This window comes from Myodes glareolus, chromosome 25 (assembly GCF_982192425.1).
Source record: "Myodes glareolus chromosome 25, mMyoGla1.1, whole genome shotgun sequence".
Lineage (NCBI taxonomy): Eukaryota > Metazoa > Chordata > Mammalia > Rodentia > Cricetidae > Myodes > Myodes glareolus.
The window spans coordinates 32,205,718-32,272,376 of NC_142050.1; the positions used below are offsets into that span (position 1 = coordinate 32,205,718).

The following is a 66,659-nucleotide window of genomic DNA, read 5'->3' on the forward strand; positions in this document are numbered from 1 at the left end:
TCTGGAAAAACACAAAGCAAATGAACAAGCACTCAAAAACATCTGCATAATTTGTTTCATTCTGTTGCAAGCTCTCTTGTTCACACACACACACATACACACACACACACAAATGAGGCCAAGGACAAATTTCCCCTTTCCTCCCTGGAGGAAGTAACTTTGGAATTCGGTGTGTGTAACTTGAGACAGAGACCCTGCCACCTTGGCACAACCCAGCATCTTAACGAAGACTTCTCTAGACCCGGTTGGCTTGTGGACATGTCTGTGAACGACTGTCTTAATGGTGACTTGATAAAGGAAGACCCAGACCACTGTGGGTGGCACCATTTTATTCATTTTATAGGCTGGGCCCCAGGAGGTTAACAGTAGAGAAACCTGGCCTAGAGTTAATAACCAAGCAAGAATCTGTGCACTTGCTCTGCTCTGCTCTTGACCGGGTTTTGAGTTCCTGCCTTGACTTTCCCACAGCTCTGGAAGGAAGGAAACCCTCCAAGTGACTTTTTCTGAAAATAATATTCGATCACCGAAACATAAAGGAAACTGGGACAGAGACTTTCAGGCTCCGTGTGTGTGTGTGTGTGGGGGGGGGTGGTGGAACAGGCCCTACTGTCCTTGGAAGTCAGAGGTCGGAATAACCTCAATGAAGGCCTGCTGCCCAGCCCCGAGGAGTCCAGGAAGGATCAAGAAAATGAGGAGAGATGAGTCTTCCCTTCTGAAGCCCCTGCTAGATCCATCTGTGCACTTATGGCGTCTAATTTTAGCCTCTGAGGACACTCTTCCTCGTGTTTTAGTAAGGATCCTTGAATGATGTTTTCTTTGTCAGCAACACTTCACTGCCTTTGTAGATGTGGACTGGTGTGGGAATTCCTCAGAAAGCCTGTGTGTGCGCTGCTAGGCGGGGATAGTACCAACAGTACTGCCCGGTAGAGGTGACCACAGGATGGCCACTGGAAGGACAGACGGCTCTGGGTCATTGCTCTGTGCCAGCTGGTAGCATGAGCACACACGCGGCGGCTGGAGGTGCCATTATCTCTGTCTGAATGTTAGAGCTATTTATTTTTCCCCTTCAAGTCTTAGCAGCCAGTACTAATTTCTAAATGCTTGCCTAACTTACCTATGCTAAGAGAGAGAGAAAAAAAAGGTAACTTTGCTCTATTTGGGCTGGAATTGTAGACAGGATTTGGGGATATCCAAGCATCTGGTAATGAACATATTTAGTGGAAGCCGAAGTGGAAGGAAAAGCCTGGGGGATAGAATCAGCTACTTAGCCAGCTTCATTCCCTCACTCATTCATTCATTCATTCATCCATCCATCCATCCCCTCCAGCCTTTCATCATGAAATATGTATTTGTGCTTAGTTTGATAAATAAATAACGTTTTATATAGTCTATATTTAAACCACAGCATTCATAAAGTACTAATGTGCCCAGTGTCTTTTCTCCGGAAAACTTGTGTACTCCGCTGTTTTCCTGAGCGAGATCCATCCTGAGAAGTGGGACGCAGGCTACCATGCTCTGCATTTGCTGTGACCAGCAGGCTTTCTACCTTTGCAGTCTCTTTCAGAAGCTTCAGGTCGGTTCTGGAGAAATGGCTCAGAGGTCAGGACTGGGGTTCAATCCATAGACCATTTTGGGTGGCTCCTGACTGCCTGTAACTCCTGTTCCGAAGTGGCCGATGCTCTCTTTTGGCGTCTGCACACATCGGCACGTACAGATACACAGAAACACAGACATCTACGTAAAAAAGGTGCCTAGGAAAGACAGGAAGATTGAAGTTAACATTGCTGCTCATTCCAGAAGCTTTTTCCTTGTTTTTCTTTTTCTCTTTCTTTCCGCTTCTCCCCTTAGCCTAGTTTTCATGGTCTTAACATACACACCAAGAAAGACTATTTCTTACAGGATCTTATTGGAGGCAAGGACAGAGGAGACACCGTAGAGCTTTCTGGACCTGCCATTCTTTTTTTATACTATCATCCCTTACTGGATTATCGATAGCAAATTCCCATTTCCTTTTCTTAAAGAGTATTTTATTTTTTAAATAACTCTTATTTTTTTATTTTTAATAACTTTAAAATTAAAGTTTTAAATTAGATTAAATTTAAAAATAAAAATAGTTTTATTTTTAATAACTCTTTCAGTGTGTGTGTGAGTGTGTGTGTGTGTGTGTGTGTGTGTGTGAGTGTGTGTTTGCTTGTGCTTATGCATGCAGGCTCACAATGGAAGCCAGAGGAGGGACTCAGACCCCCTGGATCTTCAGCTGGAGATAGCTGTGAGCTGCCTTGTGTGGGTAGTGGACTGAAACCAGGTCCTCTTCAAAAACAGAGAGTACTCTTAACCACCGAACCACTGAGCCATCTCCCAGCCCCTTCGTTTATTTTGATGATGAGTTTACCTAAGGGTTAAGTCCCTCCTGTGCGGTGTGATCAACTGATTGACCCCAACCATCCTTCAGATACGGGGTCTCTCCCCAGATTTCAGCCTTTGGTATCTTAAATCTCACCAAACACAAGTGACAGAACTTTCTTCTGTTGCTGTCTCCTTCCTTTCCTGGAACAAGAAATTAGGATATGAGATTTTAAACAAAGACAACCAGTAAATATTTATTTAATGTTTCACTAACATGGAAAGATTAAATAACAAACAACGGCTTTTCCTACCCAGTGTTACGGAACAAGTAAGACTGAGAAATGGTAGAGATGAAGCAGAAGCTCTTGGGGTACCCCAGAGCTTTCACATCAGTGGCTTTTCTGTTTCTGCCACCAAACTGCTGCGACCCTCACCACCCAGGGCCTGAAGACCCCAGGTATACTTATGGCTCCAGAGTCCCTAGTAAAACCCCTACTGGGAGACCTGGTACCACAGAATCATCGTCTTGTGAAAACCAATACCATTTCTACCATGCTGTGCTTCCTGCATATGGTGGTTTAAATGAAAATGACTCCCATAGGTTCATAGGGGGTGAGTGGCACTGTGAAGAGGTGTGGCCTTTTTGGAGGATGTGTGTCATTAGGGGTGGGCTTTGAGGTTTCAGAAGCTCAAGTCAGGCCGACTGTTGCTCACTCTTCCTGCTTCCTGAAGATCCAGATGTGGAACTCTCAGCTACTTCTCCAGCACCACATCTGTCTGCATGCTGCCTTGCTTCTGCCATGGCAATAATAGACTAAACCTCCGAAACCATAATTAAATAAAACCAGCCCCAGTTAAATATTTTCCTTTGTAAGAGTTACCATGGCCATGGCAACTATCCACGGCAATAAAACTCCAACGAAGACGATACATCAAGCGTGATAATGGTAGAGCCACATTATCTAACAAAAAAAGAAAGTATGGGTTGTGGAGAGTATAAAAAGTTTTCAGCAAAGATGCTCTTTCTGATGTAGGTACCACCAGGAGGACAGAAGTTCGGACAGCAGAGGCAGTTGAGAAACAATGAGGTATGAGGACCCCTATTTTGTAAATACCGCCCTTCCAAAGGCCTAATTATATACTTGCTGGCAAATCTTCCATCTAACTGAGTGTGATGTTCTTGGACGATGAGGCAAGAAGAGCAATGTTAGTGAGGTGGAGGTGTTCGGAAGCAGGTCTGGAATGCAGTTCTTCCAATGAGGTAGGGTATCAAAACACTTTAAAGGGTATATGTTACGATGAAGACTCCAGGACAGATACTGGCATCAATCAAAAACCTATTCTTGAAAGTGCAGCCAAAGTCACAAGTGACAGAAGGCAAGTGTATGTGCTTTGTCACACAGGGTGACTACTGGCTGGAGATGGGCACACATTGTGTTCAAAAATCATTTTCAAGACACTGGTCATCAGGCAGTAAAGGACTATGACAACTGAGAAACTGAAAGGAAGCCTTGCTTCTTATCCCTCTGGTACGTGCTATGGGTTAGACTCTAGATGGCAGCATGTGAGGTGGAAAGACTCTCATAGATTCTGATGTGAGCAAATGGTGCTAACAATCTGGGGAAACTGAGGCAATCTGGGTTCCTAGGGGACAGTTGTAGGAAGAGTGGCAGAAAGCAGGGACTCTGAAGACCTTTGTGGCGGTTTGAGTAAGAAAAGGCCCCATTATTAGGAATGGCTCACATAGTTGAATGCTTAGTCCCCAGGGCGTGGAACTCTTTGAAAGGATTAGAAGGATGAGTAGGTGCAGGCTTATTGGAGGAAATGTGGACTTTGAGGTTTCGAAAGCCATACCAGGCCCAGCATCTCTCTTCCTGCTGCCCGGAGTTCTTTGCCACTTCTCCAGTACCGCACCTGTATGCCACCCTGCCGTGATGACAATGAACTAAGCCTCTGAAACTGCAAGCAAGGCCCAATTCAACTAGGCTACTTTATGAGTGGCCTTGGTCGTGGTGTATCTTCACAGCAATAGAACAGTGACTGAGACAATCTTCAAAGGGTCTTTTAGAATGTTCAGCAGAGAACCGCTGGCCACTCGTGTGAGGAAGCTACCTGATGCTGAAGACGTGACATCCACACACAGGAGAGGAGACAAACCAGGTTCATGTGAAGCTGGAGATGGCACCTGATCCAACTTATGAAGCCAGGAAAACCCCCATCCATGGGGCACTGGGTAGAAGCCCCATCAGGGTCTTCCCTAAGTAGTGGGGATAATGAGAAATGGAACCAGCATACTCCTAGCCTGGAAGCCGGATCTGAAAAATTAGGATGAACCGTCAAAGCTCTGCATTTGCCTTGGCCCATGAGCATGCGCACTGCACTTCTGTCTGGGCTTTTAGAAGTACCCTCCCTGAATAATACAACCAATTCTCTCTTATTTTCCACCCCAAGTTTCTATAAGACTTGCCGATTTCCTCTTAGATGTACTTCCCAGAAGAGTATATTGGGTTATTATTGATGGCTTCTGAGTGCCAGCCTCGGTGCCCCCTCAGGGTGCAGACAGAAGGCTCACAGCAGACAGGGGATTTAGGAGGATCTGAGGGCGAAATGAGCTCCCCACTGCGTACTTTTCTGTATCCGTTTCTTTGTTCTCCCTCTGCTGTTCTCCTCCTATTCTGTAAAGTTTCCAGTTCATATACACACAAAACAAAGGCAATTCTCTGAGCTTGGACGCCGCTTTATCTTTGAAGGTCCCAAATGTGATCTATATGAAAGACTCCTTTCCTGACTGTGTGTCCTGCCAAATGGAAGATAGTTGCAGGGAGGTGGCTTCTAATGTAGCTCAGGGAACAGAATGAAGATTTGATGGTGGGAACCAAGGTTTTCGACTGTGTGACTAAATTCTCTCACTGGAGGTCTTGTGCAGTGGGGGAATCATCCAATAAACAAAAAAAAAAAAACAACAAGACAGGCTTTTCATTGTCCACAATCTCTATGGGACAAATAGATCTGGTTATGAAGCATGTCCCAGTGTATGTGTGTATGTATGTATGTATATTATATACATTAAAATTATATAGCTAAACGAAGTCATCCTCCTGACCACTCACAGATATATGTGCCTGTAAGATTAAAATGCAATCATGAGATTACATACACACATCCCATGAGATTACACGCTACAGTGCAGATATTGGGGAGACACCAAGCTGCTTCAGGAAAAGTGAGCAACAGCTTTCAGAGTTGGTGGTCCCGCAGACCTTGTCTGGACAGGATTAATCCTCCATCGGATAGCCACGCCTCTGGTGGGGTGACATCTGAACACTAGCTGCCACCTGCTTCTCATGGTCCCTGACAGGTTAGAGCCCTAGTTAATGCCTCGTGTTAATAATTTATAACCTTCATTTATTACATTTCGGGTTATTTCTGTAGCTCTCTAGTTCTCACTCCTGTGTGTTTACTCCCCCCCCCCCCATATAATGTTATTTGCACATCTGAAGTCCTAAGTAAAGGGACCGATGAACGGGCTCAAGCTGCCAGCCACCATCACTCCTCGCAAAGCCATCTCTACGTTCAGCAAGGTCACGGCACAGCTGTACTCACTGAAATCCTCCTCCTTATGATTTTTTAAAATATTTATTTATTATGTATACAATATTCTGTCTGTGGATATGCCTGCAGGCCAGAAGAGGAGAGGGCACCAGACCCCACTATAGACGGTTGTGAGCCACCATGCGGTTGCTGGGAATTGAACTCGGGACCTTTGGAAGAGCAGGCAATGCTCTTAACCTCTGAGCCACCTCTCCAGCCCATGGTTTTTTTTTTTTTTTTTAATTGCAACATAAACTGTCAGGACTTGTGCTCTTAGTTTCTCACAGCTACTTTGTGAAACTTATCCTCCAGAGCCATGCGATTCCTCTAAGACTCCCAGCTCATTTCACCGGTCAAGAATGAAGGACAACTTGAGAGGGCACAGCCATGAAGACGCCTCCTCCCAAGCTGTGCCCCTGGCTTCCAGCTCAGGAAACTCAGCTCACAGAACAGACAGCCGCAGAGACAGCACCTCCCTCCGACGTCCCCCTGGGGAAGAAGTCCAGCGTTTGCAGCTGTTGCTCCTAAAATGCCTGCCATGGCTTTGTTCAGGAGATGGCTTGTTACTTCACGAAGAGGGCCCAGGGTCTGTGCTTGGCTGGCTGGTATTTACAAGGTCCCCATATATACACGTAACACTTTCTTGGGATCCTCATTAAAAAAGTAACTACCTACAAGAATAATACCTTAATAATCTTAAGATCTCTTTTTTTTTTTTGATTGTACCTATATAGTTCTTACGTTCTACTATGTCACAATTCAGTTGTCCACACATGATACGAATTGTGGACTCATTTCCAACTGCCCTGCCATGGGACCCATATCCGTTCACTTATTAGGTAATCCATTCACTCACAAACAAATACTACTGAAGAATATGAATTCCCCCAGGAAACTGTGCTGAATCAACTGGGTATTGCTCTTTGGAAGATTCCAGATTCATGGGGAAAAGTACAGGTAATCTGAGTTAAATGTCGAGAAAACATAAGGGTGTTGGTGCTTAATGCATAGATTTTACCTAGAGGGGTTGAGAAGGGGGAAAGGGACATAGGAGACAGACTCAAGGGTAGGAAGACCTTGTGTGCGTTTCCGTCTATCCACAAGGATCTGCACCTCCCCTACACATTGCATTGTCCAGGCTCCCTGGAGGAATCGGGAAATACCCTGTCCCTGTGTGAGAAGAGCCTGCCTTCTAACTGGGGATTGCTCAAAGCCAAACAAAAGTCGCAAATATTGAGTAACTGGAATGAAGGCCCCAGCTCAGCATCGCTGTGCATGCCGGAAGTGTTCCTGGTTTATCCTCATCCAATGGCGAGTGTCGCAAACACTAGAAACTTTTCTCTGAACTTTTCTTATGTTTCCTCGATTATAGGAGATAAGCACACGCTGACAACAGCTGTTTAGATCTGGAGAGCAACGGCCAGCAGCAATGCGCAGCTGTGCGAATTCCCCAAGCATCCCTAGTGTTCTAGCAATAAATCTGTGTCAACAATATGAGCCATTTGCCGTGTCTTGACACTCCAAGATCCCGCTGTCACCACCACGGTTGTAGTATTGGCGGTACTGAATTTTATATTTCATTCGAGTTTTTGGATGACCACCTCTCCTAGCGCTTCTCCAGCTGGGAGAATTCAGGAGACCCTGGTGTTGTGTGACAAGCTCAGCATACGCTTCCCATAGTAACCATTTTAGACGTAATGAGACAGCCGACTAGAAACCACCGCTCCAACCTCCTCCTTTCGGCCCCCTCAAATTCAGCGCAAGCTCAGTGGCATAGCTTTCGCCCAGCCTATGTGGCAAAATGCCAGGGAAGAAGACAAAGTAGATGAAGAAGAATCAAGAGTAGGAGGAGGAAGTGGTAGGGGGAGGTGGAGAAGGAGGAGGGGAGAAGAGGCTTAGATCAGCACCAGCATTCCAGGGGAAACTCGCTGAGGAGGGAGCTGGCGGACTCACCCACCGCACCGCTGAGCTCAAGGTGAGCGAAGCTAAGGAGACCCTTAGCGACGCACGTTAAAATATGGAAAAGAAGGTTTTATTCAGAACCATTGCCAAAGGTACAGCCCCCTCCCGCAGCGAGATTCTACCAGTGTGGAGAGAGAGAGCGCAGCCTCAGCACTGCAGACTCCGAGCAACGGAAGCTGATAGCCCAGGGGCAGTTTAGTGTTGGCGAATGGAAAATTACTGAGGCAGCCTCAGCAGTAAGGATGCTTCTGGCTCAACTGCTCTGACAGGATTATTGAGGAAGGGTATTCAGACATGACCCCTGGCAGGGCATGGTGGAGAGTGGGAGGCTGATCAGGTACAGAGGGTGAACAGATACTGGGACAAGGCGTTCTGACTAAACCACCTCACAGAGTTCTTTACCAAAACTGGATTCTCAAGGAAGTTCTCAGACGGATCTGACAGGCATTCAATTCAGAAGCCTGGCCAGATTGGTCAAGCAAAGAATCTTTGTCTTAAGTGTTTTTTTTTTTTTTTTTGTTTTTTTTTTTTGTGGTGGTGTTGGGGTAGGAGTGGGGTAATTACAAAAGGGAGTAGAGAGAGTCCATGGGACCTGGAGGGCTTGGGGTTCTGAAATGGCCTAGGGAGCAGTGCAGACAGCTCTGTGGAAGACGCAGAGTGGGAAGGCCCTGGGGATCCAGTGTGAGATCGTGCAATGGACAGCACAGAGAATATCAGAAAGGGCCTAGTTAGGCTGAGCAGAGACTCGGGGGAGTCTGGAATCCAGGAAACAGGGTCCAGGAGAAGGAGGCAGAGACTGAGATAGAGCAGCTAGCGACTACAGACAGTGAAGGGCAGGTTTGCGGGAGGGAGAGTTGGAAAATACACACATCTGAGGTCCCCAGTTCTGGAGCCCGCAGCTGCCTTCTGTCTGTGTTGTGTCTCTTCTGGCCTGGAAAAGAAGAACAAAGCACTGGGGTGTGAGGAGGGGGGACAAAGGGACAGCCTGGCAGACTGCCAGCAGAGTCCTGCCTCTGATCCTTGTTTCCTGAGATTCTGGTGCCCTCTCCGGCAGTTGTCCCACTGTGAGGCTGCCCTTTCTCAGCCCGTCACCCATTGGCACTCCTGAGAAGCCCTTCTTCCCAGAGGACCCCACAGCCGCTGGCAAGAACCGTTAGAGGACCCCCGGGATGCCTCTTACACCACAAGTCAGGCAATGCTCCAAACCCCTTTTCTGCAGGATCCAGACCCCAGAAGAAAATCACAGCATCCTGTGTCCCCCCCATCTAAGATACACCTGCTTGATGTGTTTGTTTCCCTTTCTAGTGCAAACTAACAGCACTTCCCCTAGAATCCAAAGATTTCAACAGGGAGAAATGTCATTCTGGGCAAAAGTCCTCCCTCTGGGATTTGAGTACCCAGAGAAAAGCCTCAAACAGGCTTCACAACCTGAAAGTACTGAATCTCTTTCTACTCTTTCAGACATCTAGCTAACAAATACAATAAGGAGAACTATCATTTTATACGGGAAAGTCACGTATTTGTGTATTTATACAAACTAACTCTAGCCTGCAATGATAATATATAATATACATTGTAGGAGCCCACTCCCACAAGGTCAGCTAGGGAAAGGTCAGAAGAAACAGAAGACAGGATAGAATAGGGAGGTCTGTAGAATAAGCAGCCATACAACCCAGAGTTTATTTCAGAACTTGTTTATATAGAAAAACAGAACAAAGCACAGTACAGATGGTCAGTCAGTATCCAACCACAAGACCATTCCTGTCCTTGGGTGAGCAGCCTCCTCTCTAGCATGTGCTTGTTGCGGGAAGCAGCCTTCCTTTCTATCTTGATGTTCCTGAGGTTTGTCATCAGCAGTACACTGTCTACTAGACAGAGTGTTCTTTTCTTACAGGCTAAGTCAGAAGTCTCTCACAGCCCTCAGGGTTAATGAAAAAAGCAGAGTAGGCAAGCTTGAACTCAAATGACCTCTTTAAGTCAGAAATGACTCCAGATGGAAACTGAGTCACACGTGGACTCCCACAATATATATGGTGTGTATGCATATATATGTATATATACATACATACACACATGTATAATACACACACACACACACACACATGCATCTTGCTCCACTGTTCACTTTCTCAGCCATAACCCAAAGGCAAATACAGCTGAATGGTTGGAAGCACATTATGGGGGCTTGTGAGTCCCCTGCAAAACAAATGTCAGGACTGGAGCCCACACCAACGGTCTTCCTCTCTTGAACCCTGAAACCCACCAGAATGTTCTCCTGTGTTGCTACATGGTTCAGGGGTTGGAGAGGTGGGAGATCAGAAATGGAGGTTTGTGGGTATGAGGCATCTAGACGCGAGGACAGTCATGTCAAGTCCCTCAAATTCTTTTTGAACAGGAATCACCTAGGGATGGTGTAAACATGCAGATTCTGCCCTTTTTTTCCTGACACACGGATGCCACCGAGACTGCCAGCTTCTAACTGTGCTTGGAGAAGCAGGGGAGGCACCCAGAACAGGAGTTGGTGAGGATTCAGAGACATTGACCAGTGTCTGAAAACTGATTTGGTCTCCTTTGGGCTTGAGTCCCAGATTGTGTTCTAAATGGTAAATGTCCTGTGTGTAGCGCAGAGTTTAATCTCTGTCCCCAGGAGAGAGGACTCCACGGGGATGCATCACGTTATGGGTGTGAAAACCAGCTGTGTGGTCTCTGCTGCCCTCTGCTGGTCACAACTTGCATTCACACAATAGGCTCCTCCGCTCCGCCCCCCCCACCAAACACAAACACAAACACACCCCATTCTGGTGAAGGGTGAAGTATTCAGATCACATTGGGGAGACTGCCCTGGCTGCTCTAAGCAAGGAAAGGAACAGACAAAATTTGCTCTTGTAATCTGGAAGATCCCTTTGTAAAATCCTTTAGAGGCCCACACATTCTGAGTTTTGTCACGGATTACTATTGTAGAGAAAGTTATGGAGACCAAGTCTTAGGTCTGCTTTGGCCTTTTGATCTTTAGCATTGAGCTGCAAGTGTTTTCATTACTTTAGAGTTTTGCTTTCTTTTTTTTTTAATCCTCGAGATAGACAAGAAAGAATATGTATTCCAAAATAGTATTCCAACTTTTCTGATATTCGGTCCCTTGTCTCTTGAGAATACCATTTTAATAGACAAGCCGGGGAAGCTAAGCCCAGGTTCATACTGACAACAGAACAAACCCAAGTCTTGACCTAAACCCAGCACCGGCGATTCCTGGGTCAATTCCCAAACTGCTTTGTTCTGTGTTAGGCAGTGGGAAACTGTGAGAGCCTAAGTTCCATTTTAGGTTTTAATTACTACGCCTAAGAGGTCCATGAAACAAAAATGCCTCTGAACCCCAAGCCTCTTGTCCAAGCACAGATAGTGTCTGACATGCTGAAGGCCATTGTTTATGGGAGATAACAAGCCATGTATTTTTCATTCTCCTAAACAAGTTTGTTTGACCCCTCTGCACTGGATACCCTTGATCACGTATGAACTGGAGGCTCACAGACTGGTAGGCAGGATGTATGCTTGCCCCTGATTGGACCTGATGGGAAATGAAATGTAGTGAGTTATGGGTTTTCCTTCTTAAGCTGCTGCAAACTGTGATTCTGGGCCATTTCCCAGGAACCTGGGTATGGACCTGGCCTGAGTCCAGCCACCTGGCCAGTACTTAATTACAGCTTGCTTCAAATTTGGCTTTAAACCGTGGTAGCGGTCTATTCTCCATCAGTGGGATTAACAAAGCTCCTTCAAGACCAGGATGGGTGACTTCAGCACATCTCCTCGACCTCCAAGACATCGGTTTGGCAAAAGCAGCTTTCGGGTCAGCAGGAGAGTGGACAACAGTTAGCCATAGCCACTTAAATACAAGTACCTTGGGGTAACTGCGTGTAACTTGCTCCAAGCTGAGTTACCAAAGACAGAGCTGGCAGGGTCACGGTCAAAACCCAGACCTGGGAATTTCAACTTAAAGTCTCTCCTCTAAAGAACACTATGGCAAACAAGCATGGAAGCCATAATGAGCGGAGGCCCCACAGGTGTAAGAAGAGGCCTCATTGGTCATAAGTAATCAAAGCAGCAGCATCCTCCCCATATCGCAAAGACCGCTTCTGCTCTGGCCTTTGCCACCTGTATTCCTTCAAAGCTGTGGCCTTACTGGTACTGTCAAAATCTTCCCTTCCAGTTAGGTGGCTGAGTGGGCGGGGTGACCTCATAGGTGCAGAGCTTCGTCAAGACTGTGGACCGCACCATCCCCGTGGAGCTCAATCCTGGTGATGCCACTGAGAATGTCAAAGTCAAAATCCAAGGCAAGACAGGCAACCGCCCCTGACTGGCAGCAAGGGATGCTCTCTTGTCTGCACGCAGCTTGGGGACAGCTGCACCCTCTTGGACCACACCATGCGGTGCTCTGTCTGCATAGTAACATCACCCAGTCTTTCCTGCTTCAGCAGGCCCAGAAACAAAACTGCCACAGGCCTATACTGTTAGGCCTGCCTGTACTCTGCACCATCAACAGCCACAAGAAAGGTGGCCACACCAACCTCAGCTACTAGGAAGCCATCCACAGCCTCTTTATTGGGCCCCTACCATCACAAGACCTCAATAAAGTTGCCCTTACATTGGTTGGAGCAATGATTAAGAAGTAAAGCTGGAGATATCGTTGCACATCTGAAGCCTGTGTGCACAAGGAAGACAGAAAGACACCATCTCAGCCTCCCACCGTCTACCCATGCCTTGCATCCTGGGCTGTGCCGTATGCGTATGAAGCTTCCCTGCTGTTACAAATGGGTAGCTAGCTCCAGTGATCCAACCAGGCCTTTCTGAGGAATGGGGGAGCAAGGCATCCATTCTCAGGTGCTCAGGGAGTCCAGGTGAGGCCTTGCACCCCCTGCTCACACAGACATACTCTGGACAGCAAATCAACCCCACTTGAGACTTCTTTGGGGGTCTTGCCAATCCTAGGTCCAAGTCACGCATGTCACTATGGATTTGCATTTCTGAATTCAGAAAATAAGATTTAAGCAAATTCCAGGACTGTTTGAATTTATTCTAATGGCACAACCCAATGTAAATCCATGACCTTTTAATTTTTTTTTTTACATTGTTATTGATTTGTACGTATGTATTCAGGCCATGGCATGTATGTGGAGGTCCAAGGACAACTTATTGGCATTGGTTCTCTCCTACCATGTGAATTATTTGGATTGAACCTAGGCCACAGGTTTGGCAGCTGGTGATTTTGCCTACTGAGTTATCTGGCCAATCTCTTTTTTTAGAATGAAAAAAAAAATCACCCTTAGGTTGACAGCATCTGTGAGTCTCTTAATACTGAATCAACAGACATAAAAATGTACATACAGGGCCAGGTATGGTGGTCAATGTCTTTGATCTCAGCACTAAAGAGGCAGAAACAGGTGGATCTCTTGAGTTCGAGGCCAGCCTGGTCTATAGAGCAAGTTCCAGGACAGCCAGGGCTACACAGAGAGACCCTGTTTCATAGAAACTTTTAAAATTTATATATAGATTATAAACATTTCAGTAGTCAAGAATGGATTGTTTAGATTTAAACAGGCAGTTGAATCATTCAGTAATTCCATAAAAATATGTCCATAGTTTTATAGTAATTTTACAAATTTTATTGTTAGGATGTTTTCCTAACGTGAGCTCTCTGCCAACGCAAAATTCCAATCAAGCCAAATCAAAGCAAGTCAAATTAAAAAATATCCAGGTTTAATGGGATTCCTGTGCTCTCGGGTGACCTGTTCCTCTTTCGGGAGTTCACTTAAGAATCCCGTCGGAGGGGCTGGAGAAATGGCTCAGTGGTTAAGAGCACCGACTGCTCTTCCAGAGGACCTGGGTTCAATTCCCAGCACCCACATGGCAGCTCACAACTGTCTGAGAAACCAGTTCCAGGGGATCTGACACCTTCACACCAATGCACAAAGAATAAAAGATAAATAAATCATAAAAAAAAGAAGCATGTGGTTTACTCTTTAAAAAAAAAAAAAAAAGAATCCTGTCGGAGTGGTCCTGACTCCCACCCGCCCCCCCCCCACCCCCCGGGGTCAGGACCTGGCATGCTGGGATTTGGAGTCCAGACCAATATAACTCTCAGGCCTGGGGGCTGGGATAGATGTAAGGGGCTGGGGTCTACGCTCCCAACTTAACATTTATATTTCCTGATCTATAACTCTATGTACATTATGCAGCGTTATCTAAGCGCTTAAGAACCATTCTTAAGGCAGTCACTGTGCCTCTTAGTAATTCTGGCTACCTAGAAGGCTAAAGCAGAAGGTTTCTAAGCTCGGCCTGCACAGGCGATTTATTGAGACCCTGTCTCAAAGTGAAAAGAGAAAAGGGGGCCGGGACTGGCCATACAACCCTAAGTGTTTGGAATGGATTGAGCCAACGTTTAACCTCCAGTACTGAAAAGAAAACCATCAATCTACACTTTAACAACCTTAATTGTCTTAATTTTCTTCTAAGGACACAATATCCTCCGTGATCTTTAATCCAATGTCCCCCAAATTTGACAATAACATCAATATTATGTTTTATTAGCGTCTAGAAGATTGATCCCTATATTAGCTACTTTTTCTGTCCTTGCACTAAAATGCCAGGACCAAAATCAACTTGTGTAAGTTTATGTGGGGCACACATTCCGAGAGAAGGAGAGCTCGTCATGGTGGGGGAAGCACGGCAGCATGCGGTGGCACGGTGGCGGGAGGCGAAACCGAGAGAGCACATCTTTAGCTGCAGGCAGGAAGCAGACCAAGGCGGAGTGGAAGTGGGGCCAGGCAAGGCTCTCTCAAAACCACTGTTCGTTTGACAAGAAGCGTGAGCCTCTTACTGTCGACTGATCGGGCATCAAACTGTTCATATAGGCCCAGGCAACTTCGGTAGCCAAAAAGGGGTTTGTTTAGATGCAGACACCCGAGTCACCTAAGAATCTCACGCTGACTTCCTGAAATCTCTGCAGCAGCCCTGCAGCCCTGCAGCTTGCTAATCTGTAGCTGTCTGTACTCTGTGCGATGCATCTGCGGAGTGATTGAAGGGTGGCATCAGGCTCCAATCAAATAATCCTAATTTCCCTTAAGTCTATTTTATCCTGCAAGGATAATACAGTACAGGGTCTTTATTCAATTTCCTCTGAACTTGATCACTGATATCAACATTAAAATTTTTATTAGATTCTACATCATTAATACTAATGTAGCTATCTGCACATTAATCTTAGCTAATCTTCCTATATTATAGCAACCATTACTTAGCATACATGATTGCAGTATAAATCAGAGGCACTTATAGAATAATTTGCCAGCCCCTCCTCCAAATTCATGTAACAGTGTCCTGTGAATGTGTGAATTACACATCTTGAAACATTACAATTTGGTAGCTCACAGGTTTCTAGGTCAAAAGTCTTATGTGGTTCTCCTGGGTTAAAAATAAACAAGTCAAGCGGGGAGTGTCACTCAGTGGGAGAGTACTGGGTTTGCAAGCGTACAAAGCCCTGGATTCAAACTCAAGCCCGAGAGAGGAAAGAAGTTGAAATGCAGCTGGCCGCAGGGCTGTCTTCCTTTGGATGCTCAGAGAAGGCAATTTCCTTGCCTTTCGCAGCTTCTAAAGGCCACCCGCCTGCATGCCTTGGCCTGTGGACTTCTGCCTGCTGAGTCTTGCTATCTGACTCGTCTACATTCCTCTTCCATTTCCTTCTAAGAACTCCTGCGATAGCCCTAGACTCGGCAAAATGATCATGCTATGCACCCTAGACCCTTATCAGAATTAGCAGATTTGCGGCAGTAAGTTCCACCTGCAAACAGAATTGTTTTCATCCAACCCAATGTACCAGGGCCAAAAATCTAAGATTGGGGCAGACTGGGTGGGATGCTATTCTGCTCTCCACACCCAGCTTTTTCTCTGAAGGCCTTATCTCTTATCTTAGGATCAAAAGTGATGAGTCACAACCTTTCCTATAAAGAAGTGTAGGGCCATATATTATGCAGGCCAATACTACATATTGAATGGTGGGCAGACATTCAGGTCAGTTCGCACCTGACCACACAGACGGTGGTCACCTGGCCTTCCAGACAGGATGTTGCCATCCTAAACAAAGCATCAGGATACCCTAGTATCGTTCTGCTCCTTCTTTGTAATTTGGAGGACTCCTGGATAGAGATGTTAATTTGGCCTATGCTACAGAGCTGGCATACAGAGCAGAAAGATAGGAAGACGTGACAAAATGGACATAGAAAGGTGTGGACGTGACCAGCGTCATTCTCCCAGTCACCTAGGAAACAGAATGCTAATGAATTTCCCCCTCAGTTTACATTTTGGTATAAAAGCTGTTTGGAGAATAAACGTGGGTGATTTTTCAGGATGTGAACTCAGGATTTCATGAGGGATCCCTAAAATCTCCCTCCCAATAAAGCCATGTGAGTCGTGTCTTTAATCCCATGCCTCCCCTCTTGTCCGGAGAAACAATTTATGGTCCGGGCTGTCACCGGACCACGACAAGTAAGTAAGTAAATAAATTAATTAATAATACTGTTTCCAAAAAGCGATAGGCCTACCTATCCATCCTAGACTGTTTAAAACATGTCTCCTACTGGTTGTGGTGGTGCATGTCTTTAGTTCAAGCTTCAGGAGGCATAGGCAGGCAGGTCTCCATGAGTTCGAGGTCAGCCTGATCTACATAGCAAGTTCCAAGTCTGCCAGAGCTATATAGAGAGACCCTGTCTCAACAAACAAACAAACGAAAACAAAAAATAAAAAAGCAAAAACCCAAATAAACAAAGTCCCCACAATGGTGCATTGCATTGTAGGCAAAGAATGATAAACACCCGGGCATGGTACTTACGCTGTGGCAGATCTCTCCATGGCTGTATTCTTCAGTTGGTCATTTTCACCCACTGACAGGCCTGTCCCACTTCTGAGAGGGCAGGTGAAAAGCAGGCATCTTGGTGAAGCTTGGTTTGTGCACACTGGAGCGCATCTCTTGGCCAACCACGGTGGATTGTCATTCTCCAAGATGCAAAAGTGCCGTGCTATACATAATTATCCGTCTGCCATCAGTGACCTGGCAGTCCCAATGGTCCCTCCACAGCCTTCATAGATGTCTTACAGTTTTTTTGTTTTCAACATTTAATATGCTGGCAGGTATGAAAGTAACTTTTCAGTGGCGGAGGCTGAATTTAGGCCTGGCAATTTGAGGAAGCACTCCGCGTCTCCACCTCTCTTCTGAATTATTATTTAAAGTTTGAGACCCAGTCACACTAAGTTGCAGAGGCTGACCTAGAACTCATTTCCTTTGTGGCCCAAGGCTGCCTTGACCTCCCTATGAGATTAAAGGGATGCACAGTTATCCTCAGTGATGGCCTGGAACTTTCCATTCATCATCAGCCTCCCAAGCATTTGGTGTGACAGGTTTGAACACTCAGGCCCAACGGGCAAGGCTCAACTATTGGCATTACACCCAAGGCATCTGTCACACTTTCACTTTGGGTCAATTATGAATCACAGTTTCCTTTTAGATGATTACTGATTTGGGGAAACATGCCCACAGGCCGCTGTTTAAGGTGAGTCCTTTAATAGGCTTGTCAGTGTGAGCACAATAAAGAACTCTGTTTCAGCGCCATTGTCCCTTCTCTCAGGGAATATCCAGATTGAAGCAGTTCTCACACCCTAAGTCTTGACAGGGGACCGAAAGTTAGATGCTGACCTACTTGTTCACGCTCCACGATTTTACTTTTCTTTCATTTACCATCACCTAATTTTTTTCCAATTTACTTTATTTTATGTGCATGAGTGTTTGGGTTGCATGCATGCCTGCAAACTACATGCATACCCGGTGGCCTCAGAGGTCAGAAAGGGACAACAGGTCCCTGGAACTTGGCTTATGGATGACTGTGAGCTGTCACATGGGTGCTGGGAATTGTACGAGTGCTCTAAATGGCTGAGTCATCTCTCCAGCCCTGATCATCATTTTTAACCCATACCTTTCTTCCTGTGGCGGTTCCTCTGTTCAGCCACTTGGTGGTCCATGCTGTGGACAGCAGCTGGAGACAAGCCAGACTCCCCTTCCGGCCCATTTCCAAGGCTTGCACTGATTGAATAAATGAACCTAGGACAATCCCATTCACGAGGCAACAGACTGGAAACCCAGACCATTAATATCTGAGGAGCAATTTGAGCCACCCGTACCCTCAGAGACAACTTTATTTGGAACAGCAGCCTCTAACACCATTCCTTGTAGCTATAGATTAGTTGCCACCAGATTTGGTGGTGAAGGAAGTTGTGCTCTACGCTGGTGGTCACACCCGTAATCTTGGCTCTCGGGAGGCTGAGATAGGAACCTGAGGTCAGTCAGTCTGGGCTACATAGGGAGTTTCTAGACCACAGCAAAATCTCACTTAAATAAACAAAAAGATGAGTAAGTAAAAGAAAAGGACTTCGTGGTGAAGAGAGAAGACTTTTCTACAGGTCTCTGTATTGTCTACCAAAGGAGAACTGGCTATCTAGTATAGAATTGGGTTGGTACCCAAGAGTTCTCCAACAAAGCTCACTCCCCACCATTCTAGCTTTCTGTAAAACTCCTTGGTTCTGTGATCATATTAAATAATGACCGATCTATTGATTGTGACACGGTTTTGTTGCTCTTGTTATTTTTGTCTGGGGCCCTTGTGATGGTGTGGGGATAATCACATGTTTGCCTGGGCTGGCCAGCCGGCTCAGCGGTCACAGGTGCTTGACACCAAGCCTGACAATTTGAGTTTGGCTTCCCAGACCCACACAGTAGAAAAAGAGGACAGACACTCGAGTTGTCCTCTGATGCCACATGCATGCACTAATAAATAAATAAATAAATAAATAAATGTAATAAAAAAATAAAGTGTTTGCCTTTGATTTGATGAAATATAACTAGGTGGGACCAAAAGGTAGAATGTCTTTTTTTTTTTTTTTTTTTTTTTTTGGTTTTGTTCTAGTTCTTTCTGTATCACAAGCCCCAAGGGAAAAGAAAAAGCTTAGTGACTTGCCACTAACTTGGGTCCTTCCTGTGATTTCCCTGGTGAGAATGTTCCTGGATTTACTCTTTTCCATGATTTGAGGGCTATTTACAGTATTCTGGAGGTTCGGGTTTTTTTTTTTTTTTTCTGTTTTGTTTTGCTATTTCTATGTCTTATTACAAAGCAGTTCTTCCCTAGAAGGCGCACGCTAGAGGGCAGCACTAGCCACGTTCTGGTCTAGTCTCAAGGCGTGGCAGGATTGGTGACTTGCTCTGGCCTGAGCCTTTTCCTAAAGAATGTGTGACTTGGGGCTGGAAATGTAGCTCCTTTGGTAGATTGCTTTCCTAGCACACATAAGGCCCTACGTTCAACCTGTAGCGTGGAATAAAACCCTGAGTGGTGGTACCTGTCTAATCCTAGCATTAGGAGGTAGAGGTAGGAGTACCAGAAATTCAAGGTCAGCCTCTGCTACAAAGCAAGTTTGAGGCCAGCCTGGGCTATCTGAGACCCTGACTCAAAAATAAATAAATAAGACTATCAGTTCTTAAGGAAGAACATCTTAATAAAATTCATGTTTTATCTAGCATTCCACAGAGAGTCTAATCTAGTGTGCAATTGACATCCCAAGTCCTCAATAGCCTATGGATACAGGAGAGGTCACATTAACACAGACCTCTCCAGAAGCTACGTCTACTAGAAGCAAACAGGGCGTGCTCAGCTGCACACAGGCCCCAGATGTCCTCCATGGTCTGCCTCTTGGTTCTCTTACCCTGACCAATCTCTCCTGTCCAGGTTGGCTGTTGTGAGAGCAGCCTGTCCTGAGACACACAGCTCTTCTCTCTGACCCCCTCGGAGCCTTGGAAGCACTACAATTGCACTATGCTTTATGGGGGTGGGGGTCAGGAGCTCTATACCCCCTTCCCGGGTTCCCTGTGCCTTTCCAGTACTTTTTGCCCTTCAGCCTGGATCCAGTGGGAAGGCCTAGAAGGCCGGGACTGCATCCAAACGTACAGTAGAGCCACTGATAGAATTAGGACAAGTGTAACGTGGTCATTGTTCTAGAGACTCTTAACAAGCAGAGCCCCGTGGTTGTGCATTATTTACAGGGCAGGGACAAACCTGGAAAGTGGGCAGGCATCTTTCAAGAGAGCTGTTTCATCGTTAAATGGCTTACTAACTTTGAGGCAAAACATTTCTCAATTAAACTCACATATTTGGCAAATACATGAATGGCTTGATCATTACCCCAAGTGTTGAAGTAGGACACTCCCCTCCAACAGACTAAGCTATGGCAAATAGCCAGGACAAATTGTTGTAATCTGCTGGCCCAGTCTGTCACCTGGGTATTCTGTCCCTTTAAGAGACAAGCCCCGCACACTCCCAATCCACCTCCTCCCTCCCTTCCTCTCAGGCAAGCTGAGATCTGGTTCCTTCTCCAGCCAGCTCTCTCTCTCTCTGTCTACCCTTCTTCTGAAGAGGCATCTTCTGCCTCTTTCTCTTCTCCCCCTCTCTTCCCCCTCCATAACCCACAAAATAAACTCTATACCCCAGCTGTCTCTGCATGGCATATCTGTCTGTTTCTCCGCTGCCACTGTCAGTCTCTCACCTGCAAGGGGACCTGCCTAGGCCTCAGGTGGCCCACGACTGCCCCTCATGGAACCAACCTTGGGTCCCACACACCGTTTTGTAAATGAGAACACTGTCCTCTGCAAATGAGGGATATAATAATGTCTTATGGCAGCCGGGCAGTGGTGGCACACACCTTTAATCACTGCTTTTGGGAGGCAGAGGCAGGATCTTTGTGAGTTTGAAGCCAGCTTGGTCTACAAAGCTAGTTCCAAGACAGCTTGGGCTGTTTTGAAAAAACAAACAAACAAACAAAATCTTATGGCATTGTCTGTTTGGTCCATTTCTTACACTACTTTGGTCAACTCCAGCTGCTCATAATACCCTGTAGAAGCACCTCCAACTGGTTCTCAGTCCTGCCAAGGTCATCATTAGCACCATCAGAGAGGCAGGGCTTATGTGAAGTATGCCAATAGCCCACTGCCAGCATTTAGGCATGGGGATGTCTTTGTTCTTCTGGGATGGAATTTTTCTTTAAGAGGTCATGAGAACCTAAAGGGGAGAATCAACACCTGAAAACTGTCCACTGATCTCCATATGTTCACCATGGCACATGCCCACACTCACACATACGTGTGTACACATACACCATAATAATAAACAAACAAAATGAAAAGAATTAAGCATAAGCCAGGAGTAAATCGGCAAATGAATGAAGTTAGAAAGTATCTAAGCAAGCCTTTATTGACTTTATATAGTTGATATAAAGTGTGGAGCTGGAGAGGTCTCAGTGAGTAAGAGCTGCAAGCTCTTCTAAAGAACCGAGGCTTGATTCCCAGTTCCCACAGTGGCTCACAGCTAGCAGTAAGCCCAGTCCCAGGGGATCAAAGGAAATCAGGCATGTATGTGGTGCACATGCAGGCAAAACATTCATACACATTAAATAAATAAATAAATATAAATAAAAACCTTAAAAAGACAAAGTACCACACGCATGCCACAAAGAAATACCATGTGCTGTGTCAACCCAAAATGATGTCATGCCACGACGAGGCCTAAGTCATTTTCCCCTGTGTCACTATTGTAGTTGGCTCCGGTCAGGTCAGAACTCTTCCAACGCCACTTGAACTGAATCCAGAATGGCAGTCTTCACAAGCAAGACTTGGCTGTCCCCTCCCCTCTGGAAACACTCAACAAGTCAAAAAATCCCTCTTCTTTTCCTTTCCTGGGTGCCCAAGTGCCTGTTGACACTGGCTGTCTGTATTAGCTAGCCTTCCAATGGTCACATCTGGTGAGATTGCTGAGTCATGGTGAGCCAACAGAAACATTAACATGGACAAAACCTTTATGCCCTTCTAGAAGGAAATGGATGAGCAAGCTGTGGTGCTTGTGACAATGGGCTCATAAACCAACAGGACAGAGGTCCCCTGAGTGTACGTGGTGATGTTATGGAATGGCTGTCTGGAAAGGCTTACATTTATTTGTTTTGCAGTTATATGTTCTTGTGTGGAAGATGAAGATTAGCTAATCTTCTCAGGCATTAGTGAAGATGCCTGAGAAGATTAGAAGAGTGTGTTGGATCCCCAGGAACTTGAGTTACACAATGTGGGTGCAAGATAATGTCTCGCCACTGAGCCTCGGATTTACTGGAAATTACAAAGACAGGAAACAGAAGCTTCTGCCATCCACACCTGTAATTCCAATGCTCAGAAGGTAGAGGCAGAAGGATCCAGAGAGCAAGGTCACCCTCAGTTACCTAGCAAGTCTGAGGCAAGCCGTGGCTGCGTGAGAAAGGAAAGGAAAGAAGGAAAGGGGAAGTAGAAAGAGGGGGTAAGGCTAAGAAGAAATTCACTGGTCACCACCACCGATACTGGCGGAAGCATCAGCTGTGAGGACCAGAGCAAGGCAGAGCATCCTCTTCTGTGCAAGTATGATATGGAGGCTTTGTCCATTCTGAGCCTGGCAGTTGAATGCTACAGGTGTACCAAGCTTTGAGATACCTGGAATTTTATTTAAAAGTCTGGAACTCTGCCTTTGGATCTACAGCGTTCCCTCATCTACAATGTTCTAGTTAGCCAACATGAAAGAGACCATGACATCTTTAGAATAAAATAAATGTGACTTCTTCAATTTAGTTTATTGCTGCCACTTGTGTTTCATTTAGACTTCCCTTTATATATGAATTAAAATCTACTGTATTTAGGATTTTCTCTCTCCAGGTGTCAGTGGGATTTCGATGGGGTCAGGGTACATGTAAAAAAAATGTCAGAGTGTGAGGTGGGCTTGGCTGTGACATCTACCTGAAGTTTGTCATCCTATAAACAGCAGAAGAGAAAATGCCTCTTTAGGAAAAAATATCACTGTGGGTCTAGACAACACAAGATAAACGGAAATCAATTTTCTTTGAGTGTAGAGTCCTAGTTCTAAAGATCCCTCCCCAGGACAGTGTGCCCAATGCCTCACTGCAACGACAGGCCTTGAATATTACTCATACATAAGAGAAACCAGCTGTAAACCAAGAGTAGCGAAAGTGGCAGAATCAACGATCATAAAATAGAATACAAAATTAAATGTTTGACATAAAAGTACCTTTAAAATGATTTACTCAGAAGGTGTAGAAAAGCTTGTCTTACGGTGCCAACTTTGAAAATGTGAGTGCGGAGTGTAAAGAAAAGACCTGGGAAAAGCACGGGGCAAGGACGTCTGGAGTGACGGGAACAAAGACGCTTTATACTCCCGTCTTATAACTGTCTTTCACATTTCCCTTAGTGACATATAAAATTTGTAATCACAAAAGTCTGGGTTTTTTTTCCATGTAAGCACAAAAGTTTAAAAAGCTCATTATGAACATAACTGATCAAATCTCAAATGAGAGGGAGGGAGGGAGAGAGAGAAAGAGAGAGAGAGAGAGAGAGAGAGAGAGAGAGAGAGAGAGAGAGAGAGGAAGAATGTTACCAAAGAAAAGATCCTGACCTGGTGGGTAACAGGAGAAATTTATTTTTCAAAATCTTCCAGCAATTAGATGAGTAAAACTTAAAAAAAAAAAGAAAGGACAGGTAGAAAAGAGACACACCCTCAAAGTCTCTCTCTCCTCCCCTCCCCTCCCCTCCCCTCCCCTCCCCTCCCCTCCCCTCCCCCTCCTCCCTTCTCCTCTTCTCCCCTCTCCTCTCCTCCCCTCTCCTCTCACCCCATCCCCTCCCCTGCAGCAGTTGCTCATCTGTCTTTTAATTTCAGACCAGCGCCTCTGTTGTTAATTTTTGTAGCCGACTACAGTTGTCTCAGAATAATTTACGTAAGCTTCCTCATTTTGCTTCTGAAAACTTTTCCGTGCTTTAACTCTTGGAATGCCTACAGGGGTCGCTATTCCCGATGCAAGGTCCTGTTCCAAACACACTTAACAGCGTATCTTGAAGAACCTTTCACCCCGTGTTATTTAGGTTCATAAATCTCTAAGGGGTGCGCCCTGAGTAATTCACACTGCACCAGGGAGGCTTCCCACTGGGTTACAATTAATCTTCATTCACTCTCTTCAAACTTACAAAAGGCCCGGATAAACTTCCTGCTCAATGACTGTCCCTGGGTGTGGCTGCTTGCGGTAAGAGCCCGCCTCTTCATCCAGAACATAAAACCTCCACTAACACACAGACTTCTGCTCTCTCGGGAAGTTTTTGGCAGCAACCATGGCCACCTACGTGGAGCTCAGTACCAAAGCCAAGATGCCCATCGTGGGCCTGGGCACCTGGCAGGTGAGTGTGCCATCTTGGGGGACCTGCTGCCTTCGAGGAGGGTCTTGGCATTTCCTTCTCTTTCCATAGCATCTTCCGAGGGTTTGGACTGCTAGAGCTAGGACCCAAGAGGCTTTTGGCTATTGCACTGCTTCTGGCCTCCAAGCTCTGGGGGGCTTTTTCCCAGCCGTGGTGACAGAGCTTCTCTAACAAATGTCAGGTTTTGAGCCATTCCTGGACTTTAAAAACAAGAGGCTGCTGCATGGTGCAGGCGCGCACCTTCAATCCCAGCGCTCAGGAGACAAAGGCTCTCTGAATTTTAGGCCAGTCAGATGTACAGACTGAATTCCAGAACAGCCAGGGCTCTCACCCAGAAAAACCCCGTCTCGGAAAAAAAAAAAAAAAAAGAAAAGAAATGAAAGAAAAGAAAAAAGCGCCAGGCAGTAATCACTTAGCAAGCTTTCCTCTGAACTTATGAGACACCCAACATTTTATAGGTCTTAACTGTGTTTTGGTTTTTTTTCTCTTGCAGAGTCATTCAGAGGTAGAGGCAGGACACCGAGCTCCAATGACCCAGGTCCCCTTGCTGCCCTTGAGATAGGACACCTGATCTGCAGCATCTGGCCTGGAGCCTGTGGGAAAGGCAGAAACTCAGACCCCAGTCCAGGCTACTGAACTGGCCCCTACCCTTTAAAGCTCGTTCTGGTTCCCGTGCCTGTTACACTCTAAGCATGAGGACCTCAGAGCCTCGGCTCGGATCCTGCGCTCGGCTTGCTCTGCTGGGTTCCTGCCTTGCAATCTTACTCTCCTGGCAGAATGCCCCCAGGCCCAGCCCTTTTTCCAGTGAGGGAGATTTCCCTAGCCTCTGTTGGGACTTGTCTGACAATGTTCCATCTCCTAACTCTGCCTTTGCGTTTCCCTTGGTGATCCCGTGACAGTGGCCAGCTGGTTTCTAGGAGCTCTCTATTTGGTTTCCGGAGACTGAGAGTTTAGGTTGCCCTAGAACTCACCCTGCTGTAGCTTAGGTTAGCCTTGAACTTGCAATCCTCCTGCCTCAGCCTCCAGAGGTTTTTACAGACGTGAGTCACTGCCAGGAGCTGCTTCTGGAGCCCACGTCTCCTGTTCTGGTGGCTTAGCCACCTCCGCTGTCTCTTACCCTTTGTCTGTTACCTCCTGGGACAGAGGCAGAGCCCTTCTTTGTCTCTGCACTGGGTTGAAATGTTACTTCAATTTGCTCCACAATGCAAATTTCACTTTCTACCAAGCTGACCACCGCTCTTACCAGAAGTCTATCTCAGAAATTCAAAATTAGAGCAGTGTAAGGGAGCTGTTTTCCAGACCAGGGTGCGGTATTCACAGGAGTCTGCTCTTATCTGTTGAAAGGCAGGGAGGTACGGGATGGGGAGGGCCAGGAACTGCTGAACTGCTAGAGGCCGTTTCTTGTCCCAGGGAAGCCAACAGCCATCTCTGTGGTGCTTCTCTGTGTTTGATACTTAACCAAGATATTTCTAGAGCTGGTAAGAGAGGAAGAGTTTTTGTTGTTGTTGTTTGGTTTGGTTTGATTGATCGAAGACTGTTTTTGTATTTATGTTTAATTTTGAAGGCAGCTATGTACCCCAGGCTGGCCTCAAACCCACAATCCCCCTGCCTCTTATTTCCCAAATGCTGGGATTACACACATGGGCCGCCACACCCAGTGGTTTGGCTTTTGTTTTTAAATTTTATTATATTTCATCCATTTACACTGCTGTGTGGCAGAGTCTGAATTTGCCATGCAATGGCCACGACAGGATTTCTCTGTAGCTTTGGAGCCTGTCCTGGAACTCGCTGTTGTAGACCAGGCTGGCCTCAAACTCACAGAGATTCACCTGCCTTTGCCTCCCGAGTGCTGGGATTAAAGGCATGCGCCACTGCCCTGCTCATTCTCAACATTCTTAATTAACATGGTCTGCAGCTGAAATCCTCTGGGTGGCTTCAGAGTTGAGTTTTGACTTTTAGCAAGTTGTAGTGGGAGCTGTCTGTCACCTCAGAAACAAGAGATCCTTTAAGATCTAGTGGACTTGATGGGAACTGACTTTTAGCTAAGAGACAACATGGGGTGGGTGAACATTCCGGTTCACTGTTTCTTCACTTTTGGAAAGTTTGTTTCTTCCCTAGTGTTCCCAGTAACGCTGTGGTTTTCAGAAGCTGGGCTGTGTGGAGTCTGGTGAGGGAGGTCTTGGTGTTAGAGCATCCTGTGACCCTCTCTGTTGCCTTTTAGTCTGCTGCAGGCAAAGTCAAGGAAGCTGTGAAGGTGGCTATTGATGCCGGATATCGCCACATTGACTGCGCCTACGCCTATTACAATGAACATGAAGTGGGGGAAGCCATCCAGGAGAAGATCAAGGAGAAGGCCGTGAAGCGGGAGGACCTCTTCATTGTCAGCAAGGTAGAGTGGCCCACTTGGAGGATGGGACTTCAAAGCCAGTAGAAGAATCTGGTCCACACCACCCTATCCATCATTTTCCTAACCTCCTTCCTTGCTTTTATTATATCTGTGGGTGGGAATAACCACACTCCAAGTCAGTACTGATAAGGTTCTGCTGCTGGCCCACCCTCACGTGTTAGCTTTCCCATAACAAGATGGTTCCACTGAGGTTCGAGTGTTCCTCACTGTCATGCTTCCTGTCAGTCAGAAGCTAGGGGCGCCATCAAGGGTGACTGAAGAGATGCCTCAGGGGTTAAGGGTGCATTCTGTGCCTGCAGAAGATCATTATCAAGTGCGCAACACCAACCTCAGGTAGCTCACAACTCTGGTAACTCAAGCTCCAAAGAATCCCACACCCTCTTCTGGCCTCTAGGGGCCATACATACATACTCACATACATACCTACATACCTACCTACCTACATACGTACATACCTCACATACATGTGCACATATGCACATACACAGAAATAATAAATAAAATACTTATTTTTTTAAAAAAGGATGGGCCTGAGCCATATCACTCAGTACTGTGTTCTCAGTGGCTGGGTAGAGAAAGCTTTTTTTTTATTGTTGCATAGGAATATCATTTTTCAAAATCTTTTTTTTTAAATTTATTTATTTATTATGTATACAGCATTCCTTCTATGGCCAGAAGAGGGCACCAGACCTCATTACAGATGGTTGTGAGCCACCATATGGTTACTGGGAATTGAACTCAGGACCTTTGGAAGAGCAGATAATGCTCTTAACCTCTGAGCCATCTCTCCAGCCCAGGAATATCATTTTTATATCAATCCAGTAAAGGGTGGACTAAAAATGTTGTAAAAAATAAAAAGGAGAGGGGTGAGTGGAGTGTGACGTTGTTGGTTGGGTATAACTATCTGGGCCACTCTACCCACTTGGAAACAGCATCTGGTGTGAGAAACAGACTCACAGGACAGATCGGCCACTTTAAGCCCTGTGGTTCACTATTAGGGCCTGTTGCCTTGGAGGTCAGGGACTACACCCCAGTAGCATCAGAATGCTAAGTGTTCTAAGAAGTGCACAGGATGAAGTAAGCTTGAGAAAATAAATCACCCTCAGCAAGTAGGAAATAACCTGCCTGGGGAGCCCTAGGAATCTTGCATATCAGATTATGTATGTTAATTAGCCAATTGGGTTAAACATAAATATAAACCTGTCCCAAGGTTAGATCAGACGGTAAATCTCAGAACAGGGAGGGTGAGCTTAGCGTGGCCCTTTTCTTCCAATTCCTAATCCTTCCTTCCTTGTTGTATTCTGCAGCTGTGGCCCACCTGCTTTGAGAGAAAACTGCTTAAGGAAGCCTTTCAAAAGACCCTCACGGATCTGAGACTGGACTATCTGGACCTGTATCTTATCCACTGGCCGCAGGGACTTCAGGTTTGTGCTTCTCTCTGTACCTTCTCTCTGTACCTTCTATAGCCGCGCAGACAGGGCTGTGGTAAAGGGGGCGGGGCAGGGGAGAAGCCTGTCAACTTCCTGTTGGTTCCACACATCCGGTGATGTCCTCAAAAGATGTCTTGGGCTAATCTTGCATATGTAGTGTTTCAGGGTCTGACACCCCTGCCAAGCAAAGCGTACCTAGGGAGTGGCTTCCCAGAGCAGAGCCCAAGACTTTGCTGCTGAGGTTGAAGGGGCGTGAACGCTCCGTATGCCCCCCCCCCCGCCCCATTCATGCACAGCTAGGGTGCTGGTACTTCTGGAGAAGGTCTGGACTTCTGGAGGAGTCAAGGACAAGAGCTGGTCACAGTCTTCCGCAAACTCTACCATTCAGATCTAACCCTTGCCTAGTGATCTTGAAATTAAAATTTCCTCCAGGCCCATGCGGGTCCAGATGCACTGCGTTCATTTCCATGGTGATGGAAAATTCCTGATAGCGTCTTTGACATATAGTAGTAGGTTTGGGAACCTGCCCAGCAGTGTCTGTGGTTTGGGCTTTACGGTCCACACTAGGCTGGGATAGAGATGCCGGGCTTGACGTCGCAAGCGTGTCCTCCAGAGCCTGACCGAGTGCTAAGCAGGTGTGGGTGTTTGGTATTTTACTGTCCTGGAGCCTCGCTTCATAGGAGCAGCCAGCCAACATGCATTTTGTTTGTATTTACAGCCTGGAAAGGAGTTATTCCCCAAAGACGCTCAAGGCAATGTTCTCACCAGTAAAATAACATTCTTGGATGCCTGGGAGGTAGGTTCCAGCTTCACTGTGTGATGGAGACTTTGTCATTATGGTATGAAAAGGCCCACGTGCCTTGTGTGTAGTTCTGTCTCTGCTTTCCTCAAGTTCTTTACTCCTTCCTTAACATGTTTGGATTTAGGGTTCACCTGGCATCATCTACTTTTTTTTTCTGAGATAATCCCACAGTGTATCCCCAGTTAATCTGGAGCTGACAGAGATCCATTGGCCTCTGCCTCACAGGTTTTGGGATTAAAATAATTAATTAACGAATTAAAATAATTCGTTAGGTGACTATTAGGATCTCGATTGAGACAGGAAACACAAAGTCCCTCAGTTTGTGGTAAACATATGCTGTTTTGAAACTAAGGGCAGACAGTTGGTACAGGGATGTTGCCTTGATTTGCACATATTGGCTGAGTAACCAAAGGAAATTTATTATTATTATTATTATTGTTATTTTGGGTTTTCAAGATAGTGTTTCTCTGTGCAGTCCTGAGTGTCCTAGAACTCGCTTTGTAGAGCAGACTTGCCTTGAACTCAGACATCTGCCTACCTCTGCCTCCCACCCAGTGCTGGAATTAAAAGCATGCACTACCACACCCAACTGTTTTAGGGAAAGGATTGAACTCCTTCAAGTCATTTGCTCTTATTGATGAGCTTGTTGTGAGAAGGCTCAGTGGTACAGTGTTTGCTGCACAAGCAGAAGGATCCGGAACCCACACAAAGCCAGGTTTGGAAGCACATGGCTGTAATTCCTGTGCTCGTGTAGCAAGAGGGGAGGGAGAGATAGGGGAGCCCCCTGATCTACAGTCAACTAGTGCGGTATACACAGAGATGAAACACAAAGAGACTCTGTCTCACACAAGGAACAACACCTGAAGTTGTCTTTTGGCCTTGGTACACCTGTCATGGCATGTGTTCCTGCACACACACAGGAACACGTGCATAACCATGCACACACACCATGCACACACTCACATACTATCACAGTTCAGAGCGGTACAAGGACGAAGAGAGCAAACACCCAAAGCCTCATCTTGGCGCATTAGTTACCAACCCTGCGAGGGAATGTTACCTTCCCTGTGTACAAATGATGAAACCAATAACCTGGAGAATTTGAAGTCATCTAGTTAAACAACAGGGGTGTGACACAATTAAGATTAGATTTAGTCTTATCTGATTCAAAAGCCCAGTTATCAAAGCTTTTATCACAGTACTTGACAAACAGTGAGCCTGCATCTAAAGATCAGAAAAGTAACAGTAACAAGAACCTTGCTTTTTAAAACCAAACAACTGACTTTATCAGCCGTGTTCCTTTGGAAAACCCAGACCAATACTTGATGTGAATAAGGAGTGTTCAAAAGCTAAATATGTCATGGATACTTTCCTCCAAAAATCCTTTTGACTACTGTATCCTCTTGCAAATGTCAACAGAGGAAAACATGAATAAGCTAGTTGTAAACAGAGATAGAGATTCCAAGAATTTGTGTGCCGCTTGTCCGGCAGCCCCGAATCTCTCTTGCGTCCAATCACCAGCCAACACTGTAGAAAAATAAAATGAAAAAATTCTGTATTTCTATAGTAGATCTTGAAATTTTTTCTTGACATTTTCTGACTTGGATTGGAAAGGGAAAAATTAAAGGCCTCCAAAATGACTGACAACCATAAAGAGCCACCTAGTTCGATTAAGGGCTTGATGAACAATATAGAGGTTTTCCATACATGGAGTCAACAGCAATGAATAGTCTGTGTGGCATTCATTTTTGCACTGAAACAAATGTATTATTAATAACTTGATATGATAGCTATTGTACATGACAGTGTAAATAATTTAGTAATTCTTTGTGGTGTGATGTAGAGACTATCCAAACTCTGGTTGTTATACTGAATTAACTATGGCCATTCTGTCATAGGCAGACACCTAGCAGCATTCTTGATTTACCTAGTGCTATGTCCTATGGCTGAATCCAATAATTATTGCTACATGGAACTTTTCAAGGGTATAAATAGACAAGCTGTAGGTTTTGCTTAAAGAACAGCAGGATTAACAACACCCAGGCCCATAGAAGTCTCACCAACTGAAATCCAGAAGAGGGTAGGAGAAACTAATGTAAAGAAGGCCGGATTATCATACATGCAAACCAAAGTCAACTCAGGACACAGGCGCTTGTAAATGATCTCATCCCAAACTGGGGAGTTCAGGGACCTTCTGGTCTCATCAACACTAAACAGCCCTATCTATCAAAGTCCTTTCTCACTTACCCTGGTGGCTCTCAACTTTGTACACTAAATTCCCCAGAGAGGTCAGTAAGAAGCTCAGGAGTGGGGCTGGAATGTTACCCCCAACACTTTTTTTTTTTTTTGTAGCTTACAGAGGGTTCCAATTTGCACCAAGGCTGAGAGACAGGACACAGTGTGGTCTGAACACACACTACAAACTGCATGCTCCACTGTTTAATCTCTGCTTATGACCCCTTCACTCTGTTCGTGATATCCCTTCTTTGCCCTATATTTTTAGGCCCAATTTAAACTCTACTTTCACTGTCACTGTGGGACCCGTGTAGATCCCTTCCTTCCCACACTGATGCTCAGGGTTATGCCAGCTGTCAAGTGAGCCCAAGCAGCCTCACTGAGAAGGCTGATGGCTCCCTGAAAGAAGCACACTGTAGGCTTTTATATTCTGCAAACTCCTAAGCAGGAACTTATAACAAATGAATTATAAGTACACGTTGAGTTGGTGGCTGCCACCATCAGGTATGATATCTTGACAGATTTGCAAATTGTTCATTCTGAGGAAAATTGTTTTTAAAAATACCCTAACTTAGGGCTAATACATAGTCATGGTTGTGGTAAGTTGTTAGCTGGCCAGATTTCAGGCCCACCTAACCCTAGGTTGGGGGCTGTGCCAGGCTCTGATAGGCCTACATGTCTCTCCATTGGAAAACTAACCATGTGGCAGAGGAAAGTAGGGGTCAGAACCCAAATAGGAATCTGGTTCTGAGGACACAGGCCTGTAATCCAGGTGCAGGAGGCAGAGGCAGGATCACAAGTTCAAGGTCTGCCTGGGCTGCAGAGGAAGTTCAAGGCTAATCTGGATAGAGAGACCACGTCTCAAACTTTTACAATGAAAAGAAAAAAGGCTAGAGATGTAGCTCAATAATAGAGTGCCTGAATGGTCCTAGCATCAGTCCCTCCTCCCCCCACCCCCACAGACACACAGGAAAGACAAAGGGCAAAAGCGAGGGAGCCTATTTTCTCAGGTTATGCAGATTTGGTTGAAGAGAGAGCTGAATCCATACACTCCTAGAAGCATCTGACCATCGATGGGCATTCCGTCTGGACCGATATTTCTTTCTAGTGTTGTATCTTACCTAACCTGGCGGGTTGTTCATCCATTCCTCCTATCTTAGGACTAAACCGAGCCAGCATCCCTGTAATCCTCCCGCAGCCATCTAAATGGCGTTCTTCCCTGTGACAGGTCATGGAGGAACTGGTGGATGAAGGGTTAGTGAAAGCCCTGGGCGTCTCCAACTTCAACCACTTCCAGATTGAAAGGCTCCTGAACAAGCCTGGACTGAAACATAAGCCAGTGACCAATCAGGTAACTTCTGTTCAGCGAAAGGGTCCTCCTCTGTGACTACTTCAACACTGGGAGGCAATTTCAATACTATCCACGGAGTCTCATCTCTGAGGTCTGTGTTCAGGATGCTCAGGGAGGCGGGAGACAGATCTCTGGGTCTGGTCTGTAGCGCATCCATCAATAGGTTATATTTGTCCTTTGTGTTGGTCTTTTCTTGTGCCCAGAGTTCCATCTGAGCCACTCAGGAAGGCCTACTTCCCTAGTGATGGAGGTGTGTTCTCTTGCAGGTCGAGTGCCACCCATACCTCACGCAGGAGAAACTGATCCAGTACTGTCACTCCAAGGGTATCAGTGTCACAGCCTACAGCCCCCTGGGCTCTCCAGACAGGCCTTGGTGAGGCGTCGGAGTGGTGACTTTCTTTCACCACCCTGAAATTTAGTGTTTAATAATTAGTTAGTATTGCTATGCATGTCTTATGCCCCTAGGGAAAAATGTGTTTACAGCCATACATCTGACACACTCAAAGAGGATTTTGGGGGGAGAGGCACAATGCTTCAAAAAAAATGACAGGATGCCTTACCTCTTAAGAGTGTTCCATTTCTGCTCTCTAATGCTAGAGAACCCTTGCAAATTCCTGAGGCTCCAGAGCCTACGTATGGGACCATAGGAAAAGACACAGCTTCCAGGCAGCTCCCCTGCCTGCTCTGCAGTTGGAGAAGGCCATGGTGCTCAGCCCTGATACTGTCATGGAAGTGGGGTGATTTGTTCATTCCGGCCTTCTTTCTGCCTGTAGGGCCAAGCCAGAAGATCCTTCACTACTAGAGGATCCTAAGATTAAAGAGATTGCTGCAAAGCACAAGAAAACCTCAGCCCAGGTAAAAGATGTTGCCTCCCTGCTTTTAATCCTGCAGTCCCTTTTTTTGTTTGTTTGTTTGATTTTGTTTTTTGAGAGAGAAAGTTTCTCTGACTGTCCTAGAACTCACTCTGTAGACCAGGCTGGCCTCAAACTCATAGAAGTCTCCAGCCTCTACCTCCCGAATGCTGGGATTAAAGGTGTGCGCTTTGGGGGGGGCACAATACAGTCTTTAGTCTTGTTTTATTCTTTATATTGCTGTCTTTTAATCCTTTGGAGAGGAAGAACTGGAAGCTGTAAGTCTATTGGCATTTTTGGGAAATACAGCTGGCAGTATCAAATGAGGATCGCCCCTGTTCATCAGCTTCCTGCCAAGTTCCTGTTCCTAGCTAGAGAAATCATGGTGTTGCTTCCAGGGTTAAGGGAGATACAGGAGCCATAGGGAACTATAAAGATAATCATTCTGTTAGTTACTTTTCTATTGCTGTGATAAGACACCATGACTAAGGCACTTTATAGAGAAAGGGATCTTTATGGAGGTTACTGTCCCAGATGGATAGGAGTCCACCACCATAATGGCAGGGAAGATGGCAGCAGTCAGGCAGGCGTTGTGCTGGAGCAGGAGCTAAGCGCTCACATCTTAATCCGCAAACAGGAAGACGAGAGCACACTGGGACTGACATAAAGCTTGAAACCTTAAGCCCATCCCCAGTGACATACTTTCTCCAACGATGCCATGCCTAATCCTTGCCAAACCATCCCGCTGACTGGGGACCAAGTTTTCTAACACATGTATCTGTGGGGCTATTCTCATTTGGATCACCATTCTCCTCTTTTAGTGAACACATGCCTTTACTTTTTGTGCACAGGTTCTGATTCGGTTCCACATCCAGAGAAATGTGATAGTGATCCCCAAGTCTGTGACACCAGCGCGTATACACGAGAACTTTCAGGTAAGATCCTGGCTGATCATTGGCTGTGTATGGATGGGAGGACTCTTAGCAGGCTTCTCTTCCTATCCTGCAGCATCAGTGATGTTCCTAACTTCTCATCATCTTGTGAACTCTTGTGCCAGGGAACTAGCTGGCTTCAACAGAGCTAGATGAATCACCAAGTGGTCACGAATGGGCTGAGCCGGGAAGCCTTATCAGTTCTGAGCACAGAAAAGACCCTTACTTTCCCATGAGCACTTAGGTCAAGGGCCATAGACTATCCTGCCCAAGGGCAGTCTGCCCTTGCCTACATAGCAACCTTTTAGCTGGAAAACAGGTATGGACTGGACTTGAAGAAATGCCCTTCTGGAAAGATCCACGTGTCCCGTACGGATTAAACACTGCACAAACCGAGATTTTGTGCCACCGGACCCTATAAATAATTCAGTCTTGGACTGGAGAGATGGTTCAGAGGTTAAGAGCATTGCCTGCTCTTCCAAAGGTCCTGAGTTCAATTCCCAGCAACCACATGGTGGCTCACAACCATCTCTAATGGGGTCTGGTGCCCTCTTCTGGCCTGCAGGCATACACACAGGCAGACTATTGTATACATAATAAATAAATAAATAAATAAATAAATAAATATTAAAAAAAATAATTCAGTCTTAAACTAGAAAATGGTTTGTATGCAAGGTGAGCCTACGTGGATAGAGAGGAATGCCTAGAATGCCTACAGCCCTGGGTACCAGCCCTTTCCTTGCTAAGGAGCTTTGGGACCCTTGTCCTTCCAGGTGTTTGACTTCCAGCTGAGTGACCAGGAGATGGCCACCATCCTCGGCTTCAACAGAAACTGGAGGGCCTGCCTGCTGCCTGAGTAAGTGGGGCAGGCTTGTGTATGAGCTTTCTGAAGTTGTAGAAGGTTAACTGGGAGGGTTGGAAGACATCCAGGATAACTTTTTATATTCAAATACTGTTTCCTGGGAGTTGCGAGAAAGTACAGTTTGCGTCATGGGAAGTCATGCCTGCCAGTTCTGCAAATCCTGAGTTTTACACATAGAGCCAGAGTTTAAGAAAGATCATGGTGTTCTGTGGTGTTCTGTTTTGTTTTGTTTTACTCTTTAGCGTCCTGCCTCCCAGCTCCCAAATAAATACACAAAGACTTATTCTTACTTACGAATGCCCAGTCTTAGCTTGGCTTGTTTCCCAGTTTTTCTAACTTAAACTATCTCATTTCTCCTTAACTACATTTTGCCTCTGAGCTTTTACCTTTCTTCTTTCTTTCTTTCTTTCTTTCTTTCTTTCTTTCTTTCTTTCTTTCTTTCTTTCTTTCGTCCATCCGTCCTTCCTTCCTTCCTTCCTTTCTCTATGCTGCTGTGTGATGACTGGGTGGGTGGCCCCTGATATCCTCCTTCCCTTCTCCTTTTCTCGCTCCTTGATCTTCTCTTCCCAGATTTCTCCTATTTATTGTCTCTGCCTGCCAGCCCTGACTATTTCTCTCTCCTGCCTAGCTATTGACCATTCAGCTCTTTATTAGGCTAGTCAAGTGTTTTAGGCAGGCAAAGTAACACGGCTTCACAGAGTTAAGCAAATACCACGTAAAAGAATGCAACACATCTTTGCATCATTAAACAAATATTCCAGAGCATAAAAGGAAGTAATGCATCTTAAAATAATATTCCCCAGCACTGTTCCTTTGCAGGGGGCAGAAGCACTTATCCACCCACTCCTTCACTTAATGGTTTATGTGCAATCACTGTGTGCCAGCATGTTCTGGGTGTCTGGCACATCACACTGTACAAACTTCATGTTGCCCAATCTTGTATTCTAGCAACATCTGAAGTTACTCTAAGTCTGTATGTCAGACAGTACCAAATGCCATAGAGAAAAGTAAAATAGATAAAAGGTATGGGAAGTCGTGCATTCTGGTAGAATAGATGCTTTATATGTGATGAGCCAGAGGCAGCTTGGCTGATCTATCAAGTCACAATTGAGAGAAACAAAGGATGCACCATGTGGTGTTAGGAGAACACCTTCCTTGGCAATCACAGCAGTGGGTATGAATGCCCTGAGGTAGTGGTTTTAGGGCACTCAAATAAGGAGGCCATTGAAGCTGCAACAGATGAGTGAGGCCTACTGTGGGAAGAGATGAATTCAGAGACAACCTTAAGCTAAGGGCATGCAGGTGGTACAGACCGTGAGAAGGACTTTGATTTTAGGACTTGGAATCCGGGAGAGGATGTGCACAGTCTACATGATCTGACATGCCTGAAAAGTTCACTGACTTCTGCACTGAGAGGCCGTAGGAAGCCCTACTATAATAATTCAGGGAAGAGAGGACAATAACTGGACCTGAATTCCAATAGAAAATAGCCTACTGAATTTGCCAAAAAATTAACAAGTATGGTTTTGCTTGGTCGGTTTTGCTTCTACATGAACGATCCAAAATGAGAGTTGTCACTTAGAGGTGAAGGATTTGGCTTGAGACATGTGATGCCTTTGATCATCAAATAGATAGTGAGAGATAGTTACATTAGTGAGTCGAGGTAATAGATAGGGCCACTTAGGAGTAAGCCCAGCTGGTTTGTAATCCAAAATTCAGTCATTCAATAGCCATGCTGCCTTGGATAGATTTGTAACTTTGCAAATCTGATTCCTTTTTTTTTTTTTTACAAAGTAGGAATTGTTATACCCAATACAGGAAATATCCATTGAATACAAGTTTAGACGTTATCAGAGATCCTAGCTCATGGCTTATCTTGCCTTGTTTAATGCAGCAATCATAATATAACAAGTAATCTGTTGATCTCATCATGACTTCCCACTTTTCTGTAATGTGGAATGAACTGAAACAGTGTTTGTGAGGCCCTTGGCTACATGCCTGGTTTTTTGGCAACCTGGCCACGGCATACTTCCCTACCCTCTTTTCAAATGTCCTGCTCATCAATTTGAGGGAAGATTTTGGTGTGGAGCCCCTATATGTCATAGTTCCAAGGATGGGGGGAGGAGAGGCTGAGAAAGCACATAGAAAGAGCTTTCTTGTGTATACCATATAAGAACGCCTGGACACACTGGGGAACTGGCTCAGTTAGAGAGTGTCTACCTGTGCATGAATGCTTGAGTTAGATCGTCGGTAGTACATAAACCCAGGCCTCTTCCAAATCTGTACCCTCTTTTTTTCATGAATTGTTGTTACATACATGTATGTTTATATGTTTACATACACATTCCTAAGCGATCAAGGAGGAGTAAATGGGAGGCTTTGGAAGGAGAAGAAAGAAGATAGAAGGGATGTGATCATATTATCATCTCAAAAACCATAAAAGAAATAATTACAAAAATTAAAGCCTGGCCCGGTGGTACATGCCTCTCATCACAGTACTGTGGAGGTGGCATCAGGAGGTTAAGTTCAAAGTTGTTCTCTACTACATAGAGTTCAGAGCCAGACTGGCATACATGGGACCCTGTCTAAAAAAAAAAAAATCATTAGATGATACTAACATTTTCTCCACTCTTATTGCTGCAGGACAGTAAACATGGAAGAATTTCCCTACAACGCAGAATATTGAAGCTAAACCGCCTGATGAGCTGTCCATCTTTGCTGACACACGCCTCACTCTGGAGTCCTATTTGAGCCAAGCCCGCCTGACATTGTGCTCTAGGCAATGCTGTTCTTAAATCGTCTTGGTGAACCGCACGCAGACTGTCTTGCAAGGATAACGACTCTGAGAAACAAATGGACATTTCTTTTACTTACTTGATCTGACATCCAAAACCCTTGGTGGATAAAAGGATAGAACAATAAAAATGATAACAGTAACACGCATGTCCAATACATTCTAGAGTGGTTTTTGAATTGGTGAACTCGTTGGGTCCAACTCTTACCCTTTGGGGTCCAACTCTTACTTTTTACATTTCATATGAATGAAATGGAGGTGTAGCAAAGCCAAGAACTTGCTTGCTTGAGGTCCCTGAGTAGTAAGTGGTTAAAATTAAGTTTCTAAGGAAGATGCTCTCAGGGCAAGCGCAAGTGCAAGGCAATTTGATGCCCTCCTCCTCCTCCCACATCTTCTTACCTCTTCTATTGCCTCGTGACTTTCCTGGGAACTTCCCAACCTTGCCTTTAACACACCATCATGTTTCAGAGTCAGTGTTGGGATGTGGGGGAGAGTCTGGGGTCCACAAGGGACATCACTGGGTAAAGGGGGAGTCGGGCATGAAAGGTCCTATTGCCATTAACCTGGGACGTGCCTTTTCTATAGCATTTCTTCTCGGAAACCTTGCAGCCATCAAGAAAGGCATAGAGAAGAATAAAAGGGCACCTGGCCACCCATCTTACAAGCTTAAAGATGCTCACCTAGGGCCATGTTTGCTCCAAATGTTTTGAAAATAGAAAAGCATTCAAAAACTAAGTGGTGAGCGTAGGGTAGGAAACCTCTAGCTCTCCCCATCTCTGCTCCTCACAGTCAAGGTCAAGGCAGATGCCTGAGTTCCCCCATCTACTGCTTACAAGCCGGCTTGTTCTCAGGTCCTGCCCTTCTTCCAGTCGGCATGGTGTTGATGGTGGGCGAACGCCTATACTTCCAGGGTTCCGAGTCAGACAGCTTCCTCTGGGGCTGCTTAGTGGGGACCAGAAGGGCTCAAGAAGCAAAATGTGTGGTTTTCGGATGCTAGTTCCCATAGAAGCCAGATTGGTTCTGTCTCCTACCAGTTCACAGAGCGTCTGGGATTAGAACACATCACTTTGTACATTCCTTAGTGTGGTCCTCTATCAAGTTATCAGAGGGGTGGGCCATTCTTTTGAGGTTCTAGGGTTTTCCTCATTGATTCCCCTACTTTTGCTGACTTCTCTCTCTGACTTCTCATGATGCTCTTATAGGAAAACCGGCCATTGGATTCATGCCCACCCTCACCAAACATACCATCAGCAGCAGCATCAATCTTATTTGTTTTTTTGAGACAGGTTCTCACCATGTAGCTCTGGGTGTGTAAGAACTACATAGACCAGACTGACCTAAAACTTACAGAGATTCACCTACCTCTGACTTCTGAGTGCTGGGGTAGAAGGTGTGCACTGTCACACCTGAAAACGTATCTTAATGGAACTTACTCTGTTTGCAAAGACCCTTTCTTCAAGTAAGGTCATATTCTGAGGTCTGGGTAGACATGGGCTTTTGGATCCCTATTCAGGCAATGTATGCAACATTATTATACCTTTATTTGACTACTTAGCATTTCTGAGACTACTGTGTGGACATTTTAAAGATAATTTACTATCATATTCATTTGTTACCAAAGCAGCCAAATTACCACCTCTTGACATCATCCGAAGACATTTACAATTAATTTTTATTCAGTAGCTTGTCTGCTTTTTCATTAATTCATTCCTCTGGCTCTCTGGAGACGGTGGAGTTCTATGTATAGTGTAGACTGTTAAATGTTGGCAACTTCACGACATGTGTCCCTAGACAAACGTGGTAGTCAGAATCTATGACCCGCCAGTGACATTCACTGTGTGATCCCTTCCCTTGAGTGTAGGCAGATCCTGTGAACAGGATGAGATTATACTCATACAATATATTTAATGAAAATGTTTTGGCGGATGCGATTGTCTCAAACCTGCTGAGTTTTAGATGGGAAGCCAGTGGGAGTAGGACCTATCTGCGTCACTTCTGTTCATGAGACGGTCACTTGTGTGGAGTGCGACAAGGAAACAAGAGAAATGATAAAGTAAACCATACTTCCTTTTCGTCTCAGTACATGCAGACTCGTCAATAACCCACAGCACGCCTTGTTAGTAGACTGGGTGCGTATCCAGAATCGAGACGAAAACACTCCGGCTGATCTGTGCAGTGTTTCCCCTGCTCTGTTGGGAACAATACTCACTTCCCGTGTGTGCTTCAAAATAAGAGTTTGACAGTGTGTGACGCTGTGCTTGAGTTAAATGTTTTATATTTATACTTCAAACAGGTGTTGTGAAATAATAGAGGCATACTAATGATTAAACATCTATACGTTTCTTCACTTAAAATGATAATGAATAGCAAACAAAAACAAAACACGCAAGCAAGGAACGAGACCACATCAAAAGGGCCAAAGGATCGTGTTTTAAAACCACTAGCAGCACATTTCCCCTGTGCTTTGGGAGATGCTGGCTTCTGCATTTTCCAGCTGTGAGCATATCGTGTAGCGAGTGCTGAGCCAGATCACCTATTGTGAGAAAAGTCTACATCTCTGAAAAGTTTTAAAGACTGAAATATGCCCATTATAACTGGACAAAAATGAGGAAGAGCTCTTGATTTTCAATACACTGATGTCACAATACGGACATAAATACTTGTTCAACTGTAGATACCTGTGTACCATTTTCTATTAATAGAAACTAGAGTGTTGAGAAGCCAAGACAAGATGACTGCTTCAGGTTGTTTTGTTTTTTTTCAAGGCAGGGTTTTTCTGTAGCTCTGTAGCTTTGGAGGCTGTCCTGGAACTAGCTCTTGTAGACCAGTCTGGTCTTGAACTTACAGAGATCCACCTGCCTCTGCCTCCTGAGTGCTGGCATTAAAGGTGTGCGCCTTCACCGCCGGGATGCTTCAGGTTTAAGATGGACAGGTCATGGGCCCTGCCCCTAGGACACAGAAGCCAGCACAAATAGGGCACACACACAAATACTGTCATTAGTCAACAACAATCTAATGAATAAAAGGAAATTCGAGAGAACACATGAAACTGAATAGACAGTGAAGAAATGAGAACATTTCCTCAAATTGTGCACATCACGTGATCCATGCACAAGAGATGATCGAATTGTAAAGTCATGCCATGACAACCACATTAGCATTAATCCACCAAGGGACACTGATAAATATTTAGACCAGTAAGTAAATATTTGCCTTTTCATATATTAGTTACTTTTTTTTCTGTTACACAGAGCCTGACTGTCCTAGAAGTCAGGACAGGAACTTGTAGATCAGCCTGGCCTTGAACTCAGAGATCCACCTACCTCTGCCTCCAGAGTACTGGGATTAAAGGCATGAGCCACCACTGTCTGGCAATTCTTGCCTACTTAATCACTAAAGGAAGAAGCAATTTTAGGCTAGGCAAATCGACCGACTTTGGAATGGGTGGTTCTCTGCACTACCACCGCCAAAAGCCATCTTCATCACGGAGAACCTGGCTGAGATCTCAGACCACCCTGACCACATCCTTTGACGTCATTCTGACTTGGCGAGGCTTTAGTTTCCTGTCTGTTAAGAGCTGTGGCTCTCCACCAAGGCAAGGGCTGTAGCCTCACAGGAGAGCACACAAACGCCCAGTTATCTATAAGACTAGTCTATTCTCTAATGACCACTTTTCTGGGTGCGCCCTGCCAAACAATGTTAGTAACAACGAGCTGGCACGACGGTGCAGGTATTCACTCTCGGCACTGTGGAGGAGGCAGGAAGCTGCAGCAAGACCCAGGTCGGCTCTGGAAATCTAGTGATTCCCTCTGGGTCTCCCTGTCTGTCTCTCTGCCTCTGTGTCTCTGTCTCTAATACACACACACACACACACACACACACACACACACACACACACACACACACACACACATATGTGCACATGTCCAAAAGTGGCACGCACATCACTCATGTGGTCTTCGGAACACAGTGCCTGTCAAGTGTTCTCTTCCAAGCACAGAGACAGGAGGAGGGACCTGTAAGTTGGAAGGCACAACTCCTCTAAATATGAATATTTCTACATCTTCTGAAATAAATTTCCTTGTCCACCTGCCTTAGAAGTGCTGTAACTCCAGAGACAGGCTCTTTCTCTAATGATGAATTGCAGCAGCCCCTAAAGGCCCTGGGTCCCTCCGGTGACCATTTCCTTCACTTTTTGCCTGAGCGCTGACAGGGAAATGTGCCGGAGCCTGCTCCATCCAAGTCAACTGGGGTATCTGGGAGGGGGCGCGAGGTTGAGGAAAAGGCAGATTGAAAGGGATTGCGACAGAAAGCACAGGATTGACCCCGGAGGTCTGTCGGTCAATACCTACCAGCCCAGAGTTTATTTCAGAGCCTGCTTACGTACAAAAGCCATACAAAGCACGGCCTAGACAGTCAGCCAGCATCTAACCACGAAACTCTTTCTGTCCTTGGGCAAGCCATTTCCTTTCCTATCTGGATGTGCCCTCAGTTGGCATTCACCAGCCCGTGTCTTAGTAGATAATGTGTTCTTTCTCGTGGACAAAATGGCCTTTCCCAAGGGCATAATCAGAACTTTCTCACAGTCCTCAAGGAGACTGAAACAAGCCAGCTTGAACTCGAATGACTTATAAGCCAGGATGGACTCCAGATGGAAACTCAGTCACCTGTGGGCTACCACAGAAAAGTGACCTCAGGAAAATGAACCTTCCTGGCCCGTCTCCCCTGACCCCCATCACTAAGGCTCAGCATCTCTCTGCTCGGCTTCATCTGTTTGTGAATGAATAGCAATGGAAGGCCAGCGTCTGTGGCAGCGCTCCGGCTCTGGAGTCCTGACTTCACTCTGTTCTCCCAGGAAGCTGGAAGCCAAGTTCCTGGACAAGCATGCAAACACTGGCTGCTTCCTGATTATCAGGAACCTTAAGAATTCACCAGACGAGGAGCTGCAGGCAGCTCACAGCCGCAGGCTCTCCCAGCTCTGAGGAGCTGACTGCTTTGTCCCAATGGAGGCCTGCCCTGCTTCAGTATAGGGTGAGCCTGGGCTGGCAACTGAGGCTGAATCTAACTGCAAGGGCAGTAATTTTCATTTTATAAAGGAAACAATGGGGCAATAAGGAAATAAAAAAAAAAAAAACATCATGTGGTCACCCACCATGTGATTAAGGGAGGGTTCAGGAGTGGGTCAGAGAGAATGAGGGTATTCTCAAAAAACAACTCAAGGTCATGGGTTGGGGAAATAGAACAATTCAACTCTCACAGTAAATAGAAACTTATCTTTTTCTCTTTTTTATTTTTATTTTTAAATTACTTTATAAATAATACCAATCAAAATCTCCACTTCCTCCCCTCCTCCCACTTCCCTCCTGCTCCCCCACATATCCTTCCCCACCCCTCTTCAGTCCTAAGAGAGGGCAAGGCACCCTGCCCTGTGGGAAGTCCAAGCCCTCCCCCCCCTCTACATTCAGGCTTAGGAAGGTATGCATCCAAAGAGAATAGGATCCCAAAAAGCCAATACATAGAGTAGAGACAAATCCCAGTGCCAGTATCATTGGCCCCTCAGTCTGTCCCAATTGTCAATCACATTCAGAGGGTTCAATTTGATCCCATGCTCATTCAGTCCCAGTCCAGCTGGAGTTGGTGAGCTCCCATTAGCTCAGGCACACTGTCTCAGTGGGTGGACCAACCCCTCGTGGTCCTGACTTCCTTGTTCATATTCTTTCTCCCTTTGCTCTTCAACTGGACCTTGGGAGCTCAATCCAGTGTTCCAGTGTGGGTCTCTGTCTCTGTCTCCATCCGTGGCTAGATGAAGTTTCTATGGTGATATTCAAGATAGTTATCAGTCTGACTACAGGACAAGGCCGGTTCAGGCACCCTCTCCTCCACTGCCCAGGGTCCTAGCTGGGGTCATCCCCATGGACTCCTAGGAACCCCTTCAAAGTCAAGCCCCTTGCCAACCCCAAAGTGGCTCCCTCAATTAAGATAACTCCTTCCCTGCACCCATATTTGTTCTTCCTCCATCTCAACCATCCCACTACACTTCCCGAAGTTCTCTCGAACCTTCCCCTTCTCCCCTTCCCTTTCCCTCTCCCCTTCCCTCTACTTCCCCTCCTTCCCACCCCCATGTCCCAACTTTTGCCCGGAGATCTTATCTGCTTCCAGTTTCCAGGAGGATCTATATATGTTTTTCTTTGGGTTCACCTTATTACTTAGCTTCTCTAGGATCACAAACTATAGGCTCAATGTCCTTTGTTTACGGTTAGAATCCACTAATGAGTGAGTATATACCATATTCATTTGGGTCTGGGTTATTTCACTCAGGATAGTGTTTTTTACTTCCATCCATTTGCATGCAAAATTCAAGATGTCATTTTTTTTTTTTTTTTTACCGCTGAGTAGTACTCTAATGCATATATATTCCACACTTTCTTTATCCATTCTTCCATTGAGGGGCATCTAGGTTGTTTCCATGTTCTGGCTATTACAAATAATGTTGCTATGAACATAGTTGAACAAATGCTTTTGTAGTACAATTGGCATCTTTTGGGTATATTCCCAAGAGTGGTATTGCTGGATCCTGAGGAAGGTTGACTCCCAATTTTCTGAGAAACTGCCACACTGATTTCTAAAGTGGTTGCACAAATTTGCATTCCCACCAGCAGTGGATGAGTGTTTCCCTCACTCCATATTCTCTCCAGCATAAGCTATCATAGGTGTTTTTGATTTTAACCATTCTGACAGGTGTAAGATGGTATCTCAAAGTTGTTTTGATTTGCATTTCCCTGATAGTTAAGGACGTTGAACGTGTCCTTAAGTATCTTTTGGTCATTTGAAATTCTTCTGTTGAGAATTCCCTGTTTAGTTCAGTACCCCATTTTTTAATTGGGTTATTTAGAATTTTACTGTCTAGTTTCTCGAGTTCTTTATATATTTTGAGATCAATTCTTTGTCTGATGTGGAGTTGCTGAAGATCTTCTCCCATTCAGTAGGTTGCTTTTTGTCTTACTGACAGTGTCCTTTGCTTTACAGAAGCTTCTCAGTTTCAGGAGGTCCCATTTATTCAGGGTTGCTCTTATTGTCTATGCTACTGGGGTTATATGTAGGAAGGTCTCCTCTGCCCATGCACTGCAGGCTACTTCCCACTTTCTCTTCTATCAGGTTCAGTGTGGTCAGATTTAATCCATTTAAACTTGAGTTTTATGCATGGTGATAGATATGGATCTATTTTCATTCTTCTACAGATTGACATCCAGTTATGCCAGCACCATTTGTTAAAGATGCTTTCTTTCTTCTGTTGTATAATTTTAGCTTCTTTGTCAAAAATAAGGTGTTCATAGGTGTGTGGATTAATATCTGGGTCTTTGATTCGATTCCATTGGTCAATGTCTCTGTTTTTATGCCAATACCAAGCTGTTTTCATTACTGTAGCTCTGTAATAGAGTTTGATGCCAGGGATGGTATTGCCTCCGGAAGTTCCTTTATTGTATAGGATTGTTTAGGCTATCCTGAATTTTTTGTTTTTCCATATAAAGTTGATTATTGTTCTCTCAAAGTCTGTGAAAATTTTGTTGGGATTTTGATGGGGATTGCATTGAATCTATAGATTGCCTTTGGTAGAATTGCCATTTTTACTATGTTGACCCTACCAATCCAAGAGCATGGGAGATCTTTCCATTTTCTGGGATCCTCTTCAGTTACTTTCTTCAAAGACTTAAAGTTCTTGTCAAATAGGTCTTTTACTTCCTGGTTAGTGTTACCCCCAAAATACTTTATGCTATTTGTAGCATTTGTATTGTGAAAGGTGATGTTTCTCTTATTTTCCTCTCAGCTTTTTTTAGAAACTTATTTTTAAAAATATAGCATGATGGCTCCTGCCTTCAAAATGGAGTCAGACAGGTTCCTCACTTTCTTCTACTTTCCTTCTACACATCTCAATGTCGTATGCAGTGACAGAGAAGCCAACAAATGGAATTCTGCTAGATTAAAAAAAAATAGTTACTTTTCTGTTGCTGCAACAAGACACCAGGACCAAAGCAACTGAACAAACACTTCACTTGGGCTTACAGTTCCGCAGTGGTAGGTAGGGTTGAGGCAGCAGGGAGGCAAGAGGTCTGTGGAGGGTGCTGAGAGCTCACAGCTTGAACTATAAACATGGAGGAGAGAGGGGGGGGGGAGAGAGAGAGAGAGAGAGAGAGAGAGAGAGAGAGAGAGCGAGCCATGAGTAAGCTAGGATTTTTTTTTAAATCCCAAACCATTTAAATCTCCTCAAAGAGTACCACCCTTGGAGTCCAAGTGTTCAGATGATTGAGATGAAGACTATGGAGGGCATCCCCATTCAAATCACCATGTTGGCAAATGCCTATTTATCCTCCGTACATTTTTTAAGAAATAAGTACAGTTAATGGAAGCAGTTGAAGCCCATTAATTTCAATTGTATTGATTTCATTTGTTAGTGGCTATTTTACTAATTTAACATTAAGATGACAGATTTAAGTTTTGAATTCAATTAAAGCAACTAAAGATGTTGGTGTCTTCAGAGCAGTGGTGGTGCACACCTTTAATCCCAGTACTTGGGGAGGCAGAGGTAGGCAGTTGGTTCAAGGCCAACCTGGTCTACAAAGCCAGAATTGTTACACAGAGAAACCCTGTCTCAAACTCATTTCACCGTGTCTGTAATGGCTGTGTAGGGCCCAGCCATCACAAGCTCAATAGAGGCCTGAGTTTCAGTAGTTTATCCTAAGACAATACCTGGTTCCAAGAAAGATCACCTAGACACCACCTAGGAACAGACCATCCAAAGAAAATTCCTAAAGTTCCAACCATTGTAGATAGGATCACCTGCCAGCACACAGCCATTGCTTTTCACATAACACCCCCAGACAAATGTCAGTCAATCAGGAGTCCTGAACCTTGGGAATCCCTCACCCCAACCTTTGCTATTATAAAAACCCCATCCCAACTGAGCTCAGGGCTTTCTGATCATTCCAATACGTTGGACACATGGAGAGTCCAAGTTTGCAAACTTGTGTAAGAATAAAGGATTTTACATACAGGACTTGGTTTCCTAGTTGGTTTTTGGGGGGGCTCCATGATTTGGGCATAACAGCTGGTTTTGTGTGTCAACTTGACACAATCTGGAGTCATCAGAGGAAATGCCTCCATGAGATCCAGCTCTAAGGTATTTTCTCATTTAGTGATCAATGGAGGAGAGCCCAGTTCATGGTGGGTGGTGCCATCTCTGGGCATCTCTGGTCCTGGGTTCTATAAGAAGGTGGGCTGAGCAAGCCAGGGGAAGAAAGCCAGTAAGCAGCTCCCCTCCGTGGCCTCTGCATCAGCACCTGCCTCCAGGTTCCTGTCCTGTTTAAGTTTCTGTCCTGACTCCTTCAGTAATATAGGAAATATTCAGCAATTGCTGGGGGAGTATCTTCCGCTGCTTCAGCCAATAGTCGCTGAAGCACGAGCCCACGGTGCTGTGGGAGGGCCTTCCGCTCCGTCAGCCAATAGCCACTGAAATACCAGCCCACTGGGGCGTGGTATATTTCTCTTTTAAAAAGAGCCACAGATCTCGGCTCGGGCCTCTTGGTTCCGCCGCTTGGTCCCGGCTCCTGCTCCCGGCTCCTGCTCCAGCGACTAGGCTCCCTTCCTGACGGTTTATGGTGTATGTAAGTTTTACTCCCCAAAATAAATAACCCCTTAAAGCATAACTGGTGTGGGATTGATTCGCTGTTATTTGGCGCCCAACGTGGATAACTGCATCCACAAAAAGCCTGAGAAAGCTTGGGAAAGACTAGACTAAAGCATTTTGGTTTTCAGCTGTAGCAGGAAAAAAAGCTGCGCAGTTTTAAAATGCTGGTTTTCTGGGCAGTCCTGCCAGGGAAAACTCTGACTCTTTCAAGCAGGCAGTCCAGACTATGGAAACACTGTTGCAGCTTGCTTCCTGGCAAGGACCTTCAAATGCCTTAAGAACTTTTGACTGTTGTTTTCTCCATATTCCTTAGCAAATTAAAGACCCATGTGGTCAGAAAAAGAGAGATATACAGTAAAGAGAGATTCAAAGAGTAAGAAAACCTCTGAATGGTTTACTTTCTGCTAAAAATGTATACAGGTTAAAGGTTAAAGTTCTCAAAGTAAAAAAAAAAGAAAGAAAGAAAGAGAGAGAGAAAGAACGAGTAGCCTGGGAGGCAGAGAGAGACAGATCTCTGGGAGTTCAAAGATAGCGTGGTCTACAGAGGGAGTTCCAGGACGAAGATATGCAGAGAACCTGTCTCAAAAAGCCAAAAGTTAAAAGTAAAAATAAAAGAAATAGAGGTTAAAATAAAGCCACATAAAGATGGAAAATACACAGAGAATCTTGATACTGTATGCTATTATGCTCTCTTTAAATTGTTTAAATGCTGAGGAAGGAGCAACAGCTGCTAAAAGATACTTGCTTATAAATGCTGCAGAATCAATCCAAGAAAGCTATTTTAAAAATACCTTGGCTTCAAAATTGAAGTCAAAAGGTATGTTACTTTGGAGAAGAGATTTTGCTTTTGTTTCTACAGAAAACGAGAAGCTCTGGATTTATTCAGAGTTAAGAAAAATCATCTTTGACTAAGGGAGACCACCTGAGCAATCTCCGGTAGGAACAGATGGCCCAGATGTCTGAGTTCTTCATCCAGAATAGGTTCAAGACTGCTGCCTGAGATGATCAAGACTCACAGGATACTTCAGTCAGGACTTGATCATAACTGTAAATTTTCTTTAGGTTCCCATAAGATTATCAGCGCCCCCAACCAGCAGGAAGTAGCCTGGAATACTACGCCCACATTCCCCCAAAAATGGACTATGGATATTTTCCTTTGTTTTTTTAAAAAAAGAGGGGGAAGTGGTGCGGGAGAATTGTCTGTATTTTGTCAATCATGTTTTAAATAAACGCTGATTGGCCAGCCAGGAGGTGTAGGCGGGAAAACCAGATAGGAAGTGGAAATGATCCAAGGAGAGCAGGAGAATTCTGGGGAGGAGGAAGTTGATTCCTCCCACTCCTGCCCAGACCACCGAAGCAGCAGGATGTAAGCTGCCCCACTGAAAAAGGTACTGAGCCATATGGCTAAAATAGATCAGAATAATGGGTTAATCAAGATGTGAGAGCCAGTAAGAGGCTAGACCTAATGGGCCAATCAGCTTTATAACTTATAGAGATTTCAGTGTGATTTTTCTCTGGGACTAAATAGCTGGGGAAACTGGGCAGGACAGAAAAACCCCCAACAAACAGGCCCCCTCATGTTACAAGCAATATGGAAATGTTATGTGGAATGTCCTTCTGTATATGTGTTGCTTTTATTGGCTAACGACTAAAGCTGCTTTGGCCTATGGCAGGGCAGAATATAGACAGTCTGAAAGATATATATATATATCTATATATCTATCTATATATCTATATATGTCTATCTATATCTATGTATATATCTATATATCTCTATATATGTCTATATGTATATAGACATATATGTATGTCTCTATATATGTATATATATATGTACATATATAGATATGTACATATCTCTATATATGTCTATATGTCCATATAGACATATATAGAGATATATAGATATATATAGAGAGAGATTGAGGGAGAGAGGAGTCAGGAAGATGCCATGTAGCTGCCCAAGAAGGAAGAGGTAATGGACCACCAGCCTTGTGATAAAATATAAAATAATAGAAATGGGTTAGTTTAAGGTGTAAGAGTTAACTGCAAATATGCCTGAGGCATCGGCCAGTGTTGTAATTAATACCATTTCTGTGAATATTAGGGTCTGGGTGGCCGGGAAACTAACAAGCAGTCTCCATTTACAGAAATGTAAGCCAAATAGGTCCTTTCCACCCCAACTTGGTTTTAGATCATGGCGTTTTGTCTCAGCTATAGAAACCCTAACCAAGACAGTGTCTCTAAGTTAATTCTGATTCCTTTAAAGTGCCAAGAAAGGCTGATCTTACAGAACCTTAACACATTGATAGGATTGTTCTAGTACCAAGGTCCAGTGTGTAGTACTGCAAATTGAAAACTGATTTTCAAAATTTTGCTACTGTAGCCAAGAATAACCTTGGACTATATAGTGGAGTATAACCATTATAATTTAGTTCAGAAAAAAAGCCAATCATTATGATAAACTTCTAAATTACATCACTATTTGGAGATCATCCATCATGCTGTCCAAATATGTGCACCTGCTAGTTTTACATGACGTTCCTGGTAGATGGGAAACTTTTGCAAACTGAGCTAGAAGTGTTAGTACAGGAAGAAGATCCCAATACTTTGGGGGCTGAGACAGGGCTGCCACAATTTCGAGGCCACCTAGACTATATAGAGAATACCAGGCAGTCAGGGCTAAGATAGTAAGAGGTAGCACAGTTGGTAAGGGTGCTTGCTGCCAAGTCTGAGGACCTGAGTTCAATTCCTGAGACCCACATGGGAAAGGAGAGATACGTTCCCACAGATTGTTTTATAACCACACACCAGCTGTGGCATGCACACAAATGAATAAGTCAATGAAAGAAGGTATTCTTTGTTCCTCTGCATATACTGGATTTTGGGGATCCAGTCTGTTTGGATACTCACCTTCCTGGACCTGGAGGGAGGGGGGAGGAACTTGAACTTCCCACGGGGCAGGAAACCCTGACTGCTCTTAGGGACGGAGAGGGAGGGGGAGTGGGAGGGGGTTGGGAGGAGGGGCAGAAATGGAAACTTTTATAATTTAATAAACTTTGAAAAAAAATAAAATACAAACAAAAATTTTGCAGGCTTAAATGTCAGAAGACTGAGAGTAATGAAGCCTGAGTCTGACAGTGAGTGTTGGAGAAAGCCGCTTATTGGTTCCCAGTCGCCTGGGTAGCCTAGACCTGCAATAATCACACAGGAACTGTATTAATTAAATCACTGCTTGGCCCATTAGCTCTAGCCTCTTATTGGCTAACTCTTATATTAATTTAACCCATTTCTAGTAATCTGTGTATTGCCATGAGGCTGTGGCTTACTGGCTAAAGTTCCCAGCATCTGTCTCCTGGAGGTTCCATGACTCTGCCTCCTTTCTCCCACCATTCAGTTTAGTTTTCCCTGACTACCTAAGTTCTGCCCTGCCATAGGTCCAAAGCAGTTTCTTTATTCATTAATGGTAATCACAGTATACTGAGGGAAATCTCACATCAAGTGAGTGGCTTTTCTCTTTACAGTGCAAAAGGAAGACCTGGCAAATTTCACTTGCATGATTCCCTTTTATCAGTAGGTGGTACTTGTCATAAAAATCACCCCTGACCTTACTTATGAGTGTGACAACTATATAATGGCTATCTATCTTAGCTCCACAGTCAGTCAATATTTATGAAATATGAATCATGAGTCTTTGGGATAGGATTGTGATAGATGAAATGCAAAGGAAGAGAAAACTACAGTCTATTTGTGTTTGTGAGCTCCTCTGATGATGTGAAGGCACCATTTTCTTAGGGGACCTCCATAGAAGCTCTTTGCCACACCTCCTCCTACGATTTAGAAAAAACTCCAGTTGCCAGTATTTCTAACTCATCCTCCACAGGAGTAAATGGATGCAGAGAACAAGAGCTTTAGGTTGTTTCCTACTGGAAAAGGGTGGATGTTTCCCCCCATCTAACTCTGTCAATGTGTCCAGAGGTTGGAGCCCAGCTTGCTCTGTCTGCAATAGAAGTGGCTCCAGAGAAGGCAGGGCAGATGGCCCCAGTCCTGCGGAGAGGAGAGGGCATAGGCCATCTACGTGCATGGGTTGCTGAAGTCCAGTGTTGACAGAGGTTTCTGTCCTACCCGGTCCTTCAGTTGTTCAGTCCCAAAGGAACACACAGAGGTCTACATTAATTTTAAACTGGTTGACCTAGGAGGTCAGAATTTCCTTATTAACTAATTCTTACATCTTATATCAGCCCATTATTCTTGTCTATGTTAGCCATGTGGCTTTGTACTTTATTCTGCAAGGCAGTCACATCTTGCTTCCTCTGCATCTGGGTGATGACTGCAGAATGAAACCTTCCTCTTCCCATAATTCTCATCACCCTGCCTATACCTCTGCCTGGCTACTGGCTAATCAGCATTTCATTAAAAATAATACAAATGACAGGATAAAAGACCATTGTCCCACAGCAGTCCAGTAAAGAGGTTTTGGGAAGCAGAGAAGAGGAAGACCTGCCTTTGAGGAGTCAAACAGAAAAGAAGGGGGTGTTGTACAACCTTGATTCATCTATAAGGATTTGGGAGGTGATTCCAATGCAAAGCGTGTTGTAGCTTTCTGCAGACCACCTGGCTGCCCAGCTAGGGGGATTAGCCATGCAGCTGAGAGCAAAGGGAGCTGGAAGGAGGCTTGATATAAACAGAGTGGTTCTTAGACAGAAACGACCTTCAGAGTCATTGGGCCAGAGCTGTGCCACCCTTAAGGCTATTTGTGAAGGGTTACAATGGACAGAGTGCCACCATCCCCTATTGCTTGGGTGTGCCTGTTCCACAGACTTACACTTATCAAGGGTTCAGTATCTTCTTCAGCTCAGCTCACTGGTCTCATAGTTTTCTGGTTTTCCTTTTGTTCTTGGCTTCCTGCCACCCCGTCACCCATGATATGGTTTCCCAGACTCAACATAGTCACCTCTCTGTACCTATCTATCTACCCATCACCCCTTACCAGGTGCTGATGGTAGGCACAAGTCTTTTCCTTTAACTGTTTTGAGCCAGATTTTGCCTTTTGGCCCTGGTTGGCTTATAACTTGGGATATAGATCAAGGCCCTTAGACCCCTGAGATTCCCCCTACCTCTTCCTCTCCACTCTGGTTCTTACAACATGTGTCACTACTCCTAGCATGTCCATCTTTTTAATTTTTTAATTGTACCGGTTTCCTCTTTATACTTGGGGGCTGTTGCAGTCCATAGGATTATGCAGTGAGAACTCAGCTGACAAAACCATGGAGCTAACCCACTAGGATCACATACACAGGGCAGTGGGAGAATCTGCTTTATGAATAGTCACTGTTCTTGCTGTAAATTCCCTGTGGAGCCATAGTGCCCCCTCTCTATAACTCAAAACCCCAGGCATGTATTCATCAATTACTGGGCACAATTTCTCCTATGCATGGGAATATTGGATGACTTTCCCCAGAAATACGTGATTCTAGCAAGAAAGTAATCACAGTCAATACCTTGACTCCCCCAAACAGGTCTTTGTATAAACTTAGAAGTCTGCCCTCCTGTAGTTATCTTCCTTGGCAGACAGTTGGTCAGTGTTAGTGTCCAGGCAAAGAGACCTCTATTGAGACACTCAGAGATGCTCAGGGTCAAGAGCTATGGCATGTCTAAAGTTGTTGAGCCATAGCTCTCAGAGACACAGAGAACAAGAGTGTCCTGGATTCCCTGTGAACAGACAGGAAACTGCTGTCCCAAGCTAACCTCTCATTAACCTTAAAGCAGGCCTATTCTTTGGCTGCCAGTCTGCTAACTCAAGAGCGAAGTTTCAAAGTTTATCTCACTGCATACCTGAAGTCTCAAAGTTTATCTCACTGCACCCTTGCCCTCTGGTCACAGTCTCACTTCTGTAACCTTGGACCCTTACGTTGCCTTGGCAATGGCTCTGCCCTTATCACTTAGCCCAGGAACGGGCTTCTGACCAAGCCTCTGGGGTGGGGACTGGGGTGAGGGGTGATGGTGGTGGAGATTTTTGAAAGAATAGAAACAAAGTAAGAGTTGGAGGGAGAAGCTAGCAGGAAGGAGCAGAAATGTAAAAGGAAAAGGATATAGGAAAGATAAGAGTGTGGGGAAAATGAAGAGGAAGAAAGAGAAGAAGAAGCTGGAAGAAGAAGCTAGGAGAAATGAGAAGTAGGGCAGGATTATTAGAGTAGAAACAGAACAATAAAGAACACATGAAATGAAGAGCAGGGTCCTCAGATTGTGTGTGAAGTGAAGTTGCTATAGAAACCATCTACCCACTCCTTCACTCCTGAGAAGCACTTCACCTTTGGGACCCTGGGAAGGGGCAGGAGAAGGACTCTTAGTCCTTATTGGGGGGGGGGGAGCACTGAAATATCAATTCAGATATTAGACTCTGTCGCCACCTGGTGGCCCTTGGTGATCTTATCTATTCAAGATGTCTAAGAAGGAAGTCGTGAAACCAGGATAGCTCCAAAGTTTGGTGTGAAGTTCTGGACCTGGGGCTGTGGGCCTACAATCCAGACTGCACAGGAGGCTGCGGCAGAGAGATTGCAAACCCAGGGCCTAGGGGCTAAAGAGTGAGCTCCGGGCCAGCTCTAGTTACTTGAGTAAAGAAAAGGAGGGGCTGTGAAAGGAACACAGCTGTAGAGCATTTGCCTGGCGTGAGCTCAGTACTGGTGAACTTCTAGAGACCAAATCTTGAGCCCAAATAAAAGTAGAATAATCTTTCTGTATTTCAATAAATTCACATGACTGTTATTTCCTTCAAAGTAAAATTCTCTGAGCCTTGTACTGAGGAAGGAAGGAGGGAAGAATGAACGAAGAGAGAAAAGGAGAGGGGAGAATGATAATATGAATGACTTATTCACAGAGTGTTTCATTTAGGTACACTGAGCTGATGCTTTTGTTTTATTTTTATAGATTAAAGAGGTTTGTTTCTGTATATACTGGCCTTGGTCCAAAAAGGACCCAAAGTGGCTGAAAATGGAATTGTAGTAATGTGAAACATGTGCATTGGGAATATATGAGTCTCCCAAAAGCTGGCTGTTTCCATTCGCTTCACGATTTTGTATGTTTTCCCTCCACTGCTTGGAAACACATTCTTCTCCGTCCTCAAGTCGGCGCCTGGCAGTCAATTTTTACTGGGTTCCCAGCTAATCTTTCACCGTGTGCTTCACCAGCTCTGGGGGAACTGTACCACTCCAGGCCCTTCTCTGCTGATCAACACTCCTCATGCTTTCTCTCCAAAAGACTTGGGCTCCTTGCTCAATGGCGATAAGGCGAAGAGGTAAGGGCATCCATCCTCAGACTCTAGAGACAGCAGGCTTTCCACGCCAGCTGTCTGGCCATCTTGCCGGGAGTCTTTTCAGTTCTATTCCTCTTCCCAGAAAACCGAGTCATGGAACTATTGGTCAAGTACCTGCCCTTTCATTTCTTTTAAAGCTTGCTGTAATTCCGTCATTTCGAATACCATGCAGCAACACTTTCCTCTGATAACTGTCTTCTTCTGTTGGATCGAGATTTCCAGAGGAGCGGTAACCCATCATGGTGGTATGGTCATCTTTATCCAATAATAGGCTTCATGAATTCAGTGAAATCTCGAAGAAAATTGGCCCATGATTGCCGAGTTAGACTATTAATCTTACAGCTCCATCACGTAATGATGTGGAGTCTTCAACACGATGTATCTGACACAGGGCTCCATGGCTGCTGCATGGCAATTGTAATAATTGGCTTCGAAACCGGACATTTCTTCTCATATAATGCCTTCATATGTAACATGAGGGCCGGCTTGTTGGGGTGTCTGTTCCCGCCCAGTACCCCACAACCGGCAAGTCCCAGAGAAAATCAATCACACAGAGATCTCTATAAGTTATAAAGCTGATTGGCCCATTAGGTCAGGCTACTTATTAGCTCTTATAACTTATGTTACCCCATTATCCTTATCTATGTTAGCCACATGGCTCCGTACCTTTTCCAGCAGGGCAGCTTACATCTTTCCTCTCCAGTGGTCTGGGCAGAACTGCCGAGGGAGCTTCCTGCTTTCCAGAATACTCCCAGTCTCTTTGCTCCACCTCTACTTCCTGTCTGGCTTTCCCACCTATACTGCCTGCCTGGCCAATCAGCGTTTTATTAAAATATGATTGACAGATTACAGACAATTCTCCCACACCATTCATATAGGCAAATTCCTTCACAGCAGAGTGTTGTGGGATATTTGTTTACATTGTGTGAAACTGTGTCACTGTGACTGGTTTAATAAAAAGCTGAATGGCCAATAGCTAGGCGGAGAGGTTAGGCAGGTCTTCTAGGCAGAGAGAGAAACTCAGAGACCTAGAATCGAGGTGTGCTCAAGAGACACCTGGGAATCACTGGTGTGGGATGCGGAGTAAGGGGAACAGTCCTCAACTACTGGTGGGAATGCATGCTTGTACAGCTGTCTTGGAAATCAGTATGGCAGTTTCTCAGAAAATTGGGAGTCAATCTACCTCACAACCCAGCAATACCACTCTTGGGAATATACCCAAAGGTTGCACACTCATACCACAAGAATATTTGCTCAACTATGTTCATAGCAGAATTACTCACAATAGACAACATCTGGAAACAACCTAGATACCCCTTACCTCAACGTAAGAATCAAGAAAATGTAGTACATTTACATAATGATACTTCAGAGCAGATACTTCTGAATGGGACTGGAAAGTGGCAGCATTTCCCATGGCTCATGGGTGGTAGGATACCTGGGTCACCATGGAAACGGCTCAGAGAGATGAGTGGTTGTTAGCATGAAGCCCTGTCCTGTCTCACATCCCATGGGGCCAGTAGAGTCTGGATGGGTATGGAGGATGTTCACCAGTCCAAAAAATATTTTTCAGGTAGATTATGGCAAATTAAGGCAAGGGAGCCCAATGCAAGGATCAGGGAGAAGGAAGCAGTCTCTGGTTGTGACTCCAAATTCACAGAGCTTTCTTCAAATTCCCTAAATGGGCAAGGCACGACCTTTTCTGTATCCTGACACACCCTGCTATACCACCCAGTATGAGACCAAGAATGCCCCACAACACTGAGGTCAAAGGGCAGCCTCTGAAGATGGTGACCAACAGAATGACCAGTTGTTCACCTAAACTGAGTTCTCATCCACGCCAGACTACTGGAGAGGGCACATTACGATAGTAAACTGAAAATGTCACAAACCAGTGTACAAGAGTCCAGGTGAGCTTTAAGGCCAGACACACTACTGTAGACAGCCTCACAGCCCTGAAAGAGAGAAGCAGCAAGGCGAGTCCTGCACACAAGGAACCTTCTCTGGGCAATGTAATCATTTACACTGGCTCATTCCATATCAGGAGCTAGAAGATCAGTCGCCAGTGCCACAAACCAAATACTAAAAAGCATAAAAGAAGACAGAGGAGAGGAGGAAATCCAACACAGAAGACAATAAAGAAGGCGAACAGTAGGGCCGAGCTGTCCCGTTCCCTTTCTCGCTCTCTGATATGTAACAGAACACTCAAAGTTTCAGAGTTATGTTTTATTTATTTATATCAACTACATCTGTATTTATTTCTTCCAAAAGGACTACACTATCAGCTCTGGTACTAATTTTAAAGATAGCAGCAAGTCTCTGCTGCTCTATCATTGAGAAGCGGAGTCCATTCACACTTTCCCTGAGTCTGGGTTAGCCCTACAGTGATGGTCTGAATTAAGAAATATTCCTCCACAGACTTCTGTCTTAGTTACTCAGTTCCTGTGAAGAGATACCATTGACTAAGGCACCTTATAAAAGAAAGCATTTAATTAGGGACTTGCTTACAGTTTCAGAGGGTGGGCCATAATCATCATGGTGGGAAGGACGCAATACAGGCAAGCACAGGGCTGGAGAAGTAGCTGAGAGCTTACATCACCCAGAAGTTGGAAGTAGAGCCAGAGTTAGCTGGGAATGGCCTGGACTTTTGAAACCTCAAAGCCTGCCTGTCCCTAGTGACACACCTCTTCCAACAAGGCCACATCTCCTAGTCCTTCCCAAACAGTTCTGCCAAGTAGGAAGTAAGCATCAAATAATCGAGCCTGTAGGGGCATTCTCATTCACACCGCCACAGCTCCCATATGCCCCACTTGGTGGCACTGTTTGGGAAGTTGTAGAACTTCCAGGAAGTGTAGTCTTACTGGAGGAAGTACATCACTGGGGGTGGGACCTAAGCATTTATAGTCCCACTCAATTTCCTGTTTGCTCTCTGCTTCAAGCTTGCTTTTGAGGGCATGAACTTTCAGCTTTCTGTTCCTGCTACCACGCCTGCCCCTTGTGGCTATCCTCCCCACCGCATGGATTCTATCCCTCTAGAACTGTGAGCCCGAATGACTCTTCCTTCTGCAAGCTGCTGGTCACGGTGCCACACCAACAGAAAAGGACGAATACACCTGCGATGCAATCGACTAACAGGAGCTATGAAATGACGCTGTACAAACTGTGCAGTGGGACCTCAGAAGGGCTGCACCTTCTACTTCTGTGTCTGAAGCTGGTCACTTACATCCCCCACGGGCAATCCTGCTCTTCTGCAGACAGAGAAGACAGATGGAGTGCCACATGCTCAGTTGAACACAGCTGATGGGACATTCCAGTTCACTGCCCACGAGTGACCTCAGATGATGCTGCATGTAGCAGCAGGGCTATCCTGATGATCATCAGAATTATGGCGGTACCCGGCTCTGAACAAACTAAATCATGGTTGCACGCCTCCACACAGTTCAAGTACTTCATCATAAAACAATCAGGAACTAAAGCATCAGATTCTCCAGAATTTATATTATTTACTGATACAATGAAAGAGGAAGAGTCACCTGGTTAGGACACTGGATGCGATGGTACTTCTTGATATCCGTCTTCCACTTGTGCAGTACTTCCTGACTGAATGTAGGCAACCCAGGGCGAGTGTATTTTAACTAGAAGACAAGAAACACTGGATTGCAAGAATGCAACTCCCAACCAAGATACCTCCAAAGCTTCACACCAACTTTAAGAAAGGTGTAGCTATTTTATTTCCATCATGGATGCCTGTGTATGGGTATGTGAACACGAGTGAAGTACCTGCAAGGACCAGAGATGGCTTTGGTTCCCTTGGGGTTGCAATTACAGGCACTGTGAGCTGCCAAATGTGGGTGCCAGAAACAAAACTGGGATCTTCTACAAGAGCAGCAAGTGTGCAATGCCCATCAAAATCCCAGCAAAATTCTTCAAAGACCTCAAAAAACGGTACTCAACTTCATATGGAAAAGCAAAAAACCCAGGATAGCCAAAACAATCCTGGGCAATAAAAGAACTTCTGGAGGCATCACAATCCCTGACTTCAAACTCTACTACAGAGCTACAGTACTGAAAACAGCCTGGTGTTGGCATAAGAACAGACAAAACCGAATAGAAAGGAACCGAATAGAAGACCTGGATATCAATCCACACATCTTCAAAAAGAAGATCTTTGATAAAGAAGCAAAAAAATATATCAAATGGAAAAAAGAAAGCATATTTAACAAGTGGTGCTGGCATAACTGGATATCAACATGTAAAAAAATGAAAATAGACCCATATCTATCACCATGCACAAAACTCAAGTCCAAATGGATCAAAGACCTCAACATAAAGCCAGCCACACTGAACCTTATAGAAGAGAAAGTGGGAAGTACACTTGAACACATTGGCCCAGGGAACCACTTCCTAAATATAACCCCAGCAGCACAGACACTGTTGTGAGAGAAACAATTAATAAACGGGACCTCCTGAAACTGAAAAGCTTCTGTAAAGCAAATGACATGGTCAACAAGACAAAAGGACAGCCTACAGAATGGGAAAAGATCTTCACTAACCCCACATCAGACAGAAGTCTGGTCTCCAAAATATACAAAGAACTCAAGAAACTGGACACCAAAAGATCACATAATCCAATAAAAAAAATGGAGTACAGACCTAAATAGAGAACTCTCAACAGAGGAATCTAAAATGGCTGAAAGACACTTAAGGAAATGTCCAACATCCTTAGTCATCAAAGAAATGCAAATCAAAACAACCCTGAGACTCCATCTTACACCTGCAAGAATGTCCAAGATCAAAAACACTGATGACAACTTATGCTGGAGAGGTTGTGGGGTAAAGGGAACACTTCTACTTCTGCATTGCTGGTGGGAATGCAAGTTGGTACAGCCCCTCTGGATGTCAGTGTGGCAATTTCTCAGAAAATTAGGGAACAACCTTCCTCAAGACCCAGTAATACCACTTTTGGGTATATATCTAAAGGATACTCAATCGTGCCACAAGGATATGTGCTCAACTATGTTCATAGTAGCTTTGCTTGTCACAGCCAGAACCTGGAAACAACCTAAATGCCCCTCGATCAAAGAATGGATAAGCAAAATGTGATACATTTACACAATGGAGTACTACACAGCAGAAAAAATAACGACAGCTTGAATTTTGCAGGAAAATGGATGGAGTTAGAAAACATTATTTTGAGTGAGATAACCCAGACACAGAAAGACAATTGTCACATGTGATCACTCATAGGTGGTTTTTAAACATAAAGCAAAGAAAGCCAGCCTACAAACCACAATCCCAGAGAATTCAGACAACAATGCGGACACTAAGAGAGACTTACATAGATCTAATCTACATGGGAAGTAGAAAGTATAAAAAGACAAGGTCTCGAGTAAATTAGGAGCATGGGGACCTTGGGGGAGGGCTGGAGGGGGGAGGGGAGAGGCAGGGAGGGGAGCAGAGAAAAATGTAGAGCTCAATAAATATCAATAAAAAAGTATTTTAAAAAAAGAGCAGCAAGTGCTCTTAACTACAGTTACGTTTCTCTAGCCCCTCACACCTACTTCTATAAATAAGGCATTTCAGCAGCCTACAAGATCAGGTGAGCACCCAACAAAAGCAGTCTGTGCAGCCTGTCTGCAGACAAACTAGTTCAGTCTTGGATCCTCCCACACCCTAGACGGCAAGTCTTCTATGGTAACATTTCGTCTGTATTTTTAGAAGAGAAAAGTGAGGTGATGGTACATACCAGAGAAATAAAAAAGCCCATGAAGACCCTCAACCAGAGTACAGGGCTGGTGTCATTCAGAAGCATAACATCTCCTTAGCAACTAATTCCATTTGCCACTCTAGGTCCCTTTGTTAGAGGATGACCGTCAAGAAAGCACCACTTTCATCAACTAAACCACCCTATTGACTTAAGTTAGAAACCATGCAACTGTGGAAGAAAAGAATGAGGGTGATCTTCATGAAGACACTGGAGTGATTTCCAGGATATACTCTTTTTCTTCTTCTTCTTGAGGAAAGATTTCTTTGTGTAGTCCTGGCTGTCCTGAAATCTCCCTGTAGACCAGACTGGCATCAAATTCAGAGATTCACCTACCTTTGCCTCCTGAGTGCTAGGATTAAAGGTGTGCGCCACCACCTCCAGACACTCCAGGATATATTTTTAGGTAAACTAAACCAGGGAGTAAACAAGAATCCCGGAAGATGGGAGTGTAATAAAATGTACAAGTACCTGGCCCTGCATCTGGTAAAGATGCAGGAAGGATGAACAGAAACTAGCGAGTTGGTCATCTTTTGAAGTAGGAGGGAAAAGGACAAAATGAAAAGGAAAATGCAGGGCTAGAAGGAAGGCTCATTGGTTAACAGCACTGACTGCTCTTTCAGAGGACTCAGGTGGTCCAGTTAGGACATCTCTAACTTCGGTTAGGACATCTGCCACTTGAGGGGCATGGACACACGACTTCGAAACAATCTGATGCTCATGCAGTCTAAGCAGCACTGACCAGGTTTTCACTGCTAGACAAGGAGGGATGAATAGGAAGGAAGGCTGGAACTGGTCATATTGGACTGGAATTTAAGCATCATGTCTTATAATCACACAAGCCTGTGTGTGTAGAATAGCTGTAGTAGTTTGAGATGTCCTCCATTGCCACAGGCATTTGAACACTCAATTTCTAGGTGATTACACTGGGTAGGTTTAGGAGGCATGGTCTCATTGGAAGGAGTATGTCACTGGGTCTGGGCTTTAAGGTTTCAAAAGTCATGTGTCATTTCCAGGGTACTCTCTTTAGTTGCTGCTTGCGGTAGGAGACGTAAGTTCCCAGCTGATCCTGACCCATGCCTCCCTGACCCACCATGCCATGATAGTGATGAGCTCTTATCCCTCTGGAATGGTAAGTTCAAAAGAAACTCCTTCTTCTCTAAATTACCTTAATCATGGTGTTATATCAAGCGATAGAAAAGTAACTAATAGTGTGTGTGTGTGTGTGTGTGTGTGTGTGTGTGTGTGCACATGATTAAATATGGGCTTTATGTGGGACATGAATAACCACATATATACAATAGTTCCACACTGGCAGGACCCAGAAGCAATGAAAGCCAAGTAGGCATAAACACACTTAGTACTCAGATCTTCTACTACATATTCTAAATATATTCTCTTAATAGGAACCAGCATATCTTATAAAAATGGCTAATTTCAGGAGTGGGGCAGGGAAAATACAAGCTAATTTTTCAGTATCTTACGGTGTTTAAAAAAAAAGTATGGGCTGGAGAGCTGGCTCAGAAGTTAGGAGCACTGGCTGCTCTTCTAGAGGGATGGGGTTCAGTTCCCAGCACATACATAATGATTTAATGATTAACAACCATCTGGAACTCAAATCCTAGGGGATCTGATGTCTCCTGGCCTCTGTAGGCACCAGGCATGCACATGATGCATGTACATACATGTAGACAAATACTCATACATAGAAAATAAGTAAGTTTTTGCTTTGTTTTTTGTTTGTTTATTTGTTTGTTTTGTTCTTCCGTGTTTCTCTGTGTAGCCCTGGCTGTCCTGGAACTCACTGTGTAGACCAGGCTGGCCTCGAACTTAGAGATCAACCTACCTCTGCCTCCAGAACACTGGGATTAAAGGTGTGCATCATCACACCCAGCAATAAATGGTTTTTTTTTGTTTTTGTTTTGTTTTGTTTTGTTTTTAAATAAAGACATGTTTAGGTACATCAAAAGACTCAGGAGTCTATTTGACATACCATTAACACTCCAAACTGGGTCAATTGGAGGAGAAAGCTAAATACTACTAGTAGTGAATTAGAACCTAGAGACTAAAATACGTATCTAAAAGAGCGAGTCTCCATGCAGAGCTATTCCAGCAGCTGTAGCTCATGAAGATTGAGCATGGGCCGGCGGGAAGGCTAGGTACTTGTCACCCAGCCTGAGGACCTGAGTTTAATCCATAAGATTCACGTGATGGAAGGAAAGAACAGACTCCTCCTTCAGGTTGTCCTCTGACACCCATATGCATCCCTCCCCATAAATAAAACACACTTTACAATATATATAAAGACCGTGTATGTAATGTAATTTCAGTTGCTATTCTTGTCACTATTCCTTAACTAATTCAGCAACACCGCTGTTTTGTTTGTGTTTGTTTCTCTGGAACAGGGTCTCACTATGTAGTCAAGGCTGTTCTTTTCCATGCATTCTTTCCCCTAATCTCCTAGTGCTCTGTGCACCGCCACACATGGTGTAGTAACTACTTGGAAAGCATTTCCTTTGTATCACATAGTTAAACAATCTAGAAATGACTGAAGGTACACAGGAGGTGCACACAGATGCTAGGCAAAGTCCATACCATTTGGTAAAAGGTGCTTGAACATCCATAAGATGTTTGAGTGTCCATAGAATATCATCATTTGTGAGATTTTCTACAACTAATTCCTCATGAGTTATGAGGGAAGGCTTCGCTGCTAGTAATAATTTTTTCTCACAGTACACTTGCAATGAATAACTACACAAGTTATGAAATAAATGAGTTTATGTAACCCCATAGTAACACTTGCCGCAGGAAATGTTCATCAGTGAATGCTGACTGAGTATGAGACAGAAGATTTTTGCACAGGCTTGGTCTCTATTCCAACGATGCTCTAATTAAGAGACCTGTGTAATTTTATCCCTGAGTTAGCTGGAAGACACTCCCTTGCCAACTGATCAGTTAGCACCACAGAAACTTTCTTCTGATCACATCAGTATCATATAACTTCTGACTCGATGCATCAAGTCAACCAGGTTCAACAATGCCTGGGTAGTATTCCTATAAAAACCATATAACCTTCAACCTAGGCTTGAGAGACATCACACAAATCCATACTTGGAAACATCAATACAATAGTGTCAATGACACGTGAACTTACCTTTTGATCGTCGGGTACCAGGTCCTGGAGCACCTTCCTCTTCGGCCATTCCTTGGTCAGTTCAGCAGAGGCCAGCTCCTGCAGATGGCACACAGCTATCTTGGCAGAACGCCGCTGAACTTGACCTCCACCCTTTGTCTCCAGACTCATCTCCTTCAAACAGTCCGGCTGTGCTGATTCTGGGAAGAAGACCTGCAAGAGTGAGCTGTGAAAACACACATGAAACAGAGTGGCTTCAGTCACAGCCAGTGATTAAACACGATGCACTTCGTAGCAGGATAAAAACCGTGACACTAGCACATGGGGGCAAGACAGGCAGATCCTCAGAGCTCCCTGGCCAGCCAGTCTAGCTAACACAGATAAGCACCAGAGTCATTGAGAGGCGCCATCTTTAAAAATAAGGTAGAGCAAACCTGAGGAAGACACTCAATGTAGACATCTGACTTCAACACGCATGTTCACACATGTGCATGCATGTGTACATACACACAAACACATCATCCATACTCATATTTCCCCACCTCACATAAAGGGGAAGGCAGTAGGAGGAGATAGCTCTGTCTGTTAAGGTTGCTCCCTCAAACCCACATTAAAAAGATACGTGCGGTGGCACATTCATAATCACGCCACTCAAGCAGCTGAGACAGGAGGAACTCTGCGGCGCGAGCAGGCTAGCGAGCCTAGCAGAATGCCAAACCCTAGGCCAATGAGAGACCCTGTCACAATAAAAAAGGTGGACAGCTACCAAGGAATGACACCTGAATTGTCCTCTGGCCTTCACATTCATGCACACCCACATGTACCTGTACCTATACAGATGTGTGCATGCATATATGGGTGCACAGACAAGAGTGGAAATGGAATATAGAAACAGAGTCAAGACAAAAAAAATGAAGAACAAAGATAAAGCCCCACAAAAAATATAAATAAGAGGGAATGTTTAATTTTAAAAATACAGTAATGGGGATTGGAGAAATGGCCCAGCAGATAAAAGCATTTCTGCTCTGGCAGAGGACCTGGCTTTGATTCCCAGCACTCACACCATAGCTCATAACCATCCGTAACTCCAGTTCCAGGGGATTGGAACCCTTTTCTGACTTCCATGGGCACTAGGTACTCACACGGTGCGCATATGCACACTCAGGGAAAATATTTATGCATATAAAATAGATTCATAAAAATTAATATATTAAAGCTTGGAGAGATGGTGGAAGGAAAAAGTACTTGTCATGCAAGCATGGGGATTGGAGTTTATATCCCTGACACCCACAGAAAAGTTGGGTAGGCACAGCAGCCCACTGGTAACCCCAACATTTAGGAGGTAGAGACAAGCTCATCCTGGCTAGCTAAACTGTCCAGAACTGCTGAGTTCCAGATTCATTCAGCAAGAGAACCTGTCTTGAGAAATAAGTAAGTGATCAAGGAAGACAAGGCAACTTCAGACCTTCATACAAGTGCATATATATGCATGTGCGCCTGCAAATACATGTGTGCCTAGACACACGCACACGCACACACACACACACACACACACATGTTGTGGTGGTCTGAATGAGAATGGCCCCCATGAGCTCCGATGTTTGAAGACTTGGTCCCCAGTGGATGGAACTGTTTGGGAAGGATTAGGAAGTATGGCCTCATTAGAGGAGGTGTGTCACTGGGGGTGGGCTTTGAAATTTCAAAGAATCTTGCCATTCCCAATTAGTTCACTCTCCCTCTGCCTTCTACTTGTAGATTAAGATGTGAGCTGTCAGCTGTCCTGCCACAATGAACTAACTCTTAACCCTCTGAAACCATGAGCCTGATTAAAGACTTTCTTGTAAGTTGCCTTGGTAACTAAGACATATGTACATCCTATTCCCCTATCCCCCATTCTCTCCATATAAGAGATAACAAAAGCCTTCAAAGAGCAAACAGGACACAAACGAGGAAGCAAGGATTCACAGAAGATACAAGAGGGAGTGTCTAGAGAAGAATCAATACTTACAGGCCCGTGCTCTGACCTCATGTGATATGCAAGCCCAGCCTTTGACCTGTATGGTTTTCCACAGTGCTGACATTTCAGGGTCAACTTCTCCAGCTCTGCTGCCTCTTTGCCACATTTTCTAACATGGTACAGATATCCCATAATGCTGGTGAAGGTACTGGGGCAACTCTGAGCATAGGAAAAAAAAGCCCATGTCAGAATCATACGCGTTTCACATGATCCCTAAATTTCTCAGGCATTGCCATGCACCACAAGCCACAGGCAGTGAGATTGCAAGATGCTCACCTACATTTCCCATTGGCACCACCCTCCTTCTAGGTAGTGCTGTCTATGGCCATATGGTCAATCAGTTGAGTAATCATTAAGAACGTAGAAGCATACACCTACTCTGCATCAGAACTTCCCTCTTTGGACTGTGACCCAAACCCACCCCGGTATCAACTAGCCAGCAACATCCAGTTCATTATAGTATGAGCTCATGAGATGAATCATCTTCATCATGCTAAAGGAAGATTAGTAAAGAAGACCCTTTGTGGGCTGGAGAGATGGCTAAGTGGTTAAGGCCACTGACTGCTCTTCCAGAGGTTCCAGGTTCAATTCCAAGAACCCATGTGCAGTTTACAACTATATGCAACTCTAAGATCTGATAGATACCGTCACATGAACATACATGCAGGTAAAACACATATCATATAAAATAAAATAAAAATAAAAGAAGAAGAGGAGGAAGAGAAGGAAGAAAAAGGAAGAAGAGTGAAGAGGAGGAGGAAGAAGGAGAAGGAGAGGAAGGGGAAGGGAAAGGGGAAGGAGGAGGAGGAGGAGGAGGAGGAGGAGGAGAAGAAGAAG

General features: G+C 44.8%; 1 protein-coding gene across 2 annotated transcripts; it reads left to right on the forward strand.

Moving 5' to 3' along the window:
- Positions 1-24,011: 24,011 nt before the first annotated feature.
- On the forward strand, positions 24,012-38,072 carry LOC146889473 (aldose reductase-related protein 2). Of its 2 annotated transcripts, XM_087901806.1 has the most exons (11): positions 24,012-24,232; positions 24,744-24,788; positions 26,472-26,639; positions 27,965-28,081; positions 28,806-28,883; positions 32,353-32,475; positions 32,742-32,848; positions 33,249-33,330; positions 34,178-34,261; positions 35,032-35,114; positions 37,764-38,072. In XM_087901806.1, exons 1-11 carry the CDS (start codon positions 24,167-24,169, stop codon positions 37,804-37,806), a joined length of 996 nt encoding a protein of 331 aa, XP_087757932.1. In that variant the 5' UTR covers positions 24,012-24,166; the 3' UTR covers positions 37,807-38,072. The 2 variants fall into 2 exon arrangements, with proteins under 2 accessions (XP_087757932.1, XP_087757933.1); XM_087901807.1 differs by lacking the exon at positions 24,744-24,788 and having other exon boundaries at positions 24,024-24,232.
- The last annotated feature ends 28,587 nt before the right edge of the window (positions 38,073-66,659 follow it).

Coding starts and splice junctions, on each gene's coding strand:
- LOC146889473 (XM_087901806.1), top strand. CDS start 24,167: ATGGCCACCTACGTGGAGCTCAGTACCAAAGCCAAGATGCCCATCGTG. Junction 28,884..32,352: donor CATTCTTGGATGCCTGGGAG/GTAGGTTCCAGC, acceptor TCCCTGTGACAG/GTCATGGAGGAACTGGTGGA. Junction 33,331..34,177: donor ACAAGAAAACCTCAGCCCAG/GTAAAAGATGTT, acceptor TTTTGTGCACAG/GTTCTGATTCGGTTCCACAT.